Source organism: Macaca fascicularis, chromosome 4 (assembly GCF_037993035.2).
Source record: "Macaca fascicularis isolate 582-1 chromosome 4, T2T-MFA8v1.1".
Classification (NCBI taxonomy): Eukaryota; Metazoa; Chordata; class Mammalia; order Primates; family Cercopithecidae; genus Macaca; species Macaca fascicularis.
Genome location: NC_088378.1, coordinates 144663421 through 144725443, shown reverse-complemented (window position 1 = coordinate 144725443; position 62023 = coordinate 144663421). Strand labels below are relative to the sequence as shown.

The following is a 62023-nucleotide window of genomic DNA, read 5'->3' as shown; positions in this document are numbered from 1 at the left end:
TAAATAACTTTGAGTTGCATTCAAGGGCCAGGTGTGTGGCTCACGCCTGTAATTCCAGCACTTTGGGATGCCAAGGTGGGTGGATTGCTTGAGCCCAGGACCAGCCTGGGCAACATGGCAAAATCTCGTCTCTACAAAAAATACAAAAATTAGCAGGCCCATGCTTGTAGTCCCAGCTACTTGGGCAGCTGAAGCAGCAGAATTACTTAAGCCCAGGAGGCGGAGGTTGCGGTGAGATGAGATTTTGCCAGCCTGGGCTGAAACCTTGTCTCAAAAACAACAACAGCAACAACCACTATAGCAGAAAGGCAAAAGTGTATTTATACCATTGCTTGGGGAAAAAACCCTTTCATCTTAATATTCTCCCAAATAGGGCATTGCTTGCAGATTCAGCGTAAACCAACAATTCCTAATAAATAAAGGTCAGTATTCCTTTATGAACACAATAAAAAATACATTTTAGTAAAATTTGACCTGAAGAAGATAAATTAAATGTGTACTGAACTCATTTAAATGAACATTCCACCTGAACTCACAGGAAATACTAGAAAAGCACTGACTTCTCAGCTCTCCTAATCATTTCATTGCTGTTTGCTGGAGACAGATGCTTTTTAAAAAGGGTCAGAATGTGAGAAGGAGGATGCTTTTTAAATGGAAAGGACATTTGGCATGCAGAGAATGTGGAAAGGAAAAAGGGTACCTAATCTATACTGGAGTGACAAGTAGGGGGAGGTATTGATAAGAAAAAAGAATTTAATGTGGAAGAAGACAGAAATGTAGCCAAAGTGAAAGGTTTAAAAGGTAACTTTATCACTAATAGGCAGAGAACACTTAAAGGGACAAAGGGTAGAGACAAAGAAGACATTTAGTAGATTACCATAAAGGAAAGGCGATATAAAAAGTAACAGAATAATGTGATAATTTAATGCTTTAATGAAAATCAAAGAGGCATATGTGAAAGCAAATAGAATAAAAATCTTTGCTTAAAAGGCCAAGGATAAAGGCTCTCCTTTATAAAGACAGAGACAGATGGGCCAGGGAGGGTTTCAGGAGAGAGTTAGGGTTAGAGATGCTAATGAATGAACTATAAAGGATGCCTTTGGTTGGCCAAACAAGAGCCCCTGCTCTTACCCACCTCCCAGATAGATTCCTCCTCTTCCTCCTTACCTCTTTCTTGTGGAGAATAGGGTTCCAAAGGGTCATCCTTGAGCAGGGTCTCTATGTGTTGGAGGTGATAACATGGTGACTGCTGTGTAGCTCCCAGAGATATCACCTCCTCCCAGGGCACTTCCAGTCCATCTGCTTGGGATGTGCCTTGGAGACAATTAGGGACCATTGTACTTGAGAGGAAACTTCTGTGGGAACTAGATCTGAAACCTCAGGAAACATTCCTATGGAAACAGAATAGGGAAAAGGGACTCAATGGAATTAGAAGGAGAGATGATATAGAAAAAGGAACTGACACTACCAGTGAAGCCTAATAGGAATGAAAACTCAGTAATGTTGCCCTCACTGCTTCACTATTGACCTAACCATTGAATGCTCACTTTGCTACCACAAGACACACCTCCTCTTCCCACCTGAAATCCAGGATCATGAAGTTCCCTCTCCAATCTTCCAGCAAAGACACAGCTTCATTTCCATTCAATGGATGATGCTCTTGTACCCAACACTGGAGCTCCTCGGGTGGGATGGACAGGAAATGCTCCAGCACCAGCAGTTCCAAGATCTGCTCCTTGTTATGATCCTCTGATCGTAGCCACTTATGGCAAAGTTCCCAGAGTTGGCTTAGAGCCTCCCTGGGTCCAGGTGTCTCCTGGTAGCAGAGCTGTCTAAAGCACTGGCAGAAGACTTCCTGGCTGGGCTGGCTGTTCTACTGCAAGTCAATTTCTCATACAGAAGAGTTACCTTCCTCCATTTTTACTATCACAGGTCTCTCCTATTCTCCATCCTGTATGATACAATCTGTAACCATTTTCACTCAAGAGTAACTGCAGACAGGTTTATACTCCAGGGAGACTCATCTTAAAAAATAAAGAAAATGTTATTCAAAGGTGAAAAACTTTCATCAGTTTTTTTTTTTTTTTAAAGTACGTGTACTATAAAGGCTGCCTATGCCATGTTAAGAAAAGCAAAACAGAAAAGGTTTTTGAGGTTTTGCTAACAGTGATGAAATTTGAGGATTTGACACCTCAGTAATGGAAATTTATATGACTATTTTAGAAATAAAAAGAGTAATCTTTTTCCTATCAATGTTTCCTGTGCTCACTCTATTTCAACTCTTTTCTGTTCCAGACATGTGAAATGCATTCCATGTGAGGGCCTTCACACCTGCTTGGAATACCATTACCCAAACCTGTGCATGAAACATTCCCTCATTTCATTAAGGCATGCTCACAAACTGTTTCCTCAAATAGATATTTCTAGCCCATCCTGTAAAAAAATAGCTTTCCACCACTATCTGCCCTCTTACCTTACTATATTTTTCTTTATAACTCTCATCACCCCAACATTAAAACATATAATTAAAAGGCAAATAAAATTCGCTTTTTGTTTGTTACCCTCACAATAAGTGCCATAAGAGTAGGGGCTTCATGTATTTTGTACACTGCAATACTTCCACTGCCTAGAATAGTGCCTGGTACATAGCACATCATTAATAACTATCTGTCGAAAAACAAAATGACTAATAAAAGGTATTAACTGTAAGACTCACAAAACTTAATTAAGGAATCATTTCCTTTACACTGTGTGATAAAAGAGCATGATTAGAGAAATAAGGCAATGAAAATATTAAACAGAACAGGTCCACAATCCCTTTTCCACAAATTCAAAATCCCTCAAAGTTCTGAAAAACTGAGAGTATTTTCATAAGTCATTTGATGGCAATACCCAAAGTAACATAAACATATTTTGTAACAAGACTTGGCTTGAAATGACATGAAGCTATTTATAGTCTTAGCGTGAATATTCATGTTTTATTACAGAAATATTAATAGGCCTGAATATCAGGCTTCACCAGATCTCTGGGGTGTTATGCATATGTAGCACATATGCATCATACTGCTTTTCAAAAATCGTTCGAAATCTGATTTCTAAAACACTTTTGACCCTAAAGATTGGGGAAAAGTTTCCCTGTTTTCTTTTCTTTTTTTTTTTTTGGATGGAGTTTCACTCTTCTTGTCCAGGCTGGAGTGCAATGGCACGATCTTGGCTCACTGCAACTTCCACCTACTGAGTTCAAGCGATTCTCCTGCCTTATCCTCCCGAGTAGCTGGGATTACAGGCATGTGCCACCACGCCCGGCTAGTTTCGTATTTTAGTAGAGACGGGGTTTCTCCATGTCTGTCAGGCTGGTCTCGAACTCCCGACCTCAGGTGATCCACCCGCCTCGACCTCCCAAAGTGCTGGAATTACAGACGTGAACCACCGCGCCCGGCAAGTTTCCCTGTTTTCTATATGTCAAGGACCCACCAGATTCCAAGAAGGCCACCCTCTTACACTCAGGAGTCCTGCTTCTCAGAAACTTCGGAGAAGAGGGGCCTGACTCCAAGTCACCAAGACAGGCCGGCTAGGGGTACGGAAGCCTGGGTTAGGGTCAGGCACGAAGCTCTGTCCTCCTCGTTTGGGGTCACTCCAGGAGACCAGCTAATGGCAGCTCGGACTGGAAAGGAGAAGATGGGGTCTACACCCGGCCCAGGGCCAGCCTATAGAGCCCAGGTCCTACTCTCTTGAAGCCCTGAAAACTCCCGTCGCTAAGGACCAGCCAACATCCCGAAGTGTCGCCGCACTACTCTAGAAATGTTCATCTCTATGGTTTGCTCCTGCCAGCCGTCATAGTACGATACCATTCCGTGGTCTGTTCCTATTACCCGAGAACTCCTTCAGCAAAGCCTCTTCCTCCCGTATCAATACCTGGTTAATCTAGGAATGGCTGCCCAGCCTGGAGAACCTGATCTTTTTTTCTTTCTTTCTTTTTTGCCCGGGTTTATCTCCTCCTCTGCACCGCCAGCCATCCATATCAGCACCTTCTCTTTGCCCCAGCCTACGTCAGTTCCCCGGTATGCATTCTTGCATATTTTTCTCCCTGTACAGTAAATAGACGTACACATTTATAAGCGAATACAGAGAGACAGTGTAGTGTTTAAGAGCTTGGTTTCTGAGCTTAACTTGTATATCTTGATATCTTTGTGCTGTGGGTCGTTACTTACGTTCTTTATGCCCCATATTACTTACCTGTAAAAGAATAATAGTGGTGTGTATAGCACAGTTACTCTTGAGTATTGAACGATTAACATGTAAAGAGCCCCAGGAGCACATTAGATACCAAAGTCTAATAATATACATATATGGGATTTGGGGGAGAGGAAGGGGAGATAATTTTGTTTTGTAAACATGAGGTAATATATATACAAATTCTTGCATATAGACAGGGTCTCGTTCTGCCACCCAGGCTGGAGTGCAAAGGCGCTCACTGCCACCTCCGCTTCCACAGCTCAAGAGATCCTCCCACCTCAGTCTCCCAACTAGCTGGGACTACAGGCAGGCCACCAAACCTGGCTAATTTTTGTATTTTTTGTAGGGACGGGGGTCTCACTATGTTGCCTAGGCTGGTCTCACTATGTGCCCAGGATCGTGTCAAACTCCTAAGCTCATGCCATCTGCTGGTCTTGGCCCCTTAAAGTGCTGGGATTACAGATGTGAGCCACCACGCCCGGCCATATTTTCTTTATACCTCTAGAATCCTACTAGAAAGTGTTGTGAGTCATCTGGAATGATTATTAAGAATTATTTAAAATGGCCCCACTGTGTTTTATTTTAATAGCTAATTCATTAACACTCATACTGCTCCAGTTTTTATCATCATGAACAAGTTTGCAATATACATTCTTATGCACACCTGTTTTGCACAGACAATTTTATTTATAGGACATAGGTTCTCATAAGTAGTATTGCTAGATGGAAGAACATACGTATTTTTAACAATAGATGCTGTTAGTTTGCTTTCCAAAAGGCTGTAACCACCTCACATTTCAAAGATCAACAAGTGTTACAATTTTTCTAAATTTTTGGTCAGTTTAGTTGTATCTCATTTTATTTGTGGATGTGTCTCAAATTCACATCTCCAGATTTGATTTGAATCCGTGACTGAATGTCATGATTGTTTTTCCTTCTATGTTTAGGTGCCTTAAAGGCATCTCAAACAAAACATGTTCAAAGCCAAACTTGTAATCTCTGCACCCAAATCTGATCCTCTTCCAACATCCCTTTTGTCCACTTGTCCAAATCAGAAACTTGGGCATCTCTGTTTTTTTAACCCTCACATAAAATCCATCAAACTCCTATCAGATTTATCTTCAAAATATTTATGTATTTATCTGTTTTATTGATGCATAATATTTGTACATATTTATGGGGTACAGGTGATATTTTGTTACATGCATAGAATGTGTAATGCTCAAGTCAGGGTATTTAGGATATCCATCACTACAAGCATTTATCATTTCTCTCTGTTGAGAACATTTCAAATCTCACTTCTAAGTATTTTGAAATGTATGATAAATTGTTAACTATAGTCACTGTACTCAACTAACATTATAATTTATTGCTTTAATGTAACTGTATGTTTGTATCCATTAACCAACCTCTCTTCACCCCTACACCCACATCCATCCCAGCCTCTAATAACTATCATTCTACTGTCTGCCTTCATTAGATCAACTTTATTAGTTCCCACATATGAGTATATGTGATATTTGTCTTTCTACGTCTGGCTTATTTCACATAGCATAATAATCTCCAGTTCTATCCATGTTCCTGCAAATGATACGATTTTCTTCTTTTTTAATGGCAGAATAATATTTCATTACTTAAATATACCACATTTTCTTTATTCATTCATCCACTGATGGACACGTACATTGATTTGGTATCTTTGCTATTGTGAATAATACTGCAATAAACATGGGGGTCCATGCATCTCTTTGATATACTGATTTCCTTTCCTTTGGATAAATACACAGGAGTGGGATTGCTGGATTGATAGTTCTATTTTTAGTTTTGTGAGAAACTCCACAGTGTTTTCCATAATGGCTATACTATACAATGTACACTCCCACAAACAGTGTATGAAAGTTCCCCTTTCTCTGCATCTTCATTAGCGTCTGTTTTTTTGTGGGTTTTTTTTTTTTTTTTTTTTTTTGGTCTTTTGATAATAGCCATTCTGACTGAAATCATATGATATCTCATTGTAGTTTGATTTGCATTTCCCTGATGATTAGTAATGTTGAGGTGGTACACACCTGTAGTCCCAGCTACTCGGGAGACTGAGGTGGGAGGATTGCTTGAGGCCAGGAAGTAGAGGCTTCAGTGAGCTGTGATTGTGCCACTGCACCGCACTCCAGCCTGAGCGACAGAATGAGACCCTGTCTGAAAAAGTAAAGAAAAGAAAAACAAAAAAGAAATGGCAACCATCCCAGAATTTGGTGGCTTTCATTTTCATGAACATTTTAGATTATGCATCTATCTATAACTTTAAAAATATCCATAAATGAGGGGTGTGTGTGTGTGTGTGTGTTTATATATGTGTGTGTGTGTTTTTAAAATATTTCTTTACTAATCTTTTTTGCCTAATCCTTTACATGTTTTGTTTTGTTTTATTTTATTTTGTTTTGTTTTGTTTTGTTTGAGAAGGAGTCTTGCTCTGTTGCCCAGGAGTGCAGTGGCGCAATCTCGGCTCACTGCACCTCCACCTGTTGGGTTCCAGCAATTCTCCTGCCTCAGCCTCCTGAGTAGCTGGGATTACAGGCACATGCCACCATGCCCAGCTAATTTTTGTATTTTAGTAGAGATGGGGGTTTCACCATTTTGGTCAGGCTGGTCTTGAACTCCTTCCTGACCTTGTGATCTGCCCACCTTGGACTCCCAAAGTGCTGGGATTATAGGCTTGAGCCACCGTGCCTGGTCGTTTTCACTACTGTACACTATTCCAGATTATAAATGTACCCCAATATATTCATCATTCTCCTATTGGTGTGAATTAAATTGTTTACAAACAGTGTTGTCAAGAACATTCTTGTACATCTTTTGTGGATGTGTGAGAACATCACTAGTGCATTTAGCTTTTTTTAAATGACATTTACCCAGTAGTAAAATTGCTAAAGGGGTACATTTCTCTGCATTGTATTGGATGTTGTGAATATTTGACATATTTGTGGCTACCCAGAATACTTGGAGCACCCCTCCTATAGCTGTGACTTTCCCCCGTTATAACTCCTACCTCTTTAAGGTAGGTGCTAGAAAAACCCATTTTTTAACTTCCCCTGCTGGTAGTGAGCAGGCATGTAACATAGGTTTTGCCAATAAGATGCATTCATGAAAACCTTCAATTTAAAAGACAGCACTCTGAGGAAGGGGATGCTGTGCAGAATTCGGTATATGAGAGTGGCAGTATGGTCATGTTAAGAACTTTTAGAAGCAAAAGGGACCAAGATCCATGCTGTAGTTTCCTGTGTTTTGTGCTCACACTGAAAATGATGGTAATTATCCACTGTTGTGGGATTGCTTGTATGAGCAGTCTGGGAGTGAAATTTGGGCATTTTTTCCTGACTGCATAATTCTAGTGTTTTCTCTGGCCTTTCAGGAGACTCTAAGTCAACTGATATTCTTAATAAATTCTTGTACTATTTCATCTGTAGAGTGGATTCTGATGCTTGCAACTAAGAATTCTAACGGAAACAGTTATTCTCAACCCTTCTCCTCTCATGGTACATAAGTGATCATTGTATAACAGACTGGAAGCAATGTATAAAGCTGATTGTGGCTGGAAGCAACCAGAACTACAGATATTAATTTCCCATAGTCTTGCCAGGCCTCTCTCAGGAGATCTGTATCTCAACAGCACACCTGTCATACATTCATAGCCCAACTACGTGCCACAATGTGCTAGCTGGAAATCTGTGCACTGATATTGCTAAATTACTATCAGTTTATACTCCTTCTAGTACTGTGTGAGAGTTCTTGCTGGTCAACATTCTCTTCGACCTTTTTTGTTTGTTTGTTTGTTTGTTTGTTTGAGACAGAGTCTGGCTCTGTCGCCTATGGAGTGCAGTGGCTTCTTCAACTTTTGGTATCACTGGACTTTAAAACTTATTCCAGTCTTATTGTTATAATTTTATATATGATTTTTAAAATTTGCATTTTTCTGTTATTAGTGAGAATCTTCTAATTTGTATTTCCTTATTTGTTAATTACTGGTTTCGTATCATTGTATGCTTTCCTCTTGGACTGTTGGTCTTTTTATTACTGATTTATGAAAAGCTCTTTATACATCTTTGATACTTAGGATTCTTCACTTGCCTGGGTTGCTTTGAAGGCTGCAAGAGCATTTGTAGTAATTACACATTCATAATTTTGTATTCTATTTTTCAAAAGGGTCCTCCAGATTATACAGGATTCAGGTTCTACAAAACCTGGATCCATCTCTGACATCCCAATTGGAGGTCTATCTCTCTGTTTTGCTTATGGTATCTTCTGAGCACAGAAGATTTTATGGTTAATTTAGTTAAATTTATTTTTATTTTTATATGGATTGTACTATTTGGATGTTGTTTAAGAAAATATTTTCTAACCCTATAAAATTAAAATATGATCTTATATTTTTTCAAATTATTTCAAATTTTGTTTTTATTTATTTATTTTCTTTATTATTATTATTATTATACTTTAAGTTCTAGGGTACATGTGCACAACGTGCAGGTTTGTTACATATGTATACTTGTGCCATGTTGGTGTGCTGCACCCATCAACTCGTCAGCACCCATCAACTCATCATTTACATCAGGTATAACTCCCCATGCCATCCCTCCCCTCTCCCCCTCCCCATAATAGGCCCCGGTGTGTGATGTTCCCCTTCCCGAGTCCAAGTGATCTCATTGTTCAATTCCCACCTATGAATGAGAACATGTGGTGTTTGGTTTTCTGTTCTTGCGATAGTTTGCTGAGAATGATGGCTTCCAGCTGCATCCATGTCCCTACAAAGGACACAAACTCATCCTTTTTTATGGCTGCATAGTATTCCATGGTGTATATGTGCCACATTTTCTTAATCCAGTCTGTCACTGATGGACATTTGGGTTGATTCCAAGTCTTTGCTATTGTGAATAGTGCCACAATAAACATACGTGTGCATGTGTCTTTATAGCAGCATGATTTATAATCCTTTGGGTATATACCCAGTGATGGGATGGCTGGGTCATATGGTATTTCTAGTTCTAGATCCTTGAGGAATCACCATACTGTTTTCCATAATGGTTGAACTAGTTTACAATCCCACGAACGGTGTAAAAGTGTTCCTATTTCTCCACATCCTCTCGGGCACCTGTTGTTTTCTGACTTTTTAATGATTGCCATTCTAACTGGTGTGAGATGGTATCTCATTGTGGTTTTGTGGTATCTCAATGGCCAGTGATGATGAGCATTTTTTCTTGTGTCTGTTGGCTGTATGCATGTCTTCTTTTGAGAAACGTCTGTTCATATCCTTTGCCCACTTTTTGATGGGGTTGTTTGTTTTTTTCTTGTAAATTTGTTTGAGTTCTTTCTAGATTCTGGATATTAGCCCTTTGTCAGATGAGTAGATTGCAAAAATTTTCCCCCATTCTGTAGGTTGCTTGTTCACTGTGATGGTAGTTTCTTTTGCTATGCAGAAGCTCTTTAGTCTAATTAGATCCCATTTGTCAATTTTGGCTTTTGTTACCATTGCTTTTGGTGTTTTAGACATGAAGTCCTTGCCCATGCCTATGTCCTGAATGGTATTACCTAGGTTTTCTTCTAGGGTTTTTATGGTATTAGGTCTAACATTTAAGTCTCTAATCCATCTTGAATTAATTTTCATATAAGGAGTAAGGAAAGGATCCAGTTTCAGCTTTCTACTTATGGCTAGCCAATTTTCCCAGCACCATTTATTAAATAGGGAATCCTTTCTACATTTCTTGTTTTTCTCAGGTTTGTCAAAGATCAGATGACTGTAGATGTGCGGTATTATTTCTGAGGACTCTGTTCTGTTCCATTGGTCTATATCTCTGTTTTGGTACCAGTACCATGCTGTTTTGGTTACTGTAGCCCTGTAATATAGTTTGAAGTCAGGTAGCATGATGCCTCCAGCTTTGTTCTTTTGACTTAGGATTGTCTGGGCAGTGCAGACTTTTTTTTGGTTCCATACGAACTTTAAAGCAGTTTTTTTCCAATTCTGTGAAGAAAGTCATTGGTAGCTTGATGGGGATGGCATTGAATCTATAAATTACCTTGGGCAGTATGGCCACTTTCATGATATTGATTCTTCCTATCCATGAGCATGGTATGTTCTTCCATTTGTTTGTGTCCTCTTTTATTTCACTGAGCAGTGGTTTGTAGCTCTCCTTGAAGAGGTCCTTTACATCCCTTGTAAGTTGGATTCCTAGGTATTTTATTCTCTTTGAAGCAATTGTGAATGGAAGTTCATTCCTGATTTGGCTCTCTGTTTGTCTGTTACTGGTGTATAAGAATGCTTGTGATTTTTGCACATTAATTTTGTATCCTGAGACTTTGCTGAAGTTGCTTATCAGCTTAAGGAGATTTTGGGCTGAGATGATGGGGCTTTCTAAATATAAAATCATGTCATCTGCAAACAGAGACAATTTGACTTCTTCTTTTCCTAACTGAATTGCCTTTATTTCTTTCTCTTGCCTGATTGCCCTAGCCAGAACTTCCAACACTATGTTGAATAGGAGTGGTGAGAGAGGGCATCCCTGTCTTGTGCCAGTTTTCAAAGGGAATGCTTCCAGTTTTTGCCCATTCAGTATGATATTGGCTGTGGGTTTGTCATAAATAGCTCTTATTATTTTGAGATACGTTCCATCAATACCAAATTTACTGAGATTTTTTAGCATGAAGGGCTATTGAATTTTCTCAAAGGACTTTTCTGCATCTATTGAGATAATCATGTGGTTTTTGCCTTTGGTTCTGTTTATATGCTGGATTACATTTATTGATTTGCATATGTTGAACCAGCCTTGCATCCCAGGGATGAAGCCCACTTGATCATGGTGGATAAGCTTTTTGATGCCGCCAGATTCGGTTTGCCAGTATTTTATTGAGGATTTTTGCATCGATGTTCATCAGGGATATTGGTCTAAAATTCTTTCTTTGTTGTGTCTCTGCCAGGCTTTGATATCAGGATGATGTTGGCCTCATAAAATGAGTTAGGGAGGATTCCCTTTTTTTCTATTGATTGGAATAGTTTCAGAAGGAATGGTACCAGCTCCTCCTTGTACCTCTGGTAGAATTCAGCTGTGAATCCGTCTGGTCCTGGACTTTTTTTGGTTGGTAGGTTATTAATTATTGCCTCAATTTCAGAGCCTGCTATTGGTCTATTCAGGGATTCAACTCCTTCCTGGTTTAGTCTTGGGAGAGTGTAAGCGTCCAGGAAATTATCCATTTCTTCTAGATTTTCTAGTTTATTTGCGTAGAGGTGTTTATATTATTCTCTGATGGTAGTTTGTATTTCTGTGGGGTCAGTGGTGATCTCCCCTTTATCATTTTTTATTGCGTCTATTTGATTCTTCTCTCTTTTCTTCCTTATTAGTCTTGCTAGTGGTCTATCACTTTTGTTGATCTTTTCAAAAAACCAACTCCTGGATTCATTGATTTTTTGGAGGGTTTTTTGTGTCTCTATCTCCTTCAGTTCTGCTCTAATCTTAGTTATTTCTTGCCTTCTGCTACCTTTTGAATGTGTTTGCTCTTGTTTCTCTAGTTCTTTTAATTGTGATGTTAGAGTGTCAATTTTAGATCTTTCCAGCTTTCTCCTGTGGGCATTTAGTGCTATAAATTTCCCTCTACACACTGCTTTAAATGTGTCCCAGAGATTCTGGTATGTTGTATCTTTGTTCTCATTGGTTTCAAAGAACATCTTTATTTCTGCCTTCATTTCGTTATGTACGCAGTAGTCATTCAGGAGCAGATTGTTCAGTTTCCATGTAGTTGAGCGGTTTTGATTGAGTTTCTTAGTCCTGAGTTCTAGTTTGTTAGCACTGTGGTCTGAGAGACAGTTTGTTATAATTTCTGTTCTTGTATATTTGCTGAGAAGTACTTTACTTACAATTATGTGGTGCTGAGAAGAATGTATATTCTGTTGATTTGGGGTGGAGAGTTCTGTAGATGTCTATTAGGTCTGCTTGGTACAGAGTTGAATTCTATTCCTAGATGTCCTTGTTAACTTTCTGTCTCGTTGATCTGTCTAATGTTGACAGTGGGATGTTGAAGTCTCCCATTATTATTGTATGGGGGTCTAAGTCTCTTTGTAAGTCTCTAAGGACTTGCTTTATGAATCTGGGTGCTCCTGTGTTGGGTGCATATATATTTAGGATAGTTAGCTCTTCCTGATTAATTGATCCCTTTACCATTATGTAATGGCCTTTTTTGTCTCTTTTGATCTGTGATGGTTTAAAGTCTGTTTTATCAGAGACTAGGATTGCAACCCCTGCTTTTTTTTGTTCTCCATTTGCTTGGCAGATCTTCCTCCATCCCTTTATTTTGAGCCTATGTGTGTCTCTGCATGTGAGATGGGTCTCCTGAATACAGCAAACTGATGGGTCTTGACTCTTTATCCAATTTGCCAGTCTGTGTCTTTTAATTGGACCATTTAGTCCATTTACATTTAAGGTTAATATTGTTATGTGTGAACTTGATCCTGTCATTGTGATATTAGCTGGTTATTTTGCTCGTTAGTTGATGCAGTTTCTTCCTAGCATTGATGGTCTTTACATTTTGGCATGTTTTTGCAATGGCTTGTACCAGTTGTTCCTTTCCATGTTTAGTGCTTCCTTCAGGGTCTCTTGTAGGGCAGGCGTGGTGGTAACAAAATTTCTAAGCATTTGCTTGTCTGTAAAGGATTTTATTTCTCCTTCATTTATGAAACTTAGTTTGACTGGATATGAAATTCTGGGTTGAAAATTCTTTTCTTTAAGAATGTTGAATATTGGCCCCCACTCTCTTCTGGCTTGGAGAGTTTCTGCCGAGAGATCTGCTGTTAGTCTGATGGGCTTCCCTTTGTGGGTAACCTGACCTTTCTCTCTGGCTGCCCTTAACAGTTTTTCCTTCATTTCAACTTTGGCGAATCTGACAATTGTGTGTCTTGGAGTTGCTCTTCTCGAGGAGTATCTTTGTGGCATTCTATGTATTTCCTGAATTTGAATGTTGGCCTGCCTTACTAGGTTGGGGAAGTTCTCCTGAATGATATCCTGCAGAGTGTTTTCCAACTTGGTTCCATTTTCCCCCTCACTTTCAGGCACCCCAATGAGACGTAGATTTGGTCTTTTCACATAATCCCAAAATTCTTGAAGGCTTTGTTCATTTTTTTTTCCTCTTTCTTCTTTAGACTTCTCTTCTCACTTCATTTCATTCATCTGATCCTCGATCGCTGATACTCTTTCTTCCAGTTGATCGAGTCAGTTACTGAAGCTTATGCATTTGTCACGTATTTCTCGTGTCATGGTTTTTATCTCTGTCAGTTTGTTTATGGCCTTCCCTGCATTGATTATTCTAGTTATCCATTCTTCCATTCTTTTTTCAAGATTTTTAGTTTCTTTGTGCTGTGTACGTAATTCCTCCTTTAGCTCTGAGAAGTTTGATGGACTGAAGCCTTCTTCTCTCAACTCGTCAAAGTCATTCTCTGTCCAACTTTGATCCATTGCTGGCGATGAGCTGCGTTCCTTTTGAGGGGGAGATGTGCTCTTATTTTTTGAATTTCCAGCTTTTCTGCCTTGCCTTTTCCCCATCTTTATGGTTTTATCTGCCTTTGGTCTTTGATGATGGTGATGTACTGATGGGGTTTTGGTGTGGGTGTCCTTTCTGTTTGTTAGTTTTCTTCTAACAGTCAGGACCCTCAGCTGTAGGTCTGTTGGAGATTGCTTGGGGTCCACTCCAGGCCCTGTTTGCCTGGGTATCAGCAGCGGAGGCTGCAGAAGATAGAATATTGCTGAACAGTGAGTGTTCCTGTCTGATTCTTGCTCTGGAAGCTTCATCTCAGAGGTGTACCCCTCTATGTGAAGTGTCGGTCTGCACCTAGTGGGGGATGTCTCCCAGTTAGTCTACTCAGGGGTCAGGGACCCACTTGAGCAGACAGTCTGTCTGTTCTCAGATCTCAACCTCCGTGTTGGGAGATCCACTGCTCTCTTCAAAGCTGTCAGACAGGGTCATTTGCGTCTGAGAGGTTTCTGCTGCTTTTTATTTAGCTATGCCCTGTCCCCAGAGGTGGAGTCTAGAGAGACAGGCAGGCCTCCTTGAGCTGCTGTGGGCTCCACCCAGTTCGAGCTTCCCGGTGGCTTTGTTTACCTACTTAAGCCTCAGCAATGGTGGGCGCCCCTCCCCCAGCCTCGCTGCTGCCTTGCAGTTAGATCGCAGACTGCTGTGCTAGCAATGAGGGAGGCTCTGTGGGCCTGGGACCCTCCCGGCGAGGCGTGGAATATAATCTCCTGGTGTGCCATTTGCTAAGACCCTTGGTAAAGCCCAGTATTAGGGTGGGAGTTACCCAATTTTCCAGGTGTTGTGTGTCTCAGTTCCCCTGGCTAGGAGAAGGGATTCCCTTCCCCCTTGCACTTCCCAGGTGAGGCAATGCCTCGCCCTGCTTCAGCTCTCAATGGTTGGGCTGCACCAGCTGACCAGCACTGATTGTCTGGCACTCCCTAGTGAGATGAACCCAGTACCTCAGTTGAAAATGCAGAAATCACCCGTCTTCTGTGTTGCTGGCACTGGGAGCTAGAGACTGGAGCTGTTCCTATTTGGCCATCTTGCTCCAGGTCCCAAAATTTTGTTTTTATAAACTAATATCTTATATTTAGGATACATTTGGGAGGGGTATGATATGAGTCAGTGATTCAGTTTTATTTGCATTTTTCTGCATGAATACTCAATTGTCTCACATTTGTTATCGAATAATTCGTTTTTCTTCACTAATCCTCAGGCCCATTTATTTACAAATAAAAGTATTTTTCCTCTTGGTTCTTTGTTCTATTCTGTTTGTCTAGTTGTCCATGTATGACTACAGTTGAACAAGGGTATATCAAGAGGCAACTAAGTGAACCATCTGAGCTTCATATGTATTCCACCCTGACCTCACTATGTAAAAACAGCTCTACCTTCTCTTGTCTTCTGATCCCTGGACACAAGGATCTCAAAATGCCTAGGTGGCAGTTGTAGCTTTTACTTCAATGGGCTTCTTGCTATACTCCCTGGCAAGAGTGGACTGCCTTTGAGACTAGAAGTCTAACTTTGCCAAACTCAGAATTGTGGGGATAGGAAGCACAAATCCCCAAGTGGTCCTCTGGAAGTAATGATTAATGGGGCCACTCCTGCTTCCACATTTTGGTTCCTGGACTCACATTTTCTTCCTATTGGAGACACAGCACCATTTAGGAGCTCTAATTCAGTAGTACATACGTTGCATCCTGGAGAATGCCATATTACCTCTGAGCTGGTGCTGCAGCTGTGCCTTCAGCAAGCCTGTTAAACTCTCTGTCAGACCAGGTGCTTCTAGATAATGTGGTTTGGAATAGGACCAGTGAGTCCCATCATTATGGGCTTACTGGAAGTGGGTCTCCTCGCCAGTTTGTATGGTCACACACTAGCTTTTGTGAGATTTCATGCATATGAACCCAAATATCCCTAAATAGTAGCCCTGACTGGGGCTATATGAACAAGAATGTTAAACCCATACCAGGAATAGGTATCTATTCCTGTGAGATTAATCCCTGGCCTGCCTATGGTAGAATGGGTCTATTATTATCAACCTGCCAAGTGGCTGGTTGGTTTCCTTGAGGAATAGAGCCATTGAAAGTCTTAGCATTGGTATCTGTTGCTGGCACTTTGGACCTTTACAGGCAGCACCTGTTATTTCTGCTTCAGTAAATGGGAGTTTATTCTGTTGCACTCTTGTGTAGTCTTTATCTCTGCCACCTTGGCCACTCCATTCACATGCTCATTATGCTAGTTATGTGTCTGCTGGTTGTTATGATAATTGCAGTCCCTTCCTTGATTGCTGGTGTTTAAGCTGTACCTTCTTACTTCACATCCCCATTGCCAGCCAATGGGGAGTTCTAGAACAAAGGTTTCTCACTAAAGAAATCCCAGGTATGTGAAAAGTTGGCAGGCCCTGGTATCTCCACCATCTTCAATCTTTGGTTTACAGCTCCCTGGCATGAGGTTGGCCTCAGATAGAATGCTGTAGCGGATCTCAAAGGTTGTTACCGTTAGACACTGTTAGGTGACACACTCTAACTAAAGGAAGATCTGAGCTATACACTGCTACAGGGGCAGCTAAATTGTGAGTGTTGACTTCAGCAGTGAATTGGCCAGACCAATTAACCAAGCAGTGCTGGACAGGTGCTGGCAGACCTTATGGTCTATGATTATAGTGTACCTTGGAGGTTTACAGACAGCCACATGGCGGTCTAAGTCCATGATGCCAAGAAGGACACATTCAGTACAGGCTAGCCAGTGAACTACATAGGCCTGGGCCATACAGGCTATTTAAATGATGTTCTTGTTGGGACCCCCTAAATTGAATAGCATTTGAGGTACTGTTGTGGTGGTGAAACAGAGATCTAAAAAGGAAAGACTGGTGAGAAAGAAATGCATAGGACTATGAAGTTGGGAATCTAGTTGAGAGACCAGAATAATAGCAGTATTTCCCAACAATGTGAACATGTAGAAGGTCAAGAGGACACAGTAGAGAAGAAAATCCAGCCATGGATATTTGATAAATCCCATAAGAATGAAATCCTCTGGGAAACTTTCATTCAAGTGCTTCACTGAATTTTGATGACACCAACCTGCTAAAAAAAACAAGTAAGATAAGAGTGATTTTTTAAAAGTTCTGAGTTGGTAGAAGTTCTGAAGACAGAACTTTTTCTAGGAAAAAATAGTTTTAGTAGGGAGAGATGAGACACACCCTCAATAGAAATCATAACAATAATAGTGGATAATGAATGAATGAATGTAATAATTATTATAATTAACATTATGAGGTAATATTTGAAAAGCTTTTTCAGTAAAGAAAGTGGTTTCACATTTTTCCCCCAACTCAAAACCATGTGTGATAGGTTAGTAGACTTTAGTTGTTATGGTTTTTATGTCTGACTAAAGAAACCAGTGGAAAGTGGGCTGCAAATTCTCCCAGATGCCTGGCACTTACTATGTTACAGTAAACATCATTGAACTTGTTTTCTCATTTTCAAAGAACTGATTATGATACATGTTTGTCAGGATTGTTGGGTCAATTAAATAAGATTGACCTGGAATATGGTAGATGTTCAATAATGCTAACTCTTCCTTTCCCTGAAATAAGAGGGTAAGTGAATGTTCATGAATAGGTACAAAAATGTTGATGTATGTATAGATGGACATCCCTCTCAATTCAGGTCTGTGTGTAACACTGTACTTAAAGCTGGAGTTCTGCAAATATGATTCACTTGCTTCAAAATCACTTGGAGTGCATATTAAAAATTCACATTTCTGGGCCCTTAACAAAACAAGAATTAAAACCTCTGGGGGTAAACCTCAAGAAACTGTTTTTAACTCGTTCACTAGGTGACTCAAACATACATTTAAGCTAGAGAATCCCTGCATTACAGCATCATACCGTTTTTTAAATTGTAGAACTAAAGTTCAATTCCCAGTGGGGCCAATTATTTATTTCCTTAAGGACTAAAACTCTTTTTTGAAGACTAAGGGCATATAAGCAAATATAAATTACTATTATTACAATTAAGTAATATTTAGAAAATCATTTGTAAAATAGATAAAATGCTGGGTTCCCTAGAATCAACAATAAATTCTATCAAAGTTCAAAAAATGCCTTTAAGAATTGATAACATTTTTGTTGCCCTCCCAGCCAGAAAAAGAGAGGACAAGGAAGAGCTTCAGCAAAGATGTCACAAAGAAAGGTCTTGGAAAACCAAGGATACTCATCTTTCTGAGGCTGGAGGGTTTCTGATGGAAAGTGATGGATGATAAATTGCAGAATAAGTAAAGAAAAGCTGAAAGGTCATGCTGAAGAATTTGAATAAACTTTATGAGTCCTTGTGCAAAGTATTATGTCTACATTTTATATTTATGTGGATAAAGTAATAATAGTATTAAGAACAACTACTTATTTAGAGTCTATTATGTGCTACATATTTGGCAGATATTTTCTATTTTTAAAGTTAGTCTGCAAAATATCTCATTATCTATTTACTAAATCACCCAGCTAGAAAGTAGTTACATCTAGTGTTTAGTAGAGATGGAACCCAATGTATGTGTGGTATCAAAGACTATGCACTTTCAATTTGGTAAGTAGAAATCAGATATATGTACTGGTTTCCACACTGGACAATCAGTTCCATGGTTAAAGATAGGATATTCGTTTTGAGAAATTCTAGTTAAGTACTCAGTCCTTCAGAATGTTTTCTACTACAATACAAAATCAAATAATAAAAATTGAGTAGAGTTGGAAAAAGCTTTTGATAGAAATAAAAAATAAGCTTTTCAACATTATAGGATGAAAATTAAATAACTCAGCAAATTTCATCTTTTGCTTTGGCACCCAAAATGGCCAAGAACTAAACTCAAATTCAAGTACTCTCTTGGACCTACGTTTGATGTTATCATGGTTTACCCATCTATCATACAGCTCTTGTTTTCATGTTTCGAATAGCTCCTTTTGTAACAATCAGGAAAGACTAGGTTATGCTGAGGTAACAAGTTAACTCAAATTCTGTGTGGCTTAAAACCACAAAGATTTGTTTTTTGCTCATGCCACATATCCACTGAGAGTTGGCTGGGGCCCCTGGTCAACATCATTCTCACTCTGAGATCACTGTGATGGAGCAGCTTTTCTGGAAACATTGCTGACCCCCATAGCAGAACAAAAGAGAACTCCGGAGTATTTCATATTGGCAATTAAATACCTGCAGAATGGAAGTAGTAGACATTCTTTCATTCACAACTCATTGCCAGAATTAGTCACATGGGCTCTCTCAAATACAACGGGGACAGAAAGTGCGCTACTACCATGAGCCCGGAAGGCTGGTAGACAGAGGTATTTGCTGAACAACACTACAACTATTATATATTGTTTATGTAATTTTATTGTCTGAAATTTTTTTTGTAATTAGTCAGAAATAATTCAAAAGTGAAAATTGGGGGGGGAACCCTCTTTTTCAGCTTTGAGGATTAAAACAGTCCTAGGACTGAAGTCCATTATTTCATGTTTGCAAGGAAAGAAATTGCACGCATACACTATAGGACCAAGTTATTAAATTGTCTCTCTTACATCACTAGTATACATACATCTGTCAATATATAACACCTTTTCTTTTTCTATCCATGCCACTTATATGAAGCATTTAGAGGGAATCAGCTTGATATTCTTAACATAACCATAAAGTTTTTGTTTGTTTTAAAAGATATATTAATTTATTTAATAGTTAGTTAAAAGGTCAAACTGTGTAATAGGTGTTAAGGATTAGAAGCCCACTATCTCAGGGAGACTGATATGTAAACAGATAATTGCACTCCAGTAGTGTAAAGAGCTATGGTAGAATAATATGTAAAGGAGAATGACAGTAAACTAAAAAGGCACCTTGACTACATGTGATTTATTTGTTGTTTATTCACTTACACACTGTGATAAGTGTTGAAGATACAGTGGTGAAAAGGATATTTATAATCACTGCAATCATGGAATTGCACTAGGAAATGTAGGCACTAAATAAATACTAAAAATAGGCTTTGTACAGGTGTCTCACACCTGTAATCCCAGCACTTTGGGAAGTCGAGGTGGGAGTTTGAGACCAGCCTGGACAACATAGCAAAACCCCTGTCTCAAAAAGAAATAAAAAATAATAATAAATACACACTAAATATAAAAGTAACAAATTCTATGACTGATGAAATACAGAGTGCTATGGAAGCAGTCATATTTCAGAAAAGACCTACAATATGCCAGGGCTTCCTATGTTCTGGGAATACAATAAACAAGACCAGTTTCCTATCCTCAGAGATACTTTGCTGAGAGAAGTTTTCCTGGGAAAAATATCATTTATCTAATACTAAAGAATACGAAGGCAGTAAGTACATAACAACAGGGTGAAGAGAGTTAAAAACAGAGAAAAATAGCATATGTGAAGGTCTGAAGGTGGAATGCTGTGTCTGGTTAAAGTAACTGCTATGAGTTTGTGACCTCGTTTCAGAGACTTGACTGTATCAAGCAGGAGAGGAGCTCAGAATAAGTGATTTGAAGAGGAAACACCATAGAAACTAACTCTGGAAGACAAGCAGATTTCTTCTGTGGTACTTGGAATGAGTGATATGATTGTCCACATTAAGATAGAAGAAAATAATCTTGCCTTTTAAAAACATACATTTAAATATGTCAATTAGGAAGTAAGAGTACTTCGGTTAAATATAAAATAGTGGAAGATTTGTGGCAAGAAGATTGCTGTAACATATGTGCTGAGTCTTTCTGAATCACTCCATTAAAAAGGCATAACAATTAGGATAAAAAACCAAATGAACAAAAACCCACCAGCAATATCGTCAACAAAATGAGGTAATTAAGTATTCTCACAAACTCTCAAATATGACTGAGTAGGAACTACTCAACAACAGATGCAAGGTACAACAACTGTAAGAGAGGAAATGAGGAGAAAGAAAATGAACTTCTGATGGCCCTCAGAACTGGAAAATCCAGAAATTAGTAATGGGCATTCGCCTACTAAAAGGAGGAGAGGGCTCCACCTGAGAATAGAAGCTCAGCAAATTGATCTAATGACAGTGGCTAAAAGGGAGAGTTTTTACAGGTTCTTTTTCATAAGTAAGTGCAAGGAGACCAGAGGAAGGCCAGATATACTGAGGTTGTCTGGGCCCTGTGAACGCTTGAAATGAAGGAACTTTCTATAATAAAAACCCACACCATGACAGGGTGCAGGGGCTCATGCCTGTAATCCCAGCACTTTGGGAGGCTGAGGTTGGCAGATCACTTGAGGCAGGAGTTCTAGACCAGCCTGGCCAACATGGCGAAACCCCGTCTCTACTAAAATACAAAAATTAGCCAGGAGTGGTGGCCCACACTTGTAATCCCAGGTAAGCAGGAGAAGCGCTTGAACCAGAGAGGCTGAGGCTTCAGTGAGCCGAGATAGTGCCATTGCACTCCAGCCTGGGCAACAGAGAGAGGCTCTATCTCAAAAAACAAAACAATCCCACATTCACATTAAACAACTAAGAACAAAGAAAAAAGAAGTGAAAGTAGACCTAAACAAATGGATATTCGTTCTATGTTCTTGGATTGGTCATCATAAATATATCACTTTTCTTTATAAATTTATATAAATTATATTACATTTATAAATTTAATCCAAAATCAGTAAATAAAAAGTACTGCTCATTTAGTCGCAGAAACGTAAAGAGAGCCCAACAATCTTCTAGAGTTGGGGAGTTAGCATTCAAGGAAGCCAAAGTAACTAAAATTCACAGGCAAAGTACGAAGGGGAAGAGGGCTACTGACAGGGAGAGTTCTGAAGATCTGCAGAGGGTTCTTTGGCAATTAGAAAGACTTTTAGTTGGGTTCTGTGTCCCTTGACATACCATCATCATCATGTTGTTTTTCAGCACTTTCATAGTTTCTGGCACTACAAGATTATCCAGGCTTATCTTGTATATTTCCTCCCCAGTCCTACCATTCACAACTTCTCCAAGGAGCCCTGGTTCCTTTTATTAGAAAATTGTTTTAGAAACCAAGATCTGGGCACTAGGTGTCCTTATTGCTAATAGGATATTGTTGCCTTTAGGCCCTCTCAGCTGACAGACCAACAAAATACATGCTTGTGTGTTTTATGTGTACATAATATATATACATATTATATACATACAAATATCTGTAAATCTATATATCTGTTTGTATCTATATTAAGCTAAATTTGAGTTCATACTGATATTTCCAATTCCAATCCATTACCACCTGGATCATTCCAGCCTTCTTCCCTTGCTTCTCTGTAATTCACTCCCAAAGTGAGAAGCCTGGCTCTCACCATCTAGCATTCATTTATTTAATTGTTCAATTCCAGTATCCATGTAGAGGGGTTTCAGAATTGTTAATCCATACTTTCCTGGTAAATGACTTAATCAACTAGAGTACAATGTTATGTACAGTTCTTTTTGACTTTAGTCTTGCAGACTCTACTAATTTCCAAAGTTACTTAGTTCAGCAGCTTTCCACTCTACTTCCTTCAATGAAGTTGTTTTATAGATTTGAAACACAGTTATATTCTTTTGTCACAGTACAAGTTCCATTCTGGGATGCTGATAGGAGAATCTTTTTAATAGGTGATGTATAAGCAAACCGTTTGCTACCAAGGTCTATTATTTTGGTTACTTTTTCAGCAAGTTCCAGCATATATCTAGTTTTGGGGCAAATAATTTGTGATTATTAGTAAGTTTTGAAGTATTGAGACTATTGTATGCAGCTTTTTAAATATGTTAGGTCAACTATTCCATTTTATGTAAACATCGTTATAACTGTATAAGAAAACAGTTGTGGCCGGGTGCAGTGGTTCATGCCTGTAATCCCAGCACTTTGGGAGGCCAAGGCGGGTGGATCACAAGGTCAGGAGATGGAGACCATCCTGGCTAACACGGTGAAACCCCGTCTCCACCAAAAAAAAAAAAAAAAAGTACAAAAAAAAAGAAAGCAAACAGTTGCAAAATCATGTGTGGATTGCCTACTGTGTTTTTGGATAAATAAAAACTATGAAAGTGGTCACTGTGATCATACTCAGCCAGAATCTATTACATTTTGATGTGCTACAATTATTTTCTGAATACACAGTCACTGTCAATGGCAGTTGTTTGATGTTTTCTTCATTGTTTTTGTATTCTATGAATAATTTACTAACCAGATGCAGTCTTTTGACAGCAGTTTGAGATTCAGAAATTTCACAAAAAGCAAATAAAACAGAAGCATAATTCTATCTATTAAACAGATATATTGCTAAACTTAGAAATGCTTTAAGGTGTTTCTAAATATCCAAATACTTGGTGGCCATAATCAAAAGCACACTGACTGCACCAAAATGAATATTTATTGAACAAATTTTTTGTGCTTAGGATAATTTAATTCAGAGAAGAGCTTTTAGGTATGGAATTTAATCATGATGATCCTGATTTTTATTATTGTGTAAATTTCTATATGTTTGCTACCTCAACTAGAATATATGAGGCCAACATTTTCATGCACTCTTTCTTAAATATTTTATTTAACTGTTGATCTATTTCCCTAATTATTTTAAAATTCTGTATTGCTTCTGTACATGTATGAATAGAAAAAAAGGATAGATTTTGTTTACTTGCTAGTAGAAGTTAGTAAATTGTTAAGCTTTGGGACTTCTATCATAAAATGAAATAAGATCTTAAAGTGTGGTTTGAAGAACTAAACACTTGGCCCCAAAAATGTTTGTTCAAATAATAATAATAATGCTGACCCTTACTGAATGCATTTTTGTTAAACAGTAATTTATTTGTATTTATTCTTGAAAACGTTCTTATAGCAATTCCATTATCATTAAAGAAACAAGGGAAGTGAAGCCCAGTGAAGTTATGTAGTTTGCCTAAACTACATAGTTATTAAAGAGGACAGCTGAGGGTTGTACCCAGGCATTCTGATGTGACTTCGAATGGATCCCTGTCCAGGGTCGGAATCTAACGAGGGGCAGCATGTAATAGGGTGCAGCAAAGGTAAAGCTGAAAGTCAATTAACTATTTAAGGATGTTACCTAGGGTTGTTAGAATAACATGGCGATGAGAGTCATCCTGTGATCACTTCTCATAAAAGATAAAGGAAAACAAAAAATAGATCCGCTAGTGGCTTATAAGAAGGGCAGAGAAATCTTTTTGGTTTCTACTCATACACTCCTCATCTTCTTTGTTTGCTTAATTTTTCTCCATAGAATTCACCACAATCTGACATAATATTTATGTTATGTTTTTATCTATTCATTATCTTCCATACTCTTCTAGAAGATAAGGTCCATGAGGGTAAGAATTTGTTGGGGTGGAGGGATGGTGAGGGGTTGGCATTTATTAAACTGTCCTACCCCTGGCCTTGGAGCAGTACCTTGCACATACAAGGCAGTCAATACATCTGTGTTGAATTAATGGCCAAAATAATGAGATATGCAAACACATGCAAATGAAACTAATCCAGTAAGGTTGGCCCTTATTAGCTTTGGATGTTTGAAAATTTTCCTTAATTTGCTCTATTCCTTCAGCACTTTTGTTCCAGCCCCAGAGATGCACCAGCCTCTGGCAAATACAGCTTCTAACTGGCCGTCACTATAAAGTGTTCCTAGTTCATTTTATAAGAGGGTTAACAGGGCTTTAAAAATTATTTTCCTCCTGTTCTCTTCAAAAGGCAAGTAGGACCCTGCAACTATGCTAATTTCCCATCTGTTTTATGATAGACTTACTACTTTATGGTAGTATATTAATTTATATGAACTCTTCTGAAATCAGCTATAGAGTTGGACGTTCCTGGATTCTAGAGATGAGACAATCTACATCTATATAGGTTTTGAATCTATGCATACACAGAGAAACTCAATAAATATTTGTTGGAAAAAAAGATCTGCCGGAATTTAATTCAAAACTTCACAAGGTTCTCATTTTCTTCTTTGAGCTTGGGAATATTGCCTTCACATAATCCATAATTGATTGCATTAGAGCTGGCAGTACACTGAGTACAGTGGAGAATTCAGGTACAGTACAGGTTAACGAAGAACTGGCTTTCTAGTGAAAATCAAAACTTTGAGGCCCTACTGGGATTCGAACCCAGGATCTCCTGTTTACAAGACAGGCGCTTTAACCAACTAAGCCATAGAGCCCACAGGTGCAGGAAACTTGCCTATAGAATCTATTCCTGCCTTTAAGTAAAATATTCTTGGCGTAACTCGTCTCTACGCTCTTACCACAGCTTGCGGTGAGAAAAGGGGCAAACTCCAAAAATACGTTTTGCTTACTTAGTTGCACTGCGGAACTAACACAAACGAAAAAGTTTTCGGGCAGCTTAAATATTGGAACCGTTCATGCTTCAATTAGTCCAAGGATAACTACACGTAAAAGTCAAGGCTACTCACTTTTTCCAAATGTGATAAAGTTTCCTAAAATTAAATTTTGCAGGTACTACTTTTTATCATTTTAATGATTCGTCGTTCGAATGTCCTAAGAGGAATCTCTAACAAAGGAACTCCACAAGAGACTCATAGACTACCTAGTTGGGCATATGGTGTTCTGACAGTCATTTGCACTCAGGAGGCAGCTATTTGGAGGGCAGAGGACCGGAGCGTCAACCCCTTCCCAGTGTGAGCATCACTCTAGAGATTGTCTTCAGGGCTTATTTTTCTTTAGACTTGATCTCAGCTCGCTCTTACAACCAGTCAGGTTCTATTTTATAATATCTTAGTTCTCTGGGCTGCACTTGGCAAGACAGGGGAGTCAGTCTGAATGTGTCTCTGGGTTAGCAAAGGTTAATACATTTAAGGCTGATTAAAGGAAACATCTGAACGTTCTCTGGAATCTCAATCTTTTTTCCAAAATGAATTATTTGAGCAATTAATTCTGAAGTTTCTACCATGATTTATAATTATAGAGCTCAGGGTGAAAATCAGAAATCACCTTCATTTCTTTGCCACAAAAGCAATAAGGAATATTATCCTGGGATTTTCATTGGAATTCCTTTGGATCGCTAGATAAATTTTAGGGAGAACTGGTAAACTTTTAATCCATACATATGGCATAACACTCCATTTATTCTTTTATTAAATTTATTCCTATAAATTTGATGTTTACGTTATCATAATTTATACTTTAAAATTTTTATTTCTACTTTTTTTTTTTTTTTGAGACAAGGTCTCACTCTGTCACCCAGGCTGGAGTGCAATGGTGCGATCTTGGCTCACTACAACCTCCGCCTCCCAGGTTCAAACGATTCTCGTGCCTCAGCCTCCCGAGTAGCTGGGATTACAGGGTCATGCCACCACGCCCAGCTAAATTTGTTGTAGTTTTTGGTAGAGACGGAGTTTCACCATGTTGGCCAGGCTGGTCTCGAACTCCTGACCTCAAGTGATCTGCCCGCGTTGGTCTCCCACAGTGTTAGGATTACAGGCGTGAGCCACCGCGCCCAGTTTACAACTGGTGTTTAAAAGTATAATTCATTTTTATACTTACCCTCTATAAAGACACCTTATTAAATTTAATTATTAATTCTAATAGCTTGTAGATTATTTTGAATCTTCCACAGACACAATTTTAATAAAGGATTAAATTTATGGGACAGATTTTAAAAATAAAGGAATTCATTTTCATTTCTTTCTGTTGCCTGAAATGAGGTTGACAGGAGACACAATAGAATCTGTTGTCACCAGTCAGTGCAACTAATTTAATAATAAAAGCTTAAAATAGCTACAACTTTGTATTACTTTTAGAAAATTAAAAATAACAAATATTTATATTTATAAAAACATTAACAGGGATTGGTAATATGTTTGAGGCTAATTCTGCTGCTTCATAAATAGAATAGTAAACAACAGACACACTGACTTCCCACACTTGAATCTTCTGTCAATATATGCCTTGGTAAATGACATGCTCAGGAACTATGAGAGAGTGAATAAACCACTGTTAGGCCTCCCATATATAAATATATTTTTTTCCAATGGGAGCACCCAAAAGTTGAGGGAAAAAATGGGTTTTTTTTTGGTAATTATTGGCAACTCAAACCAAAAGAAATAGACAGATTATTCAAAACATATGTTGTGCTAATTGGACAGCCACTTAGGAAAAGAAAAGCTTCAAGCTATGAAACTAAAATAAATTCCAAATACAGGCAAATTGTAAAAGTAAAGAATGAAAAAAAAAACCCACCATTATAATTACTAGAAATGCCAAGACAGAAATTTTATATAACTTTGGTACAGAAAACTAATTTTTTACACAAAACTCAGAGACAATAAGAGTTTAACATAATTCACTGCATTAAACAACATTTTAAAAATTCCACTGGGATGTACCTCATCCCCTCAAAAAAGGCATAAACAAAGTAACAAAACATCAAGTAAAACTGGCGGGAAAATATTTGTAACTTATGTTTTAAAGAGTTAATTTTCTTCATTTCTACCTGTTGCCTGAGATAAGGTTGACAGCAGACACAACATAATCTGTTGTCTCCAGTTGGTGTAACCTATTTAATACTAAAAGCAGTATAGAGGTAAGAAGTAAAGGAAGTTTAAAAATGAAACTATAGAAATACAGTGAGGTAATGTCTTTAACCTATCAGATTGGCAAACAACAGCAAAACAAAAACAGTTGTTTGTGGTAGTGCTGCTGAACAGCACTTAAAGATGTTGAATTAGTTTTCTGTAGCTTCTGTAACAAATCACAGTACCACAAACTTGGTGGCCTAAAATAAGTGACTTCTTTTCTCACATTTCTGGAGGCCAAAAGTCCAAAATCAGTATCACCGGTCTGAAATCAAGGTGTTGGCAGGGCTGTGCTCCCTCCAGAGGCTCTAGGGAAGAATATGTCCTTGCCTTTTCCCAGCCTCTGGTGACTGCCCACATTCCTTGGCTTGTGGTGGCATCACTCCTATCTGTGTCCCTGTGGTCACATTGCCTTCTCCTATTCTGTCACTGTATAATCTCCCTGTGCCTCTCTCTATTAAAGACATTTGTGATGGTATTTGAGCTCCACTTGGATAATCCAGGATAATTTCCTTATCTTTAACGTATTCTCCAAAGACCCCATTTTTGGGGTTCTGTGCAAAATAAAGTAATATTCAGAGATTCTAGGAATTAGAATGTGGATATCATATCTTTTGGGGCATTTTTCATTCAGTCACAGGCATTGACATCCTTATTCCTCCATCTACAAACTATTCGATTTAGATGACCGTGGTTATGTGATTAATTGGTTACAACTCCAATTTTCTTTTCTGTAAAAAGTGGACTATATGAACTTCCTTATATATTATTGAGATTATTATATGACTCAATATATGTTAAGAATTTATGACAATATCTGGGGCTTAGTTGGAGCTAAATGACTGATAATTGTCATTATTACAATGTTCTGTGCTGGTCATGGTGTTGAGGAAACAGGTTCTTTCTGGGTCCTACAGGAGAATAAATTTGTAATATTTAGGGAAGGAGAATGAGGCAAGAGCCACCAAAATCATCATCACACACATATGTTTTGATTTAGCGATTGCACTCTTAGAAAGTTTTCTAATCCCATGCATCTATTAAATGTGGCTATACATGTTAATTTATTGCAATGTTATTTATATTGTTAAAAATGACTGCTGAAATAAATTCAGATACATTCATAAAACTGAATGCTATGCAGACAAAACAAAGAGGGAAGAGGCTCTTTCTTTGTTGACATGGAAATTACTGCAACATACATAGAGTGAAAAAGGCAAGGTGTAATAGAATGGGTTTGGAAAGCATATTTATAGTGGAAAAAAAAAAACCCAATAGTGTTTCTATTGGCTTGTATATGCAAAGAATATGCCTTGAATAGAACTCCAGATTTTAATATGGCTGGTTGCCCAAGGGGCCAGAATTGGGTGTCTGGCAGGATGGGGTGGGTACACAAATAGACTATCATTATGTATGTACTCTTAAATTTTTGTAATTTTGAATCATGTGAGTTGTACTTTTTGTATGAACATTTTTAAAACATAAAAAGGAACATACTCCCTTGGACATGAAGTCTTATATATGACTGATGGCAGTCTGATTTTACAGCTACTATTTGGTTTTCAACCTACCATTATCAGGATTAAACACCTACCTTGCGCTGGCAGTGGAAAATGTTTCTTTTGCAAACCTCAATGAGCTTTAGATACCCGTAGTCATTTTGCAATAAGTTTGGCAGCGGTGGGATTCGAACCCACGCCCCCGAAGAGACTGGAGCCTTAATCCAGCGCCTTAGACCGCTCGGCCACGCTACCACACCTGTATGCTCTTGGAGCTCATCTTAATGATTTAAGAGACACAAGACTATTCTGCGTGTTACTACTTTCTTCTCAGAGCATTTCTATACAAATGATTCCGTAGCGGTCTCAACCACCGACAAAATCTGTAAATAGGTTCCTTGTCCCAGTCCCTTGTCTTGCATCTGAGATTTGCATGTGCTTTCCGTCCTGTTTGTAATACCTGAGAGTAAAGGGACAGGAAACCAGTACCTAATATCCAACAAATCTCAAGAGAATCGGTTCTTAAGAACATGATTAGAAATCACCGCCTAAGCCGACGCAGCACGGGGACTCTGAGGACTCAGATCGAATATCCAGTTTGTCAGCTGCGTTTGGGGATCTGGAACAAGATGTTATTTTTAATGTTCGCAACCAGAAAACAGAGCTCTCATCCCGATCCACCCGGAACTCGCGTCTTGGTTTGTGTGTCTGTGCGTGATTTCCTCTTGTGAAAGGGGTGGAAAGAACTATGCAAACAGACCTGCTTTTTTTGCTAAATGTGTTCATGACCTTAGTTTTTAAAGTTCAGGGCGAGGACCAGTTTGTATTTGGTGAGGAGCATCACATCCTCTCCGGACCCTAAGAGGATGTGTGGCCTGCTCACTTCAAGCCCACAAACGCCATCTGGGCTGGCACTCCGACCTCTTCTCCCCTGCTGCAGCCCCAACGCCGCTCATCTTCTTATTTAGTCTCACCTGTCCCGTTAGATGTTGCCCTTTTTTAAACGACCCCCAGTTGGACTATTTCAAATGCCAGCAGCTCCACTTAATAGCTGCAGGGTCATTGGCAAGGCACTTAAGCTCACTGGATCTCACTTTCCTCATATGTAAAACCAAGACAATAAAACTTGCCTTTAAAAATTATAGCAGAATGTTTTGATACAATGGATTTGGGGGACTCAGGGGAAAGGGTGGGAGAGGGGTGAGGGATAAAAGATCACATATTGGGTACAATGTACACTACTCTGGTGACAAATGCACCAGAGTCTCAGAAATCACCACTAAATAACCTATTCATATAGCCAAACACCACCCATTTTCCCCAAAACCTATTGAAATAAAAGAAAGAGTTAAAAAAAAATAGCAGAATTTTTATTTTTAGCAAATGCATGTAAATTGCTTAAAACAGCACCTGGCTCATAATAAGCACTCAGTATAGTTCACTATCAGTATTTGTATTACTTATTAGCATTCACTGAACAATTTTTTATATCAAGTACTCAGTCTCATGAATGACACAGTGAGATATCTCATTTCACAGGTAATGAAGTTTTTTAAAGTAACATATTTACAAGAGAGTCGAGTGAATTATTTTTCCTAAATTAAGATGGCACATGGAAAATTTACACCTCAACCCTACAACTTCAAACACTGGACAATTTTCACTTTCTCAGATTGCTTTATCTTGTATATTGTTTCTCCCTTCTCAATCATTTCACCTCATCTCTTCCCCCTTGTCTCACCTCTATTTATGCTATTCTGGAGCTCAGGACCTGTGAAGATCCTTCAGGTGACAAGGTTAGGGACATTGATTTTAAGGAGAACTTTGGCAGGCAAGGAGGCGTAGCTTCAGACCCAGGCAAGCCTGCAGCTATGATTTCATTAGAGTTTATCTGCTTTCTGTGTCAGTCATTGCTTTCTGGCTGGGAGTCTTCAGGCTGTGGACCCAGCTCAGTCCCCTTGCGTCTGTATGTCACCTTCTAGTAACATCTTTACACATGTTGTGGTGGGGGGTAGTGTGCAATCTAATGAAGTCTAACATCTCCCAGCAGAAAGTGGTGTTTAAGGCACAGTGGGAAAATCCACTGTGTTGTACATTTATTTAATCAAGGGGCAAGTCCCGAGATGATTTTTGTAAGTCATATGACATACTTGGAAGGACAGTAAACACATGACATAGCATACATTCTCATTTTACACTCTATTTTGAAAATCTAACTTTTCAGAAAGTTCACATAAACTTTAGAGAGTATAATTAATGGATTTGCTAAGACAGTTAGGAGTGCCTTCCTAGCACAGGAGGCAGCACATCAGTCTCATAATATGAAGGTCCTGAGCTTGAACCTCAGGGAAAGCATGGTGATTTTGTAATTTCCATATCCTTCTGCTTGAGAAAGAAAAATCCCACCCATTAAGCTTGGATTCCTGCATCACTGACAGACAACATGACTGAAAAATGAGGCTGCAGTCCCTCAAGAACCCTACCAACTTCCTTTGTGAGTTAGATGCTATTTTAATGCACTGACTGCAGTATTATACAATACCACAGTCTGTACCAAATACCATAAATCTTTATTAGTTGCCTTTGGCAGCCGTTGGAAATTACCATGAATTTAGTGGCTTAAAATAACACAAATGCATTATCTTAAATTTCTGGAGGTCAGAAGTTTAAAATGGGTCTTAGGGAGATAATCAATGTGTGACACAGTTGCTTTCCTTCTGGAGGTTCTAGGGAAGAATCCATTCCTTGCCACATTGCTTGACTCACGGCTGCATCACTGATCTCTGCTTCTGCTGTTACATCTTCTCTAACTCTGGGGAGTCTCATGCAGCCTGGTCGATGTGTCTGTTTGGTGATGGGGAGTGCAAACTCAATATCACCCGACTGGCGCAGTTTGAGAAAACTAACCACAACCCGGTGTTGCGGCTTTAGTTTTGCCTTCACCCAATGACAGAACCAGCAGGACAGAGATCGAGATAAACCTATCCCATTATTAGTTTGCTTTGATAGGAACAAGAGGGCTGTATTCCCTACTGTGGGAGGCTTCCCCAAGAGGAAGACCCCTCTAGAAAACTGTCCATGAAGTCATAACTGTCTTGCGTGTGAAGGCAATAGACAGGTGGAAATAGGATCCTGCTCCCCGACAAGATGTGGACAACATGGTCCTATCCCAGTGACCTTGGAGGCTTTTATGAGACAAGATCCTCCTCAAAGGCAGGTCCTCCTGCCCTGTCATAAATGGACCAAAGGGCCCCACCCATAGCATATGAGCAACTGCCTGCCATGGATCATGGTGTCACTCCTGAAGCCCTCCAATGCTATCGGCTTACCTCTACCCTTGTGAGAAGTCGGAATTCTTGTCTTTAAAACCTCAGTGTCCAGAAACCCCATAAACATCTGAACCCCCACTCCTTTCTCCCCTTCAACCCTTGTTGGTATGTAGAGTCACTCCACCACAGCAAAAACCAGGAGACTGTGGCCCCACCCCTAATTATTCTTCCTGGAGGGAGTAAAGTCAGGACACATGCAAGAAGAGAGGTTCTCCACCCCAATGGTGGCCACATTTTGACTAAGAGTGGATGAGGACCCTCTGTCCAATGTGCTGAACTCTGTGAGGTACTGATGGCTGTGTAGGCCACTACAACAGCAACTCCCTGCTACTTATTTATAGACTCATGGGCTGTTATAAATGGGCCAGCCATATGGTCCAGTGACGGTTGGACGGATAATTGAACAGCCAGGCCAATATGGTGAAATCAAAGGAAATATGGAGAGATATTCCCTTTGAATGGTTAGGAGGACTCAATATTATCAAGGTGTCAGTTTTTCCCAATTTGATCTATAGAGACAACATATTCCCAATCAACATCTCAGCCAGTTATTTGTGGATATTGACAAATAGATCATAAAGTGTATACGGAAAGGCAAAAGATGCAGAATAACTACACAACATTAAAGAAGAACAAAATTGAAATATTGGAGAAACACATCTGCCATGTGTTCAGATATCCATTCAGACTCTAATCTGACCAAGGCACTTTCTTCACAGCCCAGATAATGCAGCAATGGGCATGTTCCTATGGTGTACAATGAACTTGATCTTCTCTATCACTTCCAGGCACCCAGAGTAGGAGGGGCGGTGTTAAAGCACTAGAATGAATAACTCAAGCAACAACTACAAAAGGACCATCAGGAAGGACAACTCAACGAAGGGTGGTACTCCTGCTTACTGAAAGTATTTGGGCCTTAAATAGTGCCCTCCAATGAAAGGGAAACATGGCATTGCAACGCATGCTGGGCAATGTTGACTTTGGAAGTGTGGTTGCCTGACGTGGCTACGCCCGAGGAATCCCAATCTCAGTATATCCAACCATAGTGTTTGGAGGTCAAGCCTGCAGGGAGCCACAGTTGAGCCACTGCACTCCAGCCTGGGTGACAGAGTGAGACCCTGTCTCAAAAAAACAAGCAAGCAATAACAACAAAAACAAACAAAAAAACCAGAACAATCTATGCAGTAGATTGACATCCTGGACTATTGCTTCTGGTGGTAGACTGTGTTACATTGTTTGTTATCCTCCATCCAGTGACAATGGTATTTCTCTCATTCATTTAAGTATTCTTTAATTCCTCTCAGTTATCTTTTATAGTTTTTCAGTGTGCAGGTCTTGCACACATTTTTTAACTTACCTTTAAGTATTTCATAATTCTGAAGCTCATGTAAAGGTATCTTTTTGTTTTAAAAATCCAATTTTTCTTTCCTTTGAATGTTTCACTAACTTAGGATTCTTGGAGTTTAATCCCAGGAATGTCCTGCTTGGTCATGATGTGTTATTTTATAAATGATTGAATTTGATTTGCTAAATTTTTAAGGATTTTTTTCTTCTTATGAGGAACACTGGTTTGCAGTTTCATTCCTTGTATGGCTTTGTCTGGTTTTGGTATTAGGGTAACGCTGGCCTGATAAGTGAGTTCAGATGTGTGGCCTCCTCTTTTGCTTTCTGAAATAAGTTGTGTAAAATTGATATTATTTATTGCTTAAATAGTTGGTAGAATTTACTTGAAACCATCTGGGCCAGATTTTATTTCTTTGTAAGACTGTTATAAAGCATGGATTTCATTTATTTAATCGATGTAGGGCTATTTAGATTATCTATTTCTTCTTGAATACACTTTGTGTCTTTCAAGGAGTTTTTCCATTTCATCCATTGTCAAAGTTATTGGTGAAATATATTCAGAACATTTTCTTGTGTCCTTTTATTATTTGCAGAAGCTCTAGTGATACCTACTCCTTCATTTGTTTCTTTTTCTTTCTCTTTTAATACATAATTTTTTTACTTTTTAAATGTAGAGATGGGGTCTCGCTATGTTGCCCAGGCTGGTCTTGAATTCCTAAGCTCAAACAATCCTCCTGCCTCAGCTTCCCAAAGTGTTAGGCGTGAACCACCATGCCCAGCCTACTCTCACTTGTCATATGTGTGTCTCCTCTCTCTTTTTTCCTGAAGAGTATGGCTAGAAATTTATCAATTTTGTTAATCTTTCCAACAAACCAGCTTTTGATGTTATTGTTTTTCCTTATTGTTTTTCAGTTTTCTATTTCATTGGCATTTACTCTTTATTATTTTCCTCTTCTGCCTGCTTTGGATTTAATTTGCTCATCTTTTTTACTAAGTTTCTAAGATAGAAGATGAGAACATTGATTAGAAATATTTCTTCCTTTCTAATATGTTTAATGCTAAAATTATCCCACTAAGCATGGTTTTTGCTGCATCCCACAAATTTTGATATGTTGTATTTTCAGTTTTATTCAGTTTAAAGTATTTTCTAATCTCTCTGTGATTTCTTCTTCGACTTGTGGGTTATTAGAACTCCGTGGTTTAATCTCCAGATATGTGTGGCTTTCTCAAATATCTCCAAATGTTATTGATGTTCAGCTGTGTACAAGAAAAAAACTCTCTGTGATTTTAATCCTTTCAATGATTATACATCTATATATATATACATATATACACACACAGACAGTGAAAGAATATATATATATATATATATATATATATATATGGATTTGTGCAATCATGCAGATAAAGATATGGACTTCATAGCTTTAAAACATGTCTGAACTTTTTCTTTTTTGCAACTCCTCCCATCAAATTATATTTTATGTCAGTTTTCCTTACACCTACATGGACTTTGGTGGCTGCCTCCATTAATAGAATGAGCAAACACAGTGCTATACAACTTTTAAAGTCTAGGTTAGAAAAGGTTTTGCAGCATCTACCATTTTCTCTTGGGGCACTTGCACCAGCAGTCTTCAGCCATCAGCTACCATCTTGTTGTTCCACATCCTTGGCAGCATTTGGTGTTGTCAATGTCTTGAATTTTAGTTGTTTTAGTAGGTGTGTAATGGTATCACATTATTGCTTTAATTTGCAATTCCATAATTACATGTGATTTGGGGCATATTTTCATATGCTTAGTGGCTATCTGTATATCTTATATCTGTTTAGATCTGCCTATTTCTTACATTGAGTTGTTTTCTTATAGTTGAGCTTTAAAAATTCTTTGTGTAATTTGCATACCAGTCCTTTATCTGATATGTGTCTTGCTAATATTTTCTCACAGCCTGTGGCTTGCCTTTTCGTTTTCTTACTTGTCGTCTGCAGAGCAGATGTTTTGAATTTTAATGAAGTTCAACTTATCAATTTTTTTCTTTATTGAAGATGTTTTTGACATTGTATGTAAGAAGCTGTTGCCAAACTCAAAGTTACCTTGATTTTCTTCTATGTTATCTTCTATGAGTTTATAGTTTTGCATTTTATATTTAGGTCTGTGATCTTCTTTGAGTTTTGTGAAAGATGTAAAGTCTGTGTCTAGATTCATTTTTTGTGTGTAGATGTCCAGTTGTTCCAGCCCCATTTGTTGAAAGTACTATCCTTTCTCCATTGAATTGCCTGTGCTCCTTTGTCAAAGATCAGTTGACTATATTTGTGTGGGCCTATTTCTGGACTCTCTATATTCTAGTCCATTGATTTATGTATCTTTTCTTTGACTAATATCACACCGTCTTTATTTATTTATTTATTTTTTGAGACGGAGTCTCGCTCTGTTGTCCAGGCTGGAGTGCAGTGGCACAGTCTCGACTCACTGCAACCTCCGCCTACCAGGTTCAAGCAATTCTCCTGTCTCAGCCTTCCGAGTAGCTGGGATTACAAGTGTGTGTCACCAGGCCTGACTAATATTTTCATGTTTAGTAGAGATGGGGTGTGCCACCAGGCCCAACTAATTTTTTTATTTTTAGGAGAGATGCGGTTTTGCCATGTTGATTTCATTCATCTGGAGTTTTGTAGATTACCACATGCAGGTATGGCATATATTTTGTTAGATTTATATCTAAGTATTTCTTTTCTGGTGCTAACATAAATGGTATTGTGTATTAAATTTCATATTCCAGTTGTTCATTGCTGGCATATATGAAAATAATGGACTTTTGTATATTAACCTTGTATCCTGCAGCCTTGCTATAGACTCATATTACTTTCAGGAGTTTTTGTTAACTCGGATTTTCTACATAGATAATCATGTTATCTGTGAATAAAGATAGTTTATTTCTTCCTTCCCAATCTGTATATCTTTGATGTTGTTTCCTTGTCTTATTGCATTAGCTAAAACTTCTAGTACAATGTTAAATAGGAATAGTGAGAGTGAAGACTCTCACATTGTTCCTAATCTTAGCAGGAAAGAAACTAGTTTCTCACTATTAAGTATGTTGTTGGTTGTGGCATTTTTTGTAGATGTGCTTTATTAAGTTGAGGAAGTTCCCCTCTATTCCTAGTTTAGTAGAGTTTTTGTTATGAATTGGCATTGAATTTTGTCAAATGCTTTTTCTGCACCTATTGATATAATCATATGATTTTTCTTCTTTAGCCTTTTGATGTAATAAATTGCCTTGATTTTTGAAGGTTGAACCAGCCTTGCATACCTGGAATGAATCCCAATTGGTTCTGGTGTATCATTCTTTTTATGCCTTGTTGGATTAGATTTGCTAATGTTTTGTTGAGAAATTTTGCATCTATATTGATGAGAGATATTGGTCAGTAGTTTTCCTTTCTTGTAATGTCTTCATCTGGTTTTGGTGTTAGGGTAATTCTGGCCTCATAGAAAGAGTTAGGAAGTATTTTCTCTGCTTTTATTTTCTGGAAGATATATTAGAATATTGGTATAATTTCTTTCTTTAATATTTGGTAGATTTCATCAGTGAAAGCTGAGCTGTTTCTTCTATTGCTTCAGTTTCTTTAGTAGATATAAACCTAACTGGATTATTTATTTCTTCTCATGTTAGTTTTGGTAGACCATATCTTTCAAGGAATTGGTCTATTTCAACTAGGTTATCAAATTTGTGGGCACAGAGTTGTTCATAAAATTATTTTATTATTGTCTTAATGTTCACAGACTCATAGTGGCCTCTCCTTCACTTCTGATATTAGTAATTTGTGCCTTCTTGTTTGTTTTTATTAGTTACCTGGCTAGAGGTTGATCAATTTTTCTGAATTTTTGTAAGTAACCAGCTTGCAGTATTGTGAATTTTCTCTATTAATTCTGTTTTTTATTTCATTGATTTCTGCTCTAATATTTATTTCTTTTCTTCTGTTTACTTTGAGTTTAATTTATTCTTCTTTTTCTGGTAGCTTAACGTGCAACCTTAAATTACTGATTCTAGATCTTTCTTCTTTTCTAATATGTGCATCCAATGCTATAAATTTCCCTCCAAACACTGCTTTTACTTCATCTCACAAATGATTGATAAGTTGTATTTTCATTTTAATTAAGAAATGTTTTTAAAATTTATCTTGAAACTTCTTTAACCTATCTGTTATTTAGAAGTATATTGTTTAATCTGTAAGTATTTTGTACTTTTCTAGTTATCTTTTCATTACTGATTTCTAGTTTAATTCAATTGTTGTTTGGTAGCATATTTTGTATGATTTCTTTTCTTTTAAATTTGCTAAAATGTGTTTTATGGTCCAGAATGTAGTCCACCTTGGTGAATGTGAGCTTGAGAAGAATGTGTATTCTGATGTTGTTGGATGAAGTATTTTATAGATGTCAATTATTTACAGTTGATTGGTGGTGCTGTTCTGTTGAACTGTGTCCTTACTGATTTTCTGCCTGCTGGGTCTGTCAATTACTGATTGAGGGTTGTTGAGGTCTTTCCAGCTCTAATAGTTGATTCGTCTCTCTCTCTCTCTTTTTTTTATTTTTTTATTTTTTTGAGACGGAGTCTAGCTCTGTCCCAGACTGCAGTGCAGTGGCGCGATCTCTGCTCACTGCAACTTCCGCCTCCCGGGTTCAAGCGATTCTCCTGTCGAGGCCTCCGGAGTAGGTGGGACTATATAGGCTCCCGCCACCACGCCTGGCGGTATTTTTGTATTTTTAGTAGAGACGGGGTTTCACCGTGTTAGCTAGGGTGGCCTCCATCTCCTGGTCTCGTGATCCACCCACCTCGGCCTCCCAAGTGCTGGAATTACAAGCGTGAGCCACTGCGCCAGGCTTGTTTTGTTTTGTTTTGTTTTGTTTTGTTTTGTTTTGTTTTGGCAGTCTCGCTGTGTCATCCAGACTGGAGTTCAGTGGTGCCTGGCCTCAAGTGATTCTCCCAAGGTAGACTTCCAAAGTGCTGGGATTACAGGTATGAGTCACTGTGCCCAGCCTATATTTCTAGTTTTGTCATTTTTAGTGGTTGTTTTTGTATTTGCTATATACACTTACAACTAATTCAACTCCGTTTTCGAATTACCCTACACCACTACACAGGTATTAATAAGTCTTCCCAGTTCCTCCCTCTGGCCCCTTATGACCTTATTGTCATTCATTTCACAGCACCTGTAAGCTGTATCATTGAAACATTGTTGATATTATTTTGAACAAACTGTTACCTGTTAGGTCAATTAAGAATAAGAAAACTAAAATGTTTTATTTTACTTTCTCTAATTCTCCTTTAACACTCTTCCTTTCTTTATGTAGATCCAAGTTTCTGACCTGTATCATTTCCTTCTTTCTCAAGAATTTTTATCATTTCTCACAAGGCAGATCTTCTGAGTACAAATTCCCTCAATTTTTGTTTCTCTGAGAAAGTCTTTATTTCTCCTTCATTTTTGAAGGATAATTTCATAGAAATACTGTATTATATGTCTTTTTATTTGAAGAATATTTCTATTTGCTACATCATACCCACGGAACTAATAATTTAAAGACTTACAAGACTTACATTGTAGGTCTTATTTTTTTAAAGCTGTTATCTCATGCACTAGATGGTCATAACTTGAGGGCTCATACTCAGTTATAATGTATAGGTACTTTACTGAATACCTTACAGGGTCTTGCACCTTTTAAATTTCAATAATGAAGATAAATCCTGAGTAATGACTTTCAAATGGAATTTGCTTTTCTGATTCAAAGCAAAAAAGACACTGAAAGAAAACAGAAAGGTCAATCAGCCACCAATTTGTTTGGTACCTCTCACATTCTCCACACTGGATGTTCAAAGTTTTCATTTTCAGGATCTGATGCACAGTGTGAATGCCTTCCTCATGTGTAAAGCTCTTGGGCTGAACTTTTCCATGTGAAAACTTTGTTCAATTGATTGAATATGGAGAATTAGTAAAAGGAATTTATTAAATTATCATTTGAGACAGTCTCACTCTGTCACCTAGGCTGTAGTGCAGTGCGATGTTGGCTCACTGCAACCTTCACCCACCCAGGTTCAAGCGATCCTCCCACCTCAGCCTCCCCAGTACCTGAGACCACAGGCATGCATCACCATGCCTGGCTAACTTTTGTATTTTTGATAGAGAGGGGTTTTTGCCATGTTGCCTAAGCTGGTCTTGAAATCCAGGGTTCGAGTGATCTGCCTGCCTCAGTCTCCTGAAGTGCTGAAATCTCAGGCATGAGCCACTATGGCTGGCCAAAAATTTACTTTGAAAGTCTTTTTAGGCCAGACTTGTTAGCTGGGCGTGGTGTCCCGCGTCCATAGTCCTAGTTACTTGGGAGGCTGAGGTGGGAGGATTGCTTGAGGCTAGGGGGTAGAAGTTGCTGTGAGCTGAGATCACGCCACTGCACTCCTGCCTGGGAAACAAAGCCAGACTCTCTAAAGCATACCCCAAGACAAGGGATGTGCCTTACTGAGTATGTGACTTACTGAGAAAATGATCCTCTGGATGGGGAAGGAAAAGTAACAAAGCAAAGATGTGGTCTCACATAAAGTCTAGCCTTGGCCTGACCCATGAGACAGGGGCTCTGGAATATAAATTGCATAGCAGAGTGGTCACTGAGTCAAGGGACTTGACTTTTATACTCCTTCCCCCCATCCGTCAGTTATCAGCTGCTGGGAATGGAATGGTGGTGTAATCTACTAGATGTCTCCAAACAGCCAAGGGCAATTCATGGGAGAACTTCACAGAGTTACACCATTGTGGGGATGGGTGTGTAACTTCCCAAGGGGTCCTTCCTGTCCACTGCAGCCAGAAAGATCACAACATTGCAGTAAAGAAAGAGTTTAATAGACACAAGCTCAGCCACACCACATGGGAGATGGCATTAGTACTCAAATCATCTCCCTGAAGGCATGGAGGTTATGGGCTTTTCAAAGACAGTTTGGTGGGCAGGGGACCAGGGTAGGGGGCAAGCTGATTGGTTGGGTTGGAGATGAAATCATAGGGAATTGAGGCTGTCCTCTCATGCTGAGTCAATTCCTGGGTGGAGGCCACAGGAGGGGTTGGCAGGTCCAGGTGAGGACATGTGGTTGTCAGAAATGCAAAAACCTGAAAAGACATCACCATGTTGTAGGTTGTACAATAGTGATGTTATCTGCCAGAGTAATTGGGGAAGTTGCAAATCATATTACTTCCAGAATAATGGCTGGTAAGTATTTAGAATTCAGACCTTCTTATCCTCTAACTTGGTGGCCTTTTATTAGTTTTATAAGAACAGTTTAGTCTTTGGGAAGGGGCATTACCATTTAAATTATAAACTAAATTTCTCCAAAAATTAGTTTGGCCCATGCCCAGGAATGAGCAAAGACAACCAACCAGTGAGGCTGGAAACAAGATGAAGTCAGCATGCCAGATTTCTCTTACTGTCATAATTTTGCAATGGCTGTTTCAGGTGTAGTGGCCTGTAAAAAACAAACTAGGAAGAAGAAAAAGAATTGAGAGGGTTTCCAAGATTCTGTACTAGTGTAAAACAACCAGGTAAGTGGAATACTCTACATTTGTAATTTTAAGCTGAGGTGTGACTGTCCCAGATGTCGTCTGTTATTTAGGAAAAATAATAGATTTCATTTACTTGCTAGTATAAATCACTAATTTTGTTTTAATGTTTTGCATTAGTTTCCTAGGGATGTCATAACAAATTACCACAAACTGGGTGGCTTAAAGTGATAGAAAGTTACTTTCTCACAGTTCTGGAAGCCAGAAGTCTAAAATTAAGGTGTGGACAGGGTCATGCTCCTTTAAAAGCTCTTGGGAAGAACCCTTCCTTGCCTCTTTCAACTGTGATGATTGCCAGAGATCCTTGGTGTTCCTGTAACCACCTAACATGTTCTCCTTGCCTGCTGCCTAGACAGAGCCAACTTATCAAGACAGGGGAATTGCAATAGAGAAAGAGTTTAATTCATGCAGAGGTGGCTGTACAGAAGACTGGAGTTTTATTATCCCTTAAATCAGTCTCCCCAAAACATGGGGATTGGGGTTTTTAAGGATAATTTGGTGGGTAGCGTTCAGTGAGTTGGGAGTGCTGATTGGTTGAGTCAGAGATGAACGCATAGTGAGTTGAAGCTGTCTTCTTGTGCTGAGTCAGCTCCTAGGTGGGGACCACGAGATCAGATGAGCCAGTTTATTGACCTGGGTGGTATGGCTGATCCACTGAGTGTAGCATCTATTAGGTTTTACAATAGAATAGTGATATTATCACTAGTAGCAATTTGGGGAGTGTCAGAATCTTGTAACCTCCAGCCGCATGACTTCTAAACCATAATTTCTAATCTTGTGGCTAATTTGTTAGTCCTACAAAAGCAGTCTAGTCCCTAGGCAGGAAGGGGGTTTGTTTTGGGAAAGGGCTGTTATCATCCTTGTTTCAAAGTTAAACTATAAACTAAGTTCTTCCCAAAGTTACTTCAGCGTACGCCCAGGAATGAACAAGGACAGCCTGGAGGTTAGAAGCAAGATGGAGTCAGTTAGGTCAGATCTTTTTTACTGTAATAATTTTCTCAGTTATAATTTTGCAATGGCAGTGTCATTCCTTGGCTTGTGGCTAGTAACTGCAATCTCTGCCTCCATCTTCACAGGGCCGTCTTCCCAGTGTGTCTGTGTCTCTGTGTCCAAACCTCCCTCTCTTTCTTCGAATAAAGATCCAAGTCACTGGATTATGCCCCACCCTAATCCAGAATGACCTCATCATAACTTGATTACTTCTGCAAAGACCCTAGAAAGGCGATTTATTAGAGAAAGTATAAAAATAGATTGCAAGAACGCAGTGGCCAAATCAGCATGAGAGAAGCTGACTGCAAAGAAACAAAGGCTTGCTGGAGATTTTATAGAATAGTGTTTATGCTGTAAACTGAAAAGGGCTTTGTGCAGTACTGATAATGCCAAAGTTGAAATGAGCTACCTTGCAGGTGTGTGGTGATGGCTGAGCACAGGAAGATTGTGAATTGTTTGTACAAGAGGGCTATGTGTCCTGGACCATGAAGAAAGGCAGACTTATAGCTTATCTGCTTTCTGTTCTTGCTTTCCCTTGGTCCTGCCAGCTTGACTCCTTTTCCCTAATTAGGACTCCACAGTTAACTTGGTCCATGCCCAGAAATGAGCAAAGGCAGCCAGCCTGTGAGGCTAGAAGCAAGATGGAGTCAGCCACAGCCATCTCAGATTTCTCTCACTGCCATAGTTTTGCAAAGGCAGTTTCAGAGTAAAAGGATTAAACACTTGGCCCTAATTGTTCAATAAATAAGAAAAATGATAAAAAAAAAAAAAAAAAAAGCAGCAATATAGTGAAATTTATTGCTTGTTTAGGTGCCAAATAGCCTTCTAAACTATGTTGTGTGTACTTACTCAACAAGCCCTCCCATCAACCATATTAGGTAGGCTTATTACTATTTCAGTTCCACATGTGAGGAAAGTGATGCTCATGGAGCTAGAGCAATTTGCTAAAGCTCCCTTAGGCATCAAGTGGAGCAGCTGAGGTTTGAATACGGGCAATGTGACCTAATTCAACAAGGTCCCAATCAAAATGTACAGCAGTGAGGTCCAGACATAAGGGACCATTTTCCAATTATTTTACCTTGCTACTTACGATACTTAGAGTAACATAGTAGCCACATTGTAAAAATATTTCTCATTAAAAAGTAAAAAACAGGCCAAGTGCAATGGCTCACGCCTGTAATCCCAGCACTTTGGGAAGCCGAGGCAGGCGGATCACTTGAGGCAGGAACCGGAGACCAGCCTGGCCAACATGGTGAAACCCCGTCTCTAATAAAAATACAAAAATTAGCTGGGCATGGTGGCACACGCCTGTAATCCCAGCAACTCTGGAGGCTGAGGCATGAGAATATCTACCGCACTGGAGCCTGGGCGACAGAGTGAGACTCCATCTCAAAAAAAAAAAAAGGCAAGCATGCCCCTGCAAATGTCCTAATTTTTGTTTGTATCTATTAATGGGTTCATTGCTCATTAATTTCTTATCTTATAGAGCTGGAGATTTTTAGAATCTAGAAAGATTTTATTTACCTGCAAGCCTACAACAGTTATCTACATGCTTTAAACTGTAACACGTTGTAAGTGCTCAAAAACATTTTACCACAGTTTAAAGCAAGACATATGAAATTGATAGAGGTGGGTCACATGCGTTATTCTTTGGCAGTGCTTTGCATTTTCGTTGTCTTCCTCCTAAGCATTTACTTTTTAAAAGTAAGGAATCTGAGCAGGATGTAGTTAAAGAACTTGGAATTTATCCAATTGTGTTCTACTGCTGTTTGACAATTTCTTTCCTCATCAAGAAAACAGTTTTCAGAAACAGCTGATTTTCTCGGGAAAAACATCAGGCCCCACTGGGAGTCGAACCCAGGATCTCCTGTTTACGAGACAGGCGCTTTAACCAGCTAAGCCATAGAGCCACGCGGAAGCGCCATTTAAAAGTGAATCTATCTCATTTTACTTTGACAAAATGAGTTTATTGAGTGTTAACTGCTGTCTTCAAAAAATACGCCAACTCGAGAGATGCTTCATTTCCTCAGTCTCTTTTGAAGACATACGAATACACGGGGAAACGTATTCGCCTGTTTATAGTGTCAAGGGATTTTTCTATTAATCCAAGAAAGAGCATTACAGAAAGCTATACAATACGTGAAGACCATTAAAAGGAATATATCTATACATAATTTTAAAAAACCTTCGAATCTTGAAAGTCACTCACTTAGGGTACGTGAAGCTGCCAAATTTGTCAGAGGAGGAACAGGCATCTCTCGCATGGAGCCGTGGGACTCGGCGTTAAGGCACTCTTCAGCTACAGGTGTCAGCCCGTTTAGCTCCTCTTCAGGTCTTGTGATGTCATTCTCAAGAGGAGAGTAAAGTTCTGTGTCGTGTGGGGCCTCTCAGGAAGGGTACGGAGGTGGGGGAGGGGCGGGGCGTCGGGACTCTCTGCAGCTTTGCCCTGAAGGAATTTGGTCGACACTTTAAGACTGACCAAGAAAAAGTCATTTGGCCCAGTTTTCTCCCACCCTTTGTTTACTTCTGCTCCTCCTGGGCTTGTTTGTTGTTGTTGTTGTTGTTTTGTTTTGTTTTTTTCGTTTTTTTCTCTTTTCTTTTTCTTTTTTTTTCCCCCCTCAGTTCTGAAAATCACCTCCCAGAGCAGATAACGCGTTCTCCTCTGTAACCCGTCCTTGCACTCCCCGCGGGGGTCCCGGTTCTCATCCCTCCGGGGACCTGCAAGGAGCCCCGCCCGCGGGGCTTGAACCGCTTGCTGCTCAGCGTCCAGGAGCAGGCCCCGCGTAGGGCCGGGGAGGGGCCTTGGGAATTCAGGTGCTTCTGCGGGGCCCAAAGCCCCCAGGGCAGGCGGGGACTGAGACGACTGAGGAGTGAGGGACAAGGAGGCTGGGACTGGGGAGGGGAGACCCGGGATCCGCCCAGAATGCTTTCGTGGGGTTGGAGAGGGCAGGACACAGCCTCTTCCGGCCCGGTAGGATCCGAAGACACGCATCAAATGCAAACGGATTCCCGTCCTGGACTTTGGGAATTAAGGCCCTGAACGCAGTCAGCAAAAAAGTAGATCTGTCTGTACAGACGTTTCTTTCCACGTCTCTCATAGTAAGGGCTTTATTAAAAAGCAGGGACTCGAATCCTAGGTGGGTAGATGGGAGGCTGGGACTGGGGAGGGGATGTCCTCTGTTTTCTGGTTGTGCACATTAAAAATAACTCTCTGCCACCTACTCCTAAACACAGCCAGCAAAAATGAGACGTCAACTAAGCGCTGTCTCAGCCCCAGAGCCAGGTCGGCCATGGGGTTTTTCAAGCGTTTTCTTAATGACTGATTTTTCTAGAAGCTAATGGATTTTATTCTCCCAGATGTAAAGGCTAAGGCTACCGCCTGCTTCACACCCGGATAACATAAAAGACAGCGATGGGACCGAAACTCGTGTCTCCTGGGTCCTGGTTGGCTGGAGAGAGGGGCAGTGAACTCCCCGAAAATAATTCTGTCTTTTCTCAGTATCTGGGAGGACTCATTACAGGGTAGATAATCAGGGTGGATGTTTGGCAAGTGGGAATCTTTGAGATCTGTGCACACAGTTTTAACTCTACTTTTGCCAGTTTGGAGGACATGAAATTCCCGATGAGTGTATGTTAAAAGGGAATACAGAAGGCAATATACACAACGTTCTAAAAGAATTGCTTTTCATGGAGGCAAAGTGGCTAAGCAGTCCAAAGCGCTGGATGAAGGCACTAATCTCTTGGGGTATGGAGATTCTAGTCTGTTTAGCCACAGAAGTCATGAAACCACTATGTGGTGTTTTTTAAATAATGAGTTTTGATACTTAAAATAGAATTATTGGAGTGAATTTTGTTTCTGTTGAATTCATTATTCTTACACACACCAGCCAGATTCTACTTATTAATATTTTATTTGATATGTTGACCTTTAGATGTATGAATTGGATTGTTCTCATTTGATACGTTTTGTTTTTATTTTGGGTTCTGTTTATGTCTGGTTTTGGTAACCTTAATGAATGGATTCGGCAGTCATCCCCTTTTTATGTCCTGAAACTACTCAACCCACAAGAATTACCTGATCCTTGACAATTTGACAGCACTTGCCTAAGAGAATGAGGACCTTTCATGGGGCTTAGAAATGGAAAGACTTTTGACAGCCTCTTCATCTATTTCTGTGGTTCTTATTCTGTGAGGATGTGTCACTTGAGTATGTCATAGAGTGTCTCTGATTCTCAGTTTCTTATTTGTTGAGGGATAATGATACTGAAGATTAAATGACTTATTGCTTATAACATTCTAGCATGATGCCGGGGCCATTCAAGCTTTCAATCAATGTTATTCATTATTGTCACATCAATATTGGTAATTTATATTGTCCTAAATCCTATCTCATTCACTATGCTTAGATTATTAGGGATTATCAGACACAGAGATATAAAGTTGTAAATAATATTAGCTTTTCCCTTAAGACACGTATCTCTTCTCTATTTATAAATGTCTCCTCTCTCATCACTAATTTTGAATTCTAATTTTATATTTTCCCTTGATTAGACATTCTACAGATTTGTAATTCAGTTTTATTTACAAAAATACTTTCTTAGCTCTCCTAGCATGTAAACAGATTTTCCCTGTTAATTCCTTTCTTCTGCTTTCATTTGGTGTGTTTTGTTGGTCTTCTACTTGTTTCTGAAGTGAAATACTCACCAGTATTTCAGTCATTTTAAATCTTTCTAATTTACTTAAAAGATACACTTAAGTTACAAATGTTCTCCTCTGACCTGCTTTTGTAGCATTCCGCAGGTAATGATATATGTTGTCTTATTGACATTCTATTCTACCTAGCCTGTAATTTTAGTTTTGATTTTCTCTTTGAGCCAAGATATTTTAGAAGCATTTGACATTTTTAAAGTATAACATTTTATACTTTTCTGATTATATTTTGATGCTGATTTCCATCTTTATTTTCTAGTACAGTATGAATTTTCTAAATTAAAAAGTATTTTGATATTTTCTTACTGGACCATTGTATAGTCAATTCATTAATTTCTTGGGCAGTTTAAAATAGGGCAGTTAAAAATTCGCTATAAAGAATGTTATGATATCTATCAGGTCAATGTTTTATTCTTATTTGTCTCTTATAATATTACTTATTTCTTTGTCCACTGATATTTCTTGAACTGAGCACAATAAATTGAAGTCAATTACTAAATTGTGTCTGCCTTTCCACTTGGGTCTCCACTGAATTTCTGCTGAATGAAAGTTGCTGCTTTATTTTGAGGATGAATATCAAAAACACAAAAATCTTTATCTCCACTTAAACTGTAATTTTTAGCATTTTGCAGTACCCTTCTTTGTTTTTTTTAATAAGTGTTGTCCAAAATCCCACCTCACATGATTTTAAGTCCTTGAGTTCTTTCTTTTTGTGAGTTTGCCTGATATTTTTGTCTCTTCTTTGTTTTCAAACTTCCGGATTGTTTCCAAGCCTGTGTGTAAGTGGCAAGCTGTGGGGAGGCTATGTGACAAGGTATATGCAGGGAACAAAGAGCTCAGAAAGACTAGTTTTTTATTTTCATAGCATTTTAAAACCCTAATTAAGAAATAATTAATCTTCCACTGGTTTATGTGGTCATAGTGAGCATTGTAATTGGATATTGAATATGTCAAATGTGTAGCTCTATAGAGAAATTGTGGGAATGGAATCTCTGATTCTAGCCAAGAACTTCCCAGGGGCTTGAGTAAAATATGTTTCCAACCTGAAAATCTAGTGCAAGTGGAAGATTCAACCTTTTAATGTTGATGTTTTCTAGGTTCCATGTTTGGTTGCCCTTTTTTCTGAGATGGTATTCAAAGGAATGTTCCATACACTCATATATTTGAACCTTCCAAAATACTTTCAAATATCTTGCATATTTGGAATACTGATAACTTCCAAATATCTTACATAGACCTTTTTAGAATACCATATGATTATAGCCACTGCCTATAAGACATTTCCAACTTAGTATCTCATAGACACTCTGGACTCATCAAGTTCCTCCTATTATTGCTTTTCCTTTTGAATAGCAGCACAACCTATTCTGTTAGACTGAAAACTATGTGATTACTGTAAATGACTCTCTTTGTCCCCTCATGCATTTTTTTCCTCAAGTGAATATGATGTCACTGCTCTTTAGATTCAAATAGTGATCCTTCCCTAACTAGCCACGGCAATTAGTATGATATTCTAAGCAGAACCTGCTATTGTGAAAACATGATTTCATGGAATTGAGAGTTTTTGCTATTCAGTTAAACTCTTTTTAACTATTTGCTATTCAGTCAAATATGCCAAATGTAAAATTCTATTTTTAATTTGATATTTGTTTTGTCTCTAGAGAAGCTTTTATTCTCAACAGAGAGAATCAAACCTGATGTTTTGATGCACACATTAAAAAATCTGAATCAAGTTTGACATAAAGAGACAGTTAAATTTGCCAAAAAAAAACTTATGAGAAATAATCACAAATGATGGAATATATTATGCCAAATTTATTCTTTTTTGCATGAAGGGAATTGTGAACATTGACCTGATTAGTTTGGACCATCAAGAGCAGAGTTGAACCGTAATCTCCACAGCACCTCCAAATCCTGAAACAAGCTTTTCATCCCCACATTAATGCTGTTTTCTGTTCCTTCTGTCCCCCAACTGATGGGGCCCCTTAAAATGTAGGATAAGTTTGAGCTTTGGTTCTTGACAAGGGACCCAGTTATGGAGGATCTGGAAGTCTTTTTTTCCCCCCAGGCCTTATACCCCATGCATATAATGCAGAGTCCACATCAATTGTCCGTTCACTCTTAAATTGAGAGAAGACAAGTTGGAATAAGGAGTTTAAAGTTTGTTTGTATTTGGGACTTAGATAGGCTCTGTGAAAATGCAGTGCTGGTTTAGGAAGGCATAAAGTGGCTGGTTTCAGAAGTCCTTGATAGCAGACATTGAGAGCTTGGTTTTTACATAATGTTGCAAATTATGAATATAGATTGAAGCCAGAAGGTACCCATGTACCCTTAGAACTCACAGTGACTGATGCAAATTAACTTTTTAACTTTTTTTTTTTTTTACAGAGTCTCGCTCTGTCAGCCAGGCTAGAGTACAGTGGCGCCATCTTGGCTCACTGCAACCTCTACCTCCCAGGTTCAAGAGAGTCTCCTGCCTCAGCCTCCCAAGTAGCAGGGATTACAGACACCCGTCAACACACCTGGCTAATTTTTGTATTCTTTAGTGGAGACAGGGTTTCGCCATGTTGGCCAGGCTTGTCTCGAACCCCTAACCTCAAGTGATACGCCCGCCTCGGCCTCCTACAGCGCTGAGATTACAGGTGTGAGCCGCCACACCTGGCCAATTTTTTAAACTTTATATTAAGCTTCTAAAATAGATTATTAAAGCCATTAATAATTCCTCTCCTCCTTTGGTAGGAAGTTACAATTCGAGGACTCAATTTTTCTCTAATGAGAGAATAGAAAAATTGAATGTCATTTAGTTTTGAGTACCATTCATCTTTCTGCTCCTTTCCAAATAACACTATTGTTTGTTCCACTATATATTCTATTTATGCTGTCTATAACATATCTTCCTTGTTACTAATGTACTTGTATGTGCATTTAACACAACTTATGAATTCTGCCTCTGTATCACAAGCTACTTACTAATTTATCTATAGTTAACACATCTTGTGAATTTTGCCTTATCTTGTAAGTTATTAGTTTATGTACTATCTGTATTGGTTTTATCCATCCAATTTGTTTTCCTATTTCCTATATCTGAATATAATAAAATCATACAGCAAACTCATATTTCAGGAGCCACTGAACTTAGAAGTCTTTGTTTTTGGAACGGGAGCCCTAGAAAGTCAGTATTCTGAATAGAAATGACTCTGAGGTTCTACAGATAAAGATAAAACTATCTTTCTCAGGTGTAGAGTGTCTTCAAACATAACTTATTAGGTGATAATTCCATTTCTATTAACTTGTCTGGCTGGAGGCAAAGAAATACAGAGGAAATTGGAAAAAGAGAAAGGAATAAAGACCTGGAAAAAGGGAAGATCCTTGAGTTATCTTTGCCTTAGTTCCTCTGAAGTTGTAATCTAAAAATTGGTATAAGCTCTACATACACTCTAGGTGGCACTCTGAGGTTATAAAATGGTTCATATGGTGAGTTGAGGCCACTGTGTTTTGTTTTATTTTATTTTATTTTATTTTATTTAGACAGAGTTTCACTCTGTCACCCAGTACATGGTGCAATCTCTGCTCACTGGCGTCTCGACCTCCTGAGCTCAAGTAATCCTCCCACGTCAGCCTCCTTAGTAGCTGGGACCATAGGTGTGTGTCACCACACCTGGCTAATTTTATTTTTTGTAGGGATGGGGTCTTACTATGTTGTCCAGTCTCAAACTCCTGCCTCAGCCTCCCAAAGTGTTGGGATAACAGGCATGAGCCACCACTCCTGACCCCACTGTATTTTAAAGGCCAAAAGGAGTCTGAAAGAATTAAAACTAGTTTGCTCTTCCCTTTACAAGGAATCAAGAAAAGGTAGACAGTCAATATGGTTTTATAAAGAAAATTTTAGAGGGACATGGAATCCCTATCCGGGAACTTCACAGAGATCCAAAGAAGAGAAAGTTTGTAACCTAACACTTGAAAGAGCAAGAGAAAACTTGCAATCAGAGCAATGCCAGCTGGTGGTCAGGAGGGGAAGGGGTAAAGAAAGAAGAGAAAATGAGAACTTTTTATTTTATTCCAAATCACAAAGTATTTGAAAGTACATATTAAAGAAAGATTATTTTGGCACTTGGTAAAGTGCTAGTAAAGACTTTATTTAAGACTATTGCAATTAGGGAGAGAGACTGAACTCAACTCTGAATACAGTCAGAACAAGTGGAGATTTACAGCCAACAGGTAGAGTGAAGGCATGGTAGATGATGGAAAATTACTAAACACAGATATCAAAGGGAGGAAGATTCTTGCTAAACTGGCCTAACAGGATTCTTGCTAATGGTAGGCTAAGGACTTAGAAATTAAGGGTAGAGGATTAATAATCTGTGCAGATACCAGACTTGGGGAGATTCTCAATAAACTGATAGGAGTCTTGCTGAAGGCAGTCAAAAGCCAAGGCCTACTTGAGAAGGCTAAAAGAAAAGACTGTTTTTCTATACTCTCACAATACTTACGACACCATATGTGTGGGTTTTCCACTCCAAGCAATTCTCCAACTCTGCAGTCACAAACTGGGTGTTGACACTGCAACTTAATTCTGATACTAACTACCTATAATTAGTGCAGACCCTACAGGTGAAGGGCTCAGTTCCACAAGACTGCCCCCTACTTCACATGTCAATCATAAGTCCCAGGTTGTCATTCATATTTCTAACCAACTGTTGTAAATTGAGGGTTCCTACAACTTCCTCCTGAAGTTTGATAATTTGTTATAACAACTCACAAGACTCAGGGAAACATTTACGTACGTTCATTGGTTTATTATAAAGGATATGACAAAGGATATAGATGAAGAGATACACTTGGCAAGGTATGGGGAGGAATATAGAGCTTTTGTGTCTTCTTCGGGGGCACCACACTCCCAATAACTCCATGTGTTCACCAACCCAGAAGCTCTATGAGTTCTGTTGTTTAGGAGTTTTATGGAGATTTCATTACACAAACATGATTGATTAAATCATTGGCTTTTGATGACTGGGTCAATAATCAGTTCCTCTGCCTTCCTCAGAAGTGGGCTGGGGTGTTGAAAGTTCCAAATCTTTAATCGCCATGGATGGTTTCTCTGGCAACCAGACCTCACTCTGAAGCTATCTGGGGACTTTCAGCCACCAGTCATCTCATTAACATACACAAAGACAGTTATTATTTAGGAGATTCCAAGGGTCTTAAAAGCTCTTGTGTTGGGAACCAGGGACTAAGACCAAATGTAACAAAAGAACCTCTTATCATCCCTATCACTCAGGAAGTTATAAGGATTTTAGAAGCTCTGTGCCAGGAGTTGGGAGGAAAGACCAAATATATATTTCTCATGATGTCACGAAGGCTCAGAGAACCCTGATTAAAGTTAGGTCAAGGAGGGAGTCTTTGTCAGATAACACATCTTGAATTTGGACCTAGATGAAGATGATGTGGATCAGAGACTGAGGAAACTAATAAACCAACGGCATGGCTGAATTGTCCATGTTAACCCTGGGGACACCTAAGGGCTGAGTGGGAGGCAGTGTGGCTTGACTGTGCAGAGGAGTCAGTAGCCACATGAAGTACAAGAGTTCTCCTTACTCATCCTATTTCAAAATGACAATATTTTCTGCAAATTCTCCATTCCTTAGAGCAACGGTCCTCAAACTTTAGCATGTATTAGGATCAACTGGAAGCCTTTTGAAAACAGACTTCTGGGCCCACCCTAGGGCTTCTGGGTCAGTGAGCCCAGGAGAGATCTGAAAACTGCATTTCTAAGTTCTCAAGTGATGCTACTGCTACTGGCCAGAGGATTATGCTTTGAGAACCAATTTCCTAGAGATAGAAGTCAAGAAAGGGAAAATGATGATTGATTGAAGGATTGCCAATGTCCTTTTCTCAGGGCCTCTACTCGAGATTTCCCTCAATAGTGACTCATTTGTGGAGGGTGATAGGTGGTCTCCACAGCCTTACCCAGATGGGCTTTACTGGGCTAGTGCCTGCATCTCCACTTGCTCTGAGTTTTGGCTGCTAATGGCTCAGAGCTGCCCCTTCAGAGTATTACTCTCAGTGGCCACCTTCTCCAGAGAATTTTCTTCAGCCAAAGGGAGCCACCTCACCTGGGAGTGTATGCCTCTAGAGTTCAAGGGTGGGCCCATAAGCCAATGACTGACTCACATGGGCTACCTTGTAGGCTATATCTCATCCTTCAAGATGGGACTGATTATAGCGTGATTTTTTCTGAAGTTAAACTCCAGCAGAAATTGCATTTTAATTCTCTCTTTTCCTGGCCCTATCCTGCTTCACAGATTCCCTTTCTTCTGAGACTATTCTTTCAATAAGTTATATGTGCCTCAATTGTTGTCTCAGATTCTGTTTACAGAGAACAGAAGCCAAGTCAAGAGGTGTTTATAAGACCAGAGAAGCAAGATTTTATGTGCTCTGGGATAGACTATGTCCTACTTCTCATATTTTGAGACTTCACCTCCCAGAATTGACACGGGCACTCTCCAAGGCTAAGAGCCACCTGTGTCCACACAGTCCACAGAAAAGATATTACATCCACAGATTAACTGCCACAGGGGAGACCACAGTGGTGTATTACCTCCTGCTATGGGCTGCTTTGCAAATCTGGGAATAGGGTGATTAGAGAGGGTCTGAGTCCTGGTTTTCTAGGACCTTAGAATCTTCCTGTCCTGCCTGATAACTCTTTCCAAAAGTTTTGAGATCAGCAGAGCCTTAATGATTCTAGATGCCTGGTAGGTTGTTTGTGGGGTAGTGGATTTATGGACCCAATTAGCTCTAGTGTACCTGATTTGCATAATAAGTTGTGGGAACTTCTGGTGAGAAGAAAAAAATTCCACAGCAATAATGGTGCCTGTGATGGTAATGATGATAATCACCTGATAGTAAACTTTTAACTACTATGACAGACTGGAGCTCCTGAGGCACTGCTGGGAAGTCCACCTACTTCCAGAAGGTTCTAAGTGTAACTTTCCTTGGGGACTAAGTTCTGCTATAGGGATTGGTTGAGGAGGAGAGAAGTGGAAAACTTTATGCCTTGATCCTCTCTTTATAAAGACATTTTACATGATTATTATATTTTACATTATTATTATTGCCATCATCATCATCATCATTTGTGACACTTTGATCTGGACTGCTACCCCCAAACCTACCCCTCACCTATGCCCACCTCCCACTGCAAGGACATTTCTGTTTCTCATTTCTGTGGTCTTGGCTCTCTCCAAAATAAACAATGTTTATTTTCCCTTCAGGGACAGCCACTGGAAGGCATTAGGAGTATGGAACCTGGATTTTCAGAGCAGTGGCAGGATGAAGACTTTCCTGGATACTCAGGCACAATGCATTCAGGCTGAAGGCTGTAGTCCTCTTTCTTCATTACTATAGGAATGTTGGTCACCTGAAGCAACCGCAGGTTCCTGGGTTAGGCTGAACCGGTAACTGGAGAGAATTTTATATTGTGTCAGCTCATCCTCCTCCACCTACTTTCTGGACCTTGGTTATCCAGATCTTACTAGGTCTGGAACCCTTCTGAAGACTATTACAGTCCCAGAGGTACTCAACCTCTTCAGAGATTTAAAAGAAGCTAAAAAATGAAACGTGTTTCTTAACACCACTGGTAGCTGGTTCTGTAATCTCCTCACTGCCCTCACAACCGCCATAGTGGTTAGTAAAAGATTTATGGAAATCTCAAATCCTATGGTTTACAGCCAAGGAAAGCCAGATTTTTTTAAATTCATTTTTTCTTACTAGATGTTAAGTTTAAGAAAAGAAAACATCCAAATATTTTGATAATATTTCCCATTTTTCATGTATTAAATATCCACCACTTATGAATTTTAAGGTCTTAAGAATCATTTTCCTAATAGTATTTAGTTGAGTCAATTTTCATGTTACTGAATAAAGATTAAGTCATGGATCACATTTCTTTTTCTTTCTTCCTTTTTTTTTTGAGATGGAGTTTCGCTCTTGATACCCAAGCTGCAGAGCAATGGTGCGATCTTGGCTAACTGCAACCTCCACCTCTAGGGAACAAACGATTCTCCTATCTCGGCCTCCCAAGTAGCTCGGATTACAGGCATGCGCCACCACACTTGGCTAATTTTTTTGTATTTAGTAGAGACGGGGTTTCACCATGTTAATCAGGCTGGTCGCGAACTCCTGACCTCAGGTGATCCACCTTCCTTGGCCTCCCAAAGTGCTGGGATTACAGGTGTGCACCACTGTGCCCGGCCTACACTTCTGTTAGGTACACAGCAGGATTATGATCCCTACAATGTTTGAAATTACTCACTGATAATTTAAATTTCCTGCATTTTTTATGCAAAAAATATTTTTAAGTGCTACTACCTATGTTCCAAGTAATTTATGAAAAGGAAAAGAAAAAAAGTGATTTTATTTTACTTCCTTATCTAATTTCTTTCCTTAATATCTGGTTTTCTGAAATCTACTTCCATTATAAAACACTGTATTTTAATTATAAAACGGCACAGGGCACATAGGGCTTCCTAGCAGGTCCTTTGCACCTCTGATTAGAAGTGGGTTTTGTTCCATTTTGTTTTGTTATGCTTTTTTACTTTTATGTGCTTTCAGATTTTAACACTGAGCATGAATTAATTTTATAAACAGAAATGTATGCATATTTGTTGTAGAGAGAGAGAAGATTCTTTGAGAGGCAAGGATTCCTGTCATGTAGGGGCCTGGTCAAGAGACCTGAACGGGAGGGTACAGAGGGACCTGATCTGTGCTCACGGTCACAGCAGCTCTGAGCAACCAGTTCCAACCGGTTCTTTTATATGTGCCGAGGAAAGTTCTAGAGCATTTTTGAGAAAAACAAAATACTGAAGAACAAGGCAAGGGAATCAAGAAAGCAGGGACAAAGTGACAGAGAAAGAAGAAGTATGACTCTGGACATAATATGGGACTGGGAAAACACCACACAGAGCCAGGTTGCTGCAGAATTTTTTAATTTGAGACAGTGATCAGAATAAGTTTAAGGCTGAAGAGCCTCAGGGTGAGGAGAAAGCCCATCATTCAGAATACAGGAACATCCAGCCCAGGTGCCATGACCTGAATGCACTAAGGGACAGGCACCAAGGAAGGCTCTGGCAGGGTCCGACCCCGAGAGGTTTTGGGACCCACCGTCATGGAGATGCCCCTCCCTTCATGTGAGGTGGGGTTTCTGCTCTCACTCTGCCTTTAGAGGTCCTACATGAGAACTACTGGGTGGCAGGGGAATAAAGGAGAATTAAGGAGAGAAGAGTTTACCAATGCATGCCTATCTTAGAGGAGAGAGGCTATGAAGGAGGCCTAGAGTCTTGCGGCCAGCTCCTGCTTTCTTTAAACTTTCAGGAAGGGGAAAGGATAGATCACAACTTCTGGGGATTGCTTTTTTAGAGACACAAGATAGTATGATTCATCTACCCTAAAACATGATTTTCCTTTGGAATAGACATTTCAGGATCAGAGAGTTGGGGAGATAGGTGTTCTTTTCCTTAATCTTCAAACACACACACATGCGCACACACACACACCGTACATACAAACACCTACGCATATACCAACAAATACAATTCTACATATCCATACACACACACACACACACAGCTACACACACATGCTAAGCAGCTGCTTGGGTAGTACAAGATGGTTTGGTCATCAGGAGGCTGGGTAGGCAGGAGTGTGGAGCAAAGATGGAGGAAGATGGACACTTTGTTAGACATTCCTGCAGGTGGGAAACAGGGTAGTTACTTCTGCCAGTCGCTAACCCTTCCTAGTGGGCATTGAACTGCTTTAGGTACTCCAGGATGTCTGATTTGACTGTGCTGACTGGAGCCCGGTGGAACCAGCGCATGACAGGGACTCCATCGGGCCCCACTAGAAATTTCTCAAAGTTCCAGCGGATGTCATGGACTTTCATGGGCTCCCAGAAGAGCTGGCTTGATGAGCCCAAAAGATCAGAGGTTGGAGGGCAGGAGTTCTGGAGCAGAGACATGGAAAGTGGAAACATACATTTATTTCTACTTTATTTCTACTTCTGTGTGGTACAGTCTTATCTCCAGACTACAGAGTCTACTCACCATTATGTATTTTAATGTATTAACTACTTTGCATGCTTCCAATCAATCACAGACACTGCAATGTATCAATACCAATACACCAACTACTAAACAACCGAGAGCTAGAGAGTATAATAGTAAATAGAAAGCATTCCTCCTTCCCCTGTCTTTCCTCTATTCCCATTATTTTATCACGGCAATTCAGTAAAAGACTATTTTCTGTTTCCTTGGGCGAGTCATATCATTTCTACAGTTTGTTTCCTTAGCAGAAAAAAAAGATAGGTTGATTTAGAGTAGTGGCTCCCAGAATTTGGGGTTTCCTAGGATTCATAAGCCAGTAAAATTTCAATAACTATTTCCTTGGAGATTAACGTACAATCACTAATATTCATTTTGCCAATAAGAAAAATTAAAAGTCTACTATAAGCATAAATCTAAAAATTAAAGTATTTTTAATACCATGTTGAACCACATAAAATTGGTTATAGTGCCATTTTTGAGTAAGTAAAGGGCAATTTATATGGGTAAACATAATAGTAATTTAATGTCAGAATAAACGTCAGTCTTATATTCAATAAGTTGAGCTGTATGAAAAATTCTGCATTGTCTTCTTTCCCTTGTTTGCTGTGGATGAGTGAAAATTTCAGCAGGACCAGCCTTGTTCTGCAGACCAGTATTTGAGGCTGAGTAGACAAAGAGATCCTCGGGGGTCCTTCTATCCTGGTATTCTGTAGTTCTAACACTCTGTGACTCTAAAGGCATTTAGCACATGGTATTCTGTATCATCCATGTCTGTCTCCTGATTAAATGTGAGTTCCTTCAGGGAAGAGACTATGCCCTATTAATGTTTCTTAACTCATTATATGACACATACTGAGATCTGATAAATGATTGCTGAATTAATGAATCATTACCATTCAATACAGGAGGCTAGTCCACGTCAGAGCTGTTGTCCATCATGGGCTTCCTCTACTTAAAGCTAAAGCCTCACAGCAGATATTGCCATGAGCCTTGAACTTACCTGAGCATCTCTTTTCCAAGGGGTCCAACCACAACCCTAGACATGAGCCCCACTGCTTTCAGAGCATTTCTAGCTAACCAATCCATGCCAGGTTTATAGTCACTCACCTTCAGGAAAGTAAAGACCTTCTGTTCTTTTTCTCCATTCACATCCCCTTTCTCAAAGAGCTGGAAATTAGGGACAAAGCCACTACCTGGACGCACATACCTGCAGTGAATCAAAGTGTTCCCAGCAAGATCCAAATTAAGACATGGATGGAAAATAATGACCACCACCAATTCACAGGAAACTAAAGATAAAGGGAAGAGGCTGTGCATAGGGAAGATAAGAAAAGATAGTCTGTGGGAAGCAGGACTTCATGCAATAGGCTTTATGGAGCCAATAGAGAATTCTAAGAAAATTGGAAGGCAATATCTTGAGCTTAGGTTTCCTGCTTCACTTCCATTTCTTATACTCCCTTCTTTCCTCTATGCTTCTTTTCCATTCAATCTTCCCTTAGCCTCATCATTGAATAATTCAAAAGTATAGAGAATATTTGAGCCCTGCGAATAGAATAGATTGAATTCAAAACATCATAAGGATATGCTTCAACCCATGTATCTATGTCCTATCCCAGAAGTTTCCAGAATAGGCAGGCATCTAGGTGGAATGAGGAATGGAAATCCTGACAGGGCACCTGCAGAGTCCCATGCACGCACTCACTTGAGTCCAAGAAGTATTTCTGAGTTTGTTCCTGGTTCTTGTTTTCCAAACTGGTTGCAGGGAAAGGCCAACACAACGACACCAAAATTCTTCAGCTCCTCCTGTAGTGCATTCAGTTCTGTAAGTGGAGAATGAATAGCATTGGTGGCTTGGTCAGGAGGCCTACCTCAAGCAGTGAAAGATCACTGAATGTATCCATGTATGCCATGAATAAACCAAGGACTATGAAGGGAAAGATTCAAGATTACAGAGATCAAAGGAGTAGAGAAAAAAAAAAAGACTAGAGCACATGTTTCCAGAAATGCATCTAAATGGCTGCTGTTTTTCTTGTACAGTAAGCCATGCCTGGCTATACTTTACCATCCAATGAGAACTCTTATTTAAAAAAAAAACACACACAAACACACACACACATTGGTAGCCTTGTGTGGGAGTCCTGTTTGATTCTAAAGAGAAGTCAGATTTGAGTGCCACTGTCTTCCTTAGTTGGTGAACTGATCAAAAAAATTTGTAAGGAAAAAGTAAACAAAATGGAAATACTACCCACCTATCCCCGCATCCCCCCGGCCCCACTCATACAATGTCCCATGGTGACACAACCAGACACTCCAGTGCCAGTTACATTCCCAGGAGTACTCCTTGGTGCTCCACCCTGAGAGTGGTAGAGAAAGGGAAATTCCAAGGCTATCTCTACAGTATTCTGTACCCTCTCCTCAATTCCAGTGACCTAACTGATGCTGGAATATGCCCTAGAACACTCCCTGGGACTCCAGGCCACAAACTCCAAACTGCTCTTTACCACTGTCAGGAACTTTCCAACTTGTGTGTTTAGACTTGAACAATAATTTCCATATTCAGCTATTTTCAGGTCAGATTTATTCAGACCTCAGAACCTCTATTGGCTGTTCTCATTCAGATTCAGCTCTGCCTGCTGGAATGTCCCCTAAGAACCTCTTCTTAAATAGAGAGTGTCTTCCTATTTTTCTACAGTTCTTTGGTTACTATCAATACTCATCTCTCTCTTATCTTTGGCCATCAAGAGTATTTCCTTTCTATAGCAGACACACTTAACAGACCCTGATTCTATTCCTTTGGTAAGTTTCTTTAATTCTCTCAATTTCCTCATCTGGAGTAAAATTTGAATGAGATGCTCTTTTAAATTCTCATGAACTAATTTAATAAATTATATCACAGCAACACAATGGAATACTATGCCTTAAAATGAATAAGGAAACTCACCATGTTTTTTTCTTTTGTTTTTAGACAGAGTCTCTCTCTGTCACCCAGGCTGGAGTGCAGTGGCAGGATTTCAGCTCACTGCAACCCCCGCCTCCCGGGTTCAAGAGATTCTCATGCTTTAGCCTCCTGAGTAGTTGGGATTACAGGCATGTGCCACCATGCCCAGCTAATTTTTTGTATTTTTAGTAGAGACAGGGTTTCACCATGTTGGCAAGGCTGGTCTCAAACTTCTGATGTTCAAGAGTGATCTGGCCACTCTGGCCTCCCATAGTGCTGGGATTACAGGTGTGAGCCACCACTCCCGTCCCCAAGGTATATGATATATGTGAAAAAGCAATGTGCATAATCATTTCCATGTGTATGTTTGTGTATGTGTATGTGCTTGAGAGAAAGAAAGTGAGAGGGAAATGTTTGCTTGTATATGCATAACAGATTTCTGGAAATATACACCATAAACTGATAATACTGGTTGCCTAAAGAGAAGGGAACATGGCAAGTGTCACTGTTAAACCTTTATATCTCTTGAATTTTGAATGTTGCAAGTATATTGCCTATTCAATATGTAGCAAATTTAAGTTAAAATTAAATTAAATTAAAACAAATTTAAGAGCAGCTTCATATTCCATGGAACTGCTGTTTACACATCACAACTTTTAAAATTTACCATATTTTTCAAATTTAACTTTTTGAAGGGAGGAGAATTCTTGCTTGCTAAATGATACAAAACTGTTGTTTGGCTCTAATACCTAGGTCCTGAGGTCCTATAGTAGATACACTTAGCAGACCTTGATTCTATTCCTTTGGCAAGTTCTTTTAACTTTCTCACTTACTAAATGATACTAAATCATTGTTTGGGCTCTTATAATAAAAATTTAGTCTGTAGCTTTTCAGGTTTTCCCTAGACTTGATTGTACATAAAAATAAAAAAACTGAGGCCAGATGTGGTGGCGCATGCCTGTAATCCCAGCACTTTGGGAGACTGAAGCAGGTGGATCACTTGAGGCCAGAAGTTTAACACCAGCCTGACCAACATGGCAAAACCCAGTCTCTACTAAAAAAAAAAAAAAAAAAAAAAAAAAAAAAAAATTAGCTGGGCGAGAAGATACACACCTGTAGTCCCAGCTATTTGAGGCTGAGACAAGAGAATGCTTGAATCCCGGAGGCAGAGGTTACAGTGAGCCAAGATCGCACCCCTGCACTCCAGCCTGGGCAATAGAGCAAGACCCTGTCTCAAAAATAATAATAATAATAAAGTGGCCCCAAATTATTTTAAAAGTGTGATTCTTATCCTAATATGTACTTTTGAGAGTATCTTTTTATGCATAATTTTACCATTAAATTGGAAAAATATTTAGCTTCTCTTGGTAAATGTAAGCCATTTGTACTTCAGAGGAGCAGGCATTTTATTAGAATTTTTGCTTAAATCATAAAGCATCCTCTGAATGTTAATTTTAAAATGTCAAAATTTGGTGAGCCAGATCTTTTAGACATGAGATTATAATATGCTTGACTTTAAGTGTTATTTAAAAGGGATACAATTCTGGGATTTTTATTATTGAAAATCCATTAAGAAAAATTGATAGGGTTTATATATTTTTGATCAGTTGAATAGATAACAGTGTCAACATGTGGAAAATTTTTCTTAAAACTTGTTTATGTATAGGCCAGGTGCGGTGGCTCATGCCTGTAATCCCAGCACTTTGGGAGGCCAAGGCTTGCAGATCACTTGAGGTCAGGAGTTTGAGTCCAGCCTGGCCAACATGGCAAAACCCTGTCTCTGCTAAAAATGCAAAAAGAAAAAAAAATTAGCTAGATATAGTGGTGCATGCCTGTAATCCCAGCTACTTGGGAGGCTGAAGCACAAGAATCACTTGAACCTGGGAGGCGGAGGTTGCAGTGAGCTGAGATCACACCACTGCACTCCAGCCTGGGCAACAGAGCGAGACTGTCTCAAAACAAAACAAAATTTGTTCATGTATTATTTTGATCCATTTCTCTGTGGCATTTGGTGCAATAAATATTTTAAATTTATCTTGAACCGTTTTTTTTAAAGCATAAAATAAAGTTCTTGGCCTGTCCAAAGTTGTATCTATCTCTAGTATAATTGATCTAGAATTTTAAATAATCTTTTTTGGATCAATAGTAATACCAAACTCTTCTCTCTTAAGGGCACAAAGAAAATGGAAACACACCTCAGCTACCACAGAAG

At 39.2% G+C, this 62023-nt stretch overlaps 1 protein-coding gene, 1 long non-coding RNA gene and 3 other non-coding genes across 5 annotated transcripts in view; 1 reads left to right on the top strand and 4 right to left on the bottom strand.

Moving 5' to 3' along the window:
* Positions 1–24873: 24873 nt before the first annotated feature.
* Positions 24874–24947, bottom strand: TRNAT-UGU (transfer RNA threonine (anticodon UGU)). The gene has a single exon. It is a non-coding gene; the product is annotated as a tRNA-Thr (tRNA).
* Positions 24948–28992: 4045 nt separating this feature from the next.
* TRNAL-AAG (transfer RNA leucine (anticodon AAG)) lies at positions 28993–29074 on the bottom strand. The gene has a single exon. It is a non-coding gene; the product is annotated as a tRNA-Leu (tRNA).
* Positions 29075–43902: 14828 nt separating this feature from the next.
* On the bottom strand, positions 43903–43976 carry TRNAT-CGU (transfer RNA threonine (anticodon CGU)). Its single transcript has one exon. It is a non-coding gene; the product is annotated as a tRNA-Thr (tRNA).
* Positions 43977–45024: 1048 nt separating this feature from the next.
* Positions 45025–49891, top strand: LOC135970675 (uncharacterized). The gene is made up of 2 exons (XR_012434081.1): positions 45025–45165; positions 49165–49891. It is a non-coding gene; the product is annotated as an uncharacterized lncRNA (long non-coding RNA).
* Positions 49892–55743: 5852 nt separating this feature from the next.
* GPX6 (glutathione peroxidase 6) overlaps positions 55744–62023 on the bottom strand; it is an 8799-nt gene continuing 2519 nt past the window's right edge. The window contains exons 2-4 of the mRNA XM_005553714.5: positions 58576–58693; positions 57981–58080; positions 55744–56773 (exon numbers count right to left, since the gene is read on the bottom strand). Coding sequence (XP_005553771.3) covers positions 56567–56773; positions 57981–58080; positions 58576–58693 — 425 coding nt within the window. The 3' untranslated portion in view covers positions 55744–56566. The remainder of the gene's footprint in view (positions 56774–57980; positions 58081–58575; positions 58694–62023) is intronic.